Here is a 72089-nt window from a genome sequence, read left to right on the forward strand (position 1 = left end):
GACATGGAGGGAGAAACAAGGTCCAGCAAAGCTCCAATCATTTTAGGAAGACCATTCATGAAAACGGCAAAAACTAAAATTGATGTTGATGATGGAAGCATGTCCATGGAGTTTGGCGATATTATCGCCAAAATTTAACATTTTTGATGCCATGAAACATCCTTTGGAGGAACACTCTGTTTTTCGCATTGAGTTGATTTCTAAATTAGTTGATGACACTTTTTCTGATTTATTTTCTCTTGATTTTTCATCTGGTTTTGATGATGTTTATTCATGTTCTGATTGTACTGACACTAACCTTTGTGTTGTATGTGCTGAGATTGATGCTGCCCTGCAGGCTGACGTATTTCCTACAGGTGAAGCTATCGCCGATGAATCTGTTTTTGTAGCTGATGCTCTTGATGTTCCTGCTGCCCCAAGCGCCCCATCCATCGAGCATCCCCCGTCCTTAGAGCTAAAGGAGCTCCCTGAAAACCTGAAATACGCTTACTTGGAGAGTAATGAAAAACTCCCTGTTATTATTTCTTCTAACCTTGATTTCGATCAAGAAAACAAACTTTTGCAGGTTCTGAAGAAGCACAAAAAGGCAATTGGGTGGACATTAGCCGACCTTCTAGGAATTAGTCCTTCCATGTGTATGCACAGAATTTTACTTGAGGATGGTGCGAAAACAGTAAGGCAGCCCCAAAGGAGGCTTAATCCTTTGATTTTCGATGTCGTGAAGAAAGAGGTAACCAAACTCTTGCAAGCAGGTATCATTTACCCTATCTCTGATAGTAAGTGGGTAAGCCCAGTGCAGGTTGTACCTAAGAAATCTGGACTTATAGTTATCAAAAATGAAAAGAATGAACTTGTTACCACTAGAGTGCAGAATAGCTGGAGAGTTTGTATCGATTACAGGAGACTAAACCAGGCTACTAGAAAGGATCACTTTCCTTTACCGTTCATCGACCAAATGCTTGAACGGCTAGCTGGTAAATCACATTATTGTTTTCTTGATGGCTTTTCAGGTTACTTTCAGATTCATATTGCACCAGAAGATCAAGAGAAGACCACTTTTACTTGTCCTTTCGGTACTTTTGCTTATAGGCGAATGCCTTTTGGTCTTTGCAATGCTCCTGGCACTTTCCAGCGTTGCATGCTTAGTATTTTTTCTGATTTTATTGAAAATTGCATGGAAGTCTTTATGGACGACTTCACTGTCTATGGTTCTTCTTTTGATGCATGCTTGAGCAGTTTAAGCTTGATTTTAGAAAGATGCATCGAAACTAACCTTGTTTTAAATTATGAAAAATGTCATTTTATGGTTGAGCAAGGAATTGTTCTTGGTCACATAATTTCTGAAAAAGGAATTTCTGTTGACCCTGCTAAGATTGATGTGATTTCTACATTACCTTACCCATCTTGCATTCGCGAGATTCGCTCTTTTCTTGGTCATGCAGGTTTTTACAGGCGTTTCATCAAAGATTTCAGCAAGATAGCTCTTCCGCTGTCAAACTTGTTAAAGAATGACGTCACTTTCCACTTCGATGACAAATGCAAACAGGCGTTTGACTTCTTGAAGAAAGCATTGACCTCCGTTCCCATAATCCAGCCGCCTGACTGGACCCTCCCTTTTGAGCTTATGTGTGACGCTTCGAATTATGCTGTTGGGGTTGTCCTTGCACAAAGAGTTAACAAGGCTGCCCATGTTATTTACTATGCTTCTAGGACTTTAGACTCTGCACAGTCAAATTACACTACCGCGGAAAAAGAACTTCTAGCTATTGTTTTTGCTCTTGATAAATTCAGATCTTATTTGCTAGGTTCCAAGGTTGTTGTTTTTACTGACCATGCAGCTTTAAAATATTTGTTGAAGAAGCCGGATGCAAAACCGAGATTGATTCGGTGGATGTTATTGCTCCAAGAGTTTAATGTAGATATTAAAGACAAAAGTGGAGCTGAGAACTTAGTGGCTGACCATTTGAGCAGGATAGAGAGAGATGAAGATCTTTTTCCTATTCAGGATGACTTTCCTGATGAGCAGCTTTTAGTTTTACATGGTATTACACCTTGGTTTGCTGATATTGTTAATTATCTTGTTGCTGGTGTTTTTCCTACAGGTGCATCCAGATCACATATTCATAAACTCAAAAGTGATGCCAAATATTATGTTTGGGATGATCCATATCTTTGGAAGTTTGGTAGTGATCAAGTTATTAGAAGATGTGTCCCCGACTATGAGATTGAATCCATTTTAAATTTCTCTCATGCGTCTCAAGTCGGAGGACATTTTGGCCCGCAAAGAACTGCAAGAAAAGTCCTCGACTCAGGCTTCTATTGGCCAACTGTTTTTAAAGATGCTTATGAGACTTACCGCACTTGTAAAGAGTGCCAGATAGCAGGTACGAACATCACTCGCAAGAGTGAAATGCCTCAGCAACCTATGCTTTTCTGTGAGGTATTCGATGTATGGGGAATTGACTTCATGGGTCCCTTTCCTATATCGTTTGGTTTCCTTTATATTCTGCTTGCTGTTGATTATGTCTCAAAGTGGGTAGAAGCTATCCCCACTCGGACTAATGATTCTAGAGTTGTTGCAGATTTTGTCAGGTCTAATATCTTTTGCAGGTTTGGAATACCGCGAGCTATCATCAGTGACCAAGGCACTCATTTCTGTAACCGCACCATGGAAGCTTTGCTCCGAAAGTATGGAGTTGTGCATAGAGTCTCTACTGCATATCACCCACAAACTAATGGGCAAGCTGAGATCTCAAACAGGGAGATCAAACAGATTTTAGAGAAAATGGTGCAACCAAACAGGAAGGACTGGAGCCGTCGTCTAGAAGACGCACTTTGGGCTCAGAGAACATCTTTCAAGACACCCATTGGGATGTCTCCTTATCGACTTGTTTTTGGTAAGGCATGTCATCTTCCTGTTGAGATAGAACACCGTGCCTATTGGGCGGTGAAAAGTTGTAATTTGGAGATGCAACAAGCAGGTATTGAAAGAAAACTCCAATTACAACAGTTGGAAGAGCTTAGATTAGAGGCTTATGAAAGCTCTAGAATTTATAAAGAAAAAACTAAGCACTTCCATGATAAAATGATTTCTAGGAAAGAGTTTTCTGTGCGCCAACAGGTTTTATTGTTTAATTCCCGCCTTAAGCTTATGGTTGGGAAACTTCGATCCAAATGGATTGGCCCTTTCGTTGTTACTAATGTTTATCCCTCATGGTGCAGTAGAAATTAAAAGTACAGGTACTGACAAAGTCTTTAAGGTTAACGGGCAGCGTCTGAAGTTATTCTATGGAGGTTCGGTGCCTGAAGATGTCGGTATAGAGGAGCTTTCTTTGGAAGCGCCTAACTATACTGCAACTTGATCAGGGAGTTGTCCTTTCCTTCTCTTTACTTTAATAATTATGTCCTTTCATTGAGGACAATGCTTGTTTTAAGTCTGGGGGAGGGAGACCTTTGTTTTATTTTGTTTTTTTTCCAGTTATTATAATAAAAATAAAAATAAAATAATTTTTTTTTTGCATCTTTTTGAAAGTTCTGGGCTATAGTCTAATTTGGGATTAGTTTGCAGAGACTTGGGAACAGTTCATAAGATCGATATCGTTTTAACACCTTGAGTCTCCCAAATATGGAAGTCGAGTCATATACTTGTTATGGAATAGTCTTGAGTTCTCGTCCTCTAATAGCTTTTAAGTAGTTTATCTAGCAGTCAGCACCATCTAGAAATCACATGCTAAGTAGTTGAGCTGATGCAAATAAGTGAATGATCCTGTGCTATTAAAAAAAAAAAAGAGAAGAAAAAGAGAAAAAGACAAAAAGTGAAAAAGAAAAAAAGAAAAAAAGAAAAGAAAAAAATGTTTAATTCTAAATTGTTGAGAAAAAAAATGGATCATAGTCACTAACAAGCTCAGTTACCATGTGTGTGAATAGATAAATGGCTTAATGTGATTGCACTAGAATGAAAAAGAGTGAAAAAAGAGGATGAGTAAGTTAGACTTAGGCATAACGACAGGATTTGGATTGGTTTGTATAGGAGGGAGCCTTATGACCGCACAATTGTGGATTAGTGTTCCTACGATATCCTTAGTGTGTAAGATTAGTACCTATCGATGAAAACTTAACCGAAGAAGACTTGTAGCCTGGAATGAGTAGCTATTGATGTGCGTGTGCTTTCTTTGTTTTATTTCAATTTTGCTCGGAGTGCAAAAGTTCAAGTCCGGGGGAATTTGATAAGTGCATATTTATGCACAATTCTCCTACTTTTTACTTAGGCATTTCTTTATTTTATTTTGTTTATTTTTATATATTATTATATTTTCATATTTTATTTTATTTTTAGTTTAATTTAATTTTCGCACTTATTTTTCAGCTTTAGCAGTCTGCGCGGAAACGATCATAACTGGAGTTCTGGGAATCCGTTTGAGGCGTTCTAAAAATCGACGGAAAGCTAAGAGAGAGAGCTACGACTTTCGTGTTGGAGTCGAAGTCAGATTCGGAGCTCAAAATTTCAGAATTTCGTTTCAAGTTACAACATTAGAATTTTATTTTAGTGTTGGGTCATGTTGTGGGCCTGAGTTATATTTTCGACCCAGTTGGGTTTTGAACCGGATCCACTTTTTATCTTTTTAAGGAGAACGTGTGTACTGTTCACGGGGGACTATTCACGCAAAAAAATATTGTTGAAGCTTGAAAACTCATGGAGAACTAATCCTCTTTGGACGGATTCACTGTACTCAGGTTTCAAACTTTGAGATTGTTATGATATTTACAATTTAATTTCTATTCCTTTCAATTATATCATGTGATTGTTGTTTGCTTAATTCAATTATCATATAGTGTATTTGATTTAATTTGAGTGATCTGTGTTCCTAATTTTAATCGTAGATTAACTCTGCTTAATTGTTAATTTGCTCTATCATTTACCGTATGCTTAATCCGGTAATAGGAACATGTTCTCATAAAATCTTCCACGCTTGTTGACTGATTTTTTCATCAAATAGGATAGAAGTCCCGCTTGGGAAATTGTATTTTCATCGGTCGATGATTAGTAAGAACCGAGGCAGTGGATCCGTTACTTTAATCGCTTATTTCACAACAACTTATTTCAGTAATCAATTATTTTAAGTGCTTTTTCTTTATCGGAAACCTAAACCAAACCCCCCCTTATTTTATTACTGTTATTGATTTTCCCACAAGAATCCTTGAGAGACGATATTTCGAGTCATTGTCGCTATATTACATATTTACAAAAACCACTCGTTTTTGATCCGCGAGCGACCGCGGATCAGTCCATTTGTGAGAAATTGAGTCTCGATTGGAATTTAAACATTGTAAATCCAAGAGGATTGTTCTTGGTATGTTAGAATAGATAGAAAGACCTTAAGGTGTCTTGTCTAGGAATCTAACATTTTAGTGAAATTCTCTTTCGTGTTGAAAGGGGAGTGGAGTACTCTCAATCTGTGAGGGGAACCACTATAAATCTCTGTGTCATTTACTTTCCGCCTTTACCGCTTTTCATCACTAAAACATTTCAGAAAGTAAAAGTCATAAACTGTAAAAAATCCGGAAAATACTCTAAGTGCCTCATTCACCCCCCTCTAAGGCACTCCTTAAACTAACAGAAGTCCCATCCGAAATTCACATCGGAACTCTGCGCAAGGTGTGTTTATCCCGGTGACACACCTTCATCAAGCGGAACAAGCGGGTAAACAGAAGAACAAAAAGAGGAAGGAGAGGACTCGAAGAAAGTAGAAAAGTTTCAAACATCAAAGGAGGAAGAAAGATACTTACCCGAGGTCCAATTCCACTTCCGAAGCTCGCCGGAAACGTTGTTTTCCGGTAAAGTTTATTTAACTTCCTTCTTCACTTTTCCATATGTTTTCCGTTATATAAATAACACATCAACTTCATGATAATATGATAAACTTGATTGATTGCATATGTGATTGTTTGTTAGCTTTGTTGGTATAGATTGTAAGGTTTTGGTTTGGTTGTTTGAGTTTGGTAAAGGGTTTGTCCGTAGTAGATCTTTGATCATTATGTGATAGGAAAGCGATTGAAAGGTTTTGCTCCGATTCAGAGTTTGGAAGGTTTTGGAGTGGCGAGTTTAGATCGCGCTTTCTTTTTATTTTTAGAGGTTTTAGAGATAGAGGAGGAGAAATGAAGAGCAGAGAGAGGGACGAAATTCATGAATGCTTTTGGCATGTTTAGGATATCTATTTATTTATTCCTTAAAAGTGAGTTATTGGTCATTGATGAGGATTTTGGCTTTTACATTCCCCAGCAGCTGTCTGTTTTTATTCTCACCTAGTATTAATGGCCACACGTGATCGCATAGGAAATGACACTCGTACGCAAACTGAAGCTTGTTGGAAGGGGAAGAGTCAGACTCTTCACTTCTTTCTTCAGATTCTTGGGAAGGAGTGTTTGGATCCAATTCAAACCTTCATGGGCCCAATGTGAATCGTTCTTGTGTGGGCCTTCAGAATGGTGTGGCCCATTCTCCTCACCAAGCTGTTGAGCACCCAAGTGGGCCTTAGATGCCAAGAGGCCCATCTTTTCTTGCATTGGTTTTCATTTTAGTACCTAAGTTTTAAAAGAATCCTATTTGAATTAATTAGAGTTTCATTTATTAATTAATTAACCATCTACTATCTTTTTTAAGCATTATTATCAATTATTTTATTTAATTAAATTTGCATTTTGTTTTTTTTTTTAAGATTTTATGTTCGAGTTATTGTTTTAAATCTCGATTGGTTAGGCTCGTTTGTGCTATTTCTAGTTGAATATAAATCACGTGTTGAAGTGTATTTTTATGACGATATTTTATTATCAATCATCATAAGCGTTATAATCCTGTTAAACTCCTTTTAAAAAATCACAGATTTCTCAATTCAATGTCAAACCCGTTTTTAAATGCCCATGTAAGTCGATCGCTTTTAAGCATCGCCATCAACCTCAGCTTACTCTTGGGCTTTCTTACAATGAGACCTATTCGACTGTTAAATAATCAATTAGATGATTGATTCACTAAATAAAATCCGATTTATTCGCAAACACAAATTTAAAACCTCGATCCAATATCGAGTATTCTATTCAAATTAAATTAAAACACATAATTACAATTAAATCCTATTTCATAATAACAAAATGAAAAGGGGGATGGTTTTGAGTTTTTAACTCCTCTCCTCAACTATTTGAATACGAGTTCTCTTACTCGGTTAGTCAAATAATTGTCATTTCTAATTCACCTAAGCTTATTAAGATCAAATTATTTTCATAATAGCGAAATGAAAAGGGGGATGGTTTTGAGCCTTCAACTTCTCTCCCCAATTGTTTGAATACGAGTTCTCTTACTCGGTCAGTTAGACAATTGTCGTTTCTCTACAAACTTCTAAACCCGATTAAATCAAAACACTCTTATAAATAAACTAAATGAAAAGGGAGATGACTTTGAGCCTTCAACTTCTCTCCTCTATTGTTTGAATACGAGTTCTCTTACTCGGTTAGTCGAACAATTGTCATTTTTCCACAAACTTATAACTTAATCAAACGATTTTCACAATAAACTATACGAAAAGGGAGATGGTCTTGAGTCTTGGATTCTTCTCCTCAAATGCTTGGATATGAGTTGTCTTACTCATCCATTCAAGTACTTGTCGTTGATTCTAAAAATACCAACCATACATAAACCTATTTTCATAATCCCAGATGGAAAAGGAAGTGGTCTAGAGTCTTCTATTCCCTTTCTCGACTATTAAGATATGAGTTGTCTTACTCGACTATCCGAGTATTCTTCATCCATTCAAAAACACCTTAACTATTATCAAACTCCTTTTATAATTAAGGATGAAAAAGAAAGTGGTCTAGAGTCTTCTATTTCCTTTCCCGACTATTAGGATACGAGTTGTCTTACTCGACTATCCAAGTAATCGTCATCCAACAAAAATATCTTAACACATCAAATCTATCCTTTCTCTCCCTCGTGCGATCGAAACAAATCAAACAAAACATCAAACATATTAATCCAACTTATCACCGCGTGTGGTAAAAACTCTTTTTAGAAAGAAACTTGTTTAATCCTTTCTAATGCACATAACAAACTAGTGTTTAAGCCTCCGCCGAGAGTAAACAAGCCAACGTTTAGCCTTTAGAACGCGATCTAAACCACTGCTCACTAAAAGACACCAACAAACCGTAGTTCCCCGAACTACGAATGCTTTGATTTCCTTATTTCACCATAAGGATACGTAGGCATGAGATTGCGAGATCTTGGCGAGCACACTAATAAAAAACCTCCTTTTTCCCCCTTTCTGAGGTTTCCATCTACCTCTTTTCAATCTTTATTCATTCAAAGAAAACAAACAATATAAGCTAACATTCAAATCACAAATTAAACTAAAAGGTTCCCATTGAGTACAACGAACGTGAGGGGTGCTAATACCTTCCCCTTGCGTAATCGACTCTCGAACCCGAATATGGTTGCGACGACCATTATTCTATCTTTCAAAGGTTTTACCGATATTTTCCTATTCCTTCATTGGGATAAATAAAGTTCAGTAGCGACTCTGTTCGAACTAATTTTTTCCGCAACCATCGCGGGGGATCGAATTTTTCCAGATGCGACAGATGGTGACTCTGCTGGGGACTAGCTCCAAGCAAGAGAGAGTGAAGCCTAACTAAGTTCAATTTATGTATTGAGTGTTAACCTTGTTTATTTGTTATCTTTATTCTGTTATTATTCTGTTATTATTCTGTTATTATTCTGTTATAATTATTGTGTTATGGTATATTGACTTTGTCTTATTTGGGGCTCTCTGGTTAGTGGTACTTTGTGAGGTAGGCTCTCTACCCGAGTATGAGAAAAACCATAAGATTAAGATCATGATTGTGTAGTGGATGCCCACAAGGAGTCTTCCTTGTTGGGACGATCGAAGACCCAGCCTAGAGTAGATTCTCTTGAGATATTATTGCCCGACGAGTCTTCGTCACGACGATAGTATTTTCAAGTTGGATTGATGACTCTAGGGACCTTTTAACCCACTATATCTGGCGATTATGTAGTATTAACCTAAGAAGTTTCAGACTTGTTGGGTTAATATGAAAGCCCCAATCAGATGAGATCCCTTGGACGTGTTACTATCTTACAGTAATATTTCCAACCTCGACCCATGACTCTGAGAACCTTAATTAGAACCTTGGACTCGAGAGTTGCGTAGTATGGACCCACTAGGAGTTTTCCTTTTGGGGACAATACGAAGACCTCACCCAGACGAGACTCTTTTAGGGACGCTATTGTCGAATGAGCCTTCTTCATGGCAATAACATTCCTAAATAGTAATTGGTGACTCTGGGAACCTATCAACTTTAGTGCCTTCCCAAAAGGGTTCTTAGTGATCAAAGATACCCACTCTTATGGCCCGTATGTTGACTTACCTATGTTTGGGATACTGAAAGCATGCATAAAAACATTATTCATAACATAATATTCATACTATTTTATTTTCAAGGAATCTGAGCATCATAAGTTGCAGGAATTCAGGAGGCATGGAATCAAGAAAAAGAAACATTTACTCTTTCAAGTTTAAGGATCATGATCTAAGCAACTTGCGTGACTTGGTCTCTCAAATGCACCCAGTATACAAAATCAATTTTGGGAAAAACTATGGCAATTTGCTCAGCATCCTCAACCAAATAGTGGACCATACAACATTAATCACCTTGGCCCAATTCTATGACCTACCCTTAAGGTGATTCACGTTCCAAGATTTCCAGCTAGCACCAATGATTGAAGAATTCGAGCGTCTTTTTAGGATTCCCATAAAGAACAAGCCATTGTTTGAAGGGGTGGATGAATCTTTGCAACCCGAAGTCATTGCTAAAGCGCTTCACATGGACAAGAGAGAAGTTGAGGCTAACCTAGAGGTCAAGGGGAATACTAAAGGTTTCTCAATAAGTTTTCTTTTAGAAAGAGCTTATACCCTATTGAAAGCGGAAAGTTGGGACGCTTGTTACTCTGCTATTGCTTTGGCTATCTATGGCATCATCCTATTCCCAAATATGGATGGTTTTATAGACATGACTGCTATTGGCGTCTTCCTCACCGAAAATCCAGTGCCTACCTTGTTAGCTGATGTTTACTATTACATGAGCCATAGGTACACCAAAAATAAAGGGAGAATTTCTTGTTGTGCTCCTCTCTTATACTAGTGGTTCCTAGAACATCTTCCAAAGACAGTTGTTTTTATAGAAGAGACAGACGCTAGTTGGCCTCAGAGGTTAGGATCGCTCTAATCCGAAGATCTTTCCTGGTATTCCAAGGAATATATTGGCATGGACATTATATTTATCTGTGGGGACTTTCCCAATTTACCACTCATTGGAACTCAAGGGTGTGTCGATTCCAACCCGGTTTTATCATTAAGAGAGCTTGGTGTAACACCCCAAAATTTGCCCTCCTCATTCATGCATTCATTTAGCATTTCATATTGCATTTCATCATGTCAATCAGAATTAGATCCAAGAAACTTTTAAAAAATATAAATAATAATAATTTTTTACAAAAATAAATAAATAAATAAAAATAATAATAAATAAATAATAAATAAAATATAATAGAAAAACTTGGACTTGGATCTCTCTCATTTGAGCCCACAAAGCCATGAAAATCAGGTTATAAAAGAGGGAGATCAGACAGAAAAAGGAAGAGAAGCAAAAATATTCTGAGGTTTCCTTGAAACAAAACCCTTGACAAAACCTGGAGAGAAACCTGATAGAGAACTCAGAGCAACCCCCAGGCAGCTCTGAAAAATTCAATCTGACTCACACACTTTCATCTCACGCAAACCCTAACATTGCCTTGCGAACCCAACCGTGCCATTTGATTTCAACCGGTCTCTCCCATCAGGTTTGCCTCATTCCCATGATTTTATGCTCTTAATTTGGATCATCTGAATGTACGAGGTACGATGGATGAATTTCATTATGTTTTTGCCCACGGGTTTAATTATGCATGAATGGGTGAAACCTATGCCTTGAATGTTTAATCACATGATTTCTGAAATGTATGCCACAGGGTTTGAGGTTTCTGAAACCATATTGTTATCCATGAAAAAAATGCTTATCGTGTTTCACTAACCCTTTTGTTGAGTTTTTGTGAGGGCTCACAGACTCTTGCAGAGATGGTTTGCGTGGTTTTCCCACTTTATTTGTGGGATACCCCCTGGAGGTTCATTCCGATTACCTGTACTGACTCACCTTTCTTTGATGGCATTAGCTTGGGAGATCCCTGGGTTTCTTACTCCTTTAATTGCTGTTACTTCGGACCTTTATCCGTGTGGTACTTTTACCTTTTTTCCGCATTTTATCGCTTTCTTAGCTGGAAGACCTCGATAGGAGGCATTTGTTTTCTTTTGTTTATTTACTTCTGAGCCCCTTGTTGGCACATTTACTTTATACATGTTTGTTTTGTATGTGTTCGGATCCCTGCAGGTAGCGCGGTTCCTTCGTCAAGGACTGCCTTTTTGCCCTTGAGCATCCCAAACCCTAAAACCCAAAGCAACACGTTAACTCCTTCTACTACAGGCTAGTAAGTCTCCAAAGGTCGAGCATCTGGTAGATTGCGTAGTGACGTCGTTCGTCCAAAACCCAATCCATAACCCCATAGTTAGCCGAACTACGTTTTGCTCTGATTCTCAGGCCAGATGAGATACGTAGGCATAAGACGTGATGTCTTAGCGAGCACAATTACCCTTAACCTCTAGGTAGCCGAGCTACGAAGACTCTGATTCTCATATTCAGATGAGATACGTATGCAGTGGATGCGACATCCGCGCGAGTCATTTTCATTTAACCCCCTTTTTTAGTAAATAACACATTAGATAAACCCACACCCTTTAGACAAGAACTACAAAAGTGGATCCCGTAGAGTACTACGGATGCGTAGGGGTGCTAATACCTTCCCTTCGCATAACCGACTCCCGAACCCAAGATTTGGTTGCAAGACCCCGTCTTGTCCTTTCCTTTTTCAGGTTTACTTCGAGCGTTTCCTTTCCCTCCTTTGGGATGAATAACGCACGGTGGCGACTCTTCTGTCATTTTCTTTCGCCGGTTGTTTTTTCGCGCACTGTATTTTTCAGGTTGTGACACTTGGGTACCCAATGGAAGGTCCTCCAGATGCGAGCTATTTGGAAGCCTTCTTGTTGCTTGACTTGAGGGTTGAGAATCCTATCCTATTCCAAAGGATCAGAGAGGCTTGGGAAAAGGTCAATCGAAAGGGAAAAGTTGATTTAGGGAGAGTTAATGGAGTTACTAAAGAACCATATTTTCATTGGGTAAAGGAAAGGGTGGAGGTGATCAAAATGCCATTCGTCACTTGGATACCTGTACCTCTTCCTGAACCTAAACTCACCCATATCCCTATTGAAGAGGTTAGTGAACTTAAGGCCACCATGGCAAAACTGGAAAGAGAAAATGAAAATTTGAAGATAAAACTCCAACAAGTCACCAATGAGAAAAACACAATGAAGTGGGAACTTGAGAGAAAGGAGGTGCAACTTCAGGAAAATGTGGAAAAATTTAACAAAGAGGAGCATAAAAGAAAAAAAATCAAAGTGGGACTAGAACAAGCTGACCTTTGTCTAGACACTCTTAAGGGTCAACTGCGGCAAGCCCAGAAAGAGTGTCAAGAAAATGAGAATTGGTGGCACCTTGCCACGAAGGTAAATAAGACGATAAGAAACACACTTGGGGCTCAGATAAAAGAGCTCACAATTTCTATTCGTCATGCAAAGGCCGAAGTGGATCAAGAACGTCGACTCAAGAATGTAGCCACCGAAGCCTCTAGAGTCTCACCTAGAATATGGGAAGAGAAGTGTCGAGAAGTAAGGGATGCTAAGGAGTCTGCCAGTTATTGGAAGAGTCGGTTAGAGTCATTACACCAAGACAACTCCATATGGTTAAAAGAAAGAGAGTATGTGGTCGAAGATTACGAATCCTTTAAGAAGACCATTGGCTTTTTGCAAGGGGATAGGGATAAGTACTGTGTAAAGCTCAATGTACTGGTGCAATTTTGTAATTGGGCAGCTAAGGACATGCCGTGGAAGTTAAGGGATGCAACGGAAAATTGAAGGAAGATAGTACTCCTCCAGCCATAATCAGTTTCATCTTGCTCTGTAGAGTTATTAAGGAGATTCAAGAAAGAATTGGAAGAACTTCAAGCCAGAAAGCCTGCAGCTTAATTTTCATATGTTTTGTATTCTGTTATTTGACGATGTACTTTGAATTGGGGCTTTTGGATCCCTATGTTATGTACTTGAATGAATGATGTTTAAATTGCTTCATTACTACTCTATTTTGATATTTCTTGCTTCTCTAAATTAATAACAACTAATGAAACTCGAATGATTCCCTGAAAATAAAATATGCATAGCATTCGCATTCTCACTATGCATCATTTACCATAAGAAACTCAAAAAGAATTACACGACTTTTTCACCCTTTATTCTGTAACGCTGACTAATCAACACCGATACGAAACGTGCTATAACTACAAGATGACGTTGGAACAAGTAGAAGCCAACCAAGCCACCATGAGGACAGACATCACTACTATCCAAGAAAAGATGGATCAACTACTAGAGACGATGCTAGCAATTGCCCAAAGAGAAAGGGTTGCGGAGGCAGAAATCGGAACGAGGAAGAATGACAGCCACATTGGCACGTCGGGACTAGTCAACCAGGATGAGAGCTTCACGCACATCAAGAAGAACTTGGTTCATATACCTATAGGAAACAAAGGAGATGGAGATCGTGTAGAGCCTTCTGATGCGTCTGCTCAGTATGGGTCTGAAATGGGAGGAGATGATCCATATGATGCTTTTTATGTACCCGATCCACCAAAGCCTAAAGTTCTTCCAGATCCCGCTGCAGAAAGGCTTCGCGCCTTGGAGAAGAAGATCAAAGCTGTAGAGGGAAATAACATCTTTGGCTCCGCTGCTATGAACATGCGATTGGTGTCAAATTTGGTCATCCCGACCAAATTTAAAACTCCGGATTTCGAGAAGTAACAAGGCCAAACTTGTCCAAGAAGTTATTTGGTGATGTATTTTAGAAAAATGGCTGCCCATACTGAGAATGACAAGCTGCTCATACACTGTTTTCAGGACAGTTTAAGTGGGGCATCCCTAAGATGGTACATGAGTTTGGAGCAAGGGAGAATCCAAAGTTGGGAGGACTTGGCTGATGCTTTCCTTCATCAATACAAATACAATCTGGATATTGCACCCGACCATATGCAGCTACAAGGGATGACCATGAATGAGAAAGAGTCATTTAAGGAATACGCCCAACGATGGAGAGAGTTGGCTGCTCAGGTTGAACCACCATTGTCAGAGAAGGAAATGACCGGAATATTTGTAGGCATACTAAAGAACCCTTTCTTTGATAGATTGGTGAGTAGTGCATCGTTAGACTTTACGCATCTAGTGACGATTGGAGATCACAAAGAGAAGGGCTTAAGGGATGGAAAAATCCAAGGAGTTGTGGTAGCCCCCAATGCACCGAAAAAGTATTCTGGAGGCTTCCAGAAGAAAAGAGAAGGTGGTACAAATGCTATATCTAGGGGTTATAAGGGGAAGCAACAGACTTCATATGGCCAAGTCGCCGCCGTGGTGCCCATGACCTACCAGTAACCGACACAACAACAACAGGTTAATCAACATCAACCTCCACAACAACGGTAACAACAAAATATCATTCCACAACGACAGTTCAAGCCAAGGCCACCACGAAGGCAGCTTGACCCTTTACCTGTGCCTTATAGCCATATATTCCCATACTTGCAAAAGGAATGACTTTTGACCTTAAGAGAACTGAAGCCGACCATTTTCCCATATCCACCCGGATATGATACCAACGCCCATTGTGAGTTTCATATGGGACCATGCGACTATACCCTGTAATTTTTTTTTGCATTCCAGAATCGTGTGCAAGATTTAATTGAGGCCAAGGCTATTACCTTCACTCCAAGACGCCCGAACGTGAACACCAATCCCATGCCAACACATGGAGGTGCATCAGTCAGTGCCATTGAGGAGATTGATAAAGGTGAACTGATCAAGAAAGTTGAAGAAATTGAAACTCCTATCGCCGTGATAGGTACACAACTGCTGAAGAGTGGTCTGATCCTGGTAGAATTAGTTGATGAAGGAAACATTGAAGATTTGAAGAGATTTATCCAACAAATGTTGGATCAAGGTGAATTGCAGATCGAGCGCCGCGTTAAAGGCACAAAAGAGAAAGATATAGCTGTGATTGACATTCTGTACGATGCAATCAATGTAGAAATCCCTATGACCCCATTGGTGATAGAATTTTCGGCACCCGTTGCATACGAGGATGAAAAAGCAGTGCCTTGGATATATCATCCCAGAGCTTTTAAGTAGGGGAAGGAAGACCGACCTTTGGTTATCAATGAACCAAATGTCACCTCAATCGTATGACCAACTGGAATAACGCGTAGTGGCCGAGTGTTTGCACCGAGGACTGTTGATACTTCTGCCAAGGCTAAAGGGAAGGAAGTTGTTACTCATGTCCAAATCCCTGTCCCAAATTTGGAAATGCAAGAAATGCACCTATCTCCAAAAGTTGTTGTCACCCGCGAGGAGGCAGAGGAATTTCTAATGATAATAAAGAAGAGTGATTACAAAGTAGTGGACCAATTGAATCAAACCCATTCGAAGATCTCCATGTTATCCTTATTACACAACTCAGAAGCACATAGAGACTCATTGATAAATGTACTAAGTGTTGCACATGTCACAAAGGATATAACAGTGAAGCAGTTTGATGATGTGATAGCTTGCGTAACCACCAGAAATTTCTTGGGGTTTAATGATGATGAACTACCGGTCGAAGGGAAGAATCATAACAAAGCTCTGCATATCTCCTTAAGATGCATAAACACCATATTATCAAGAGTGTTGGTAGACACAAGTTCCTCGTTGAATGTTATGCCAAAGACTACATTGGTGAAATTACCGTTGGAAGGACTGAACATGAAACCTAACACTCTGATAGTGAAGGTGTTTGATGGCTCAAGGCAGGCAGTAATAGGGGAGATTGACCTACCAATCAAGATTGGCCCGACTATCTTCACTATTACATTCCAAGTTATGGACATACACCCCGGATATAGTTGTCTGCTTGGAAGACCATGGATTCACTTTGTGGGCGCAGTAACTTCTACCCTACACCAAAAGCTAAAATTTATCACGAATGACAAGATGATTGTGATTGGAGGTGAAGAGGATATCCTGGTCAGCCACTTGACTTCTTTCAGATATATTAAAATGGATGGAGAAATCACTGAGACACCATTCTAGTCCTTGGAAATGGTGAACATAATAACCATCCAGCAGACATCTGAGTCACCAAAATCAGAACCGTCAATGGCCTCGTGGCAAGGAGCTAAGGCTGCTGATAGAAGTGCGCGAGAAGCGGGATAAGTTTTGTTTGAGGTATGAACCATCATAGGGTGAAGCCGGTAATCAACATAATAAGGAGAAGATTCCTTATGTAGAAGAGACATTCATCAGTGCTGGCCATATCTTTGGAGATCAAGTGGCAATGATCAACGAAGAAGCTTATGAAGAGGTGGTATCTAGCTGGATACGACAAGCAGCACCCGGTGAAGAACTAAAGAACTGGAAGATTGTGGAAATCCCCCAATTTTTTCAAAAGTAATTTTATTATTTTAATCAAAACCCTATGCTCTGCCCAAGGCACAGTGGCGTGTTGTAGGGCCTCCTTTATTTTATAGAACTTTGATTATCATTAATAAAATGGAAGTTTGCATTCAAACTTTTGTTCCTTTCCTTTACTTTTTATTTTTACAACAAAAATGAAATTAATTCTTATGCACACACTTTCTAAATAAATTGCATAAATCATAACATGCAGAGACACCACCGAGACCATTGATAACGACACCGCTATGGTCTGGCATGATTTTGACTGCCCAATTTACCAAGCCGAAGACGAAGGCGGAGAAGATTGTGAACTCCCTGAAGAGTTGGCCAGGTTACTCAAACAAGAAGAGAAGGTCATTCAACCACACCAAAAGGACGTCGAAGTTATCAACCTCGGGACGAAGGAAGACAAGAAAGAAGTAAGGGTAGGCGTCACACTTCAAGATGCAGTTAAGGCAAGACTGATAGAGCTTCTCCACGAGTACGCTGATGTGTTTGCTTGGTCGTGCCAAGATATGCCCGGGTTAGACACTAACATCGTTACCCATAAGCTTCCCCTCAAATAAGAATGATTTGTCGTCAAACAAAAGCTAAGAAGAACTCGTTCGGATAGGGCTCTCAAGATTAGAGAAGAGGTGATTAATCAGTTTGATGCCGGTTTCCTAGAAGTCGCTAAGTACCCACAATGGGTTGCCAACATTGTATCGGTAAGAAAGATGGGAAAGTCCACATGTGCGTTGACTACCGAGACTTAAACAGAGCTAGTCCCAAAGACGATTTCCCATTACCTCACATCGATGTATTGGTAGATAATACAACTCAGTTCTCCGTATTTTCCTTCATGGATGGCTTCTCCGGGTATAACGAAATTAAAATGGATCCAGAAGACATGGAGAAAACTACTTTCATCACCCCTTAGGGCACCTTTTGTTACAAGGTGATGCCATTCGGTTTGAAAAATGTTGGGGCCACATATCAACGTGTTATGGTGACTCTCTTTCATGACATGATTCATAAAGAGGTTGAAGTGTATGTTGACGATATGATTGCCAAATCCCAAACAGAAGAAGAGCACATCACTAACTTGGAGAAGCTGTTTGCTCGGCTAAGGAAGTTTAGGTTGAGACTTAACCCTAACAAATGCACATTTGGGGTTAGATCTGGGAAGCTTTTAGGCTTCATTGTAAGCCAAAAGGGAATTGAAGTAGATCCTGACAAGGTCAGGGCCATTCAAAACATGCCTGCACCGAAGACTGAGAAAGAGGTTCGTGGTTTCTTGGGAAGACTGAATTACATCACCAGATTTATCTCTCATCTCACTGCCGCGTGCAAACCATTATTCAAGCTTCTAAGGAAAAATTAAGGGGTGGAGTGGAATGATGACTGCCAAATAGCCTTCGATAAAATCAAAGAATACTTACAAGAACCTCCGATTTTGATGCCCCCTGCAGAAGGAAGACCTCTCATCATGTACTTAACAGTACTCGATGAGTCCATGGGCTGTGTATTGGGACAGCAAGATGAGACGGGTAAAAAAGAGCATGCCATATATTATCTGAGCAAGAATTTTAATGACTGTGAGACCAGATATTCATTACTCGAAAATACTTATTATGCACTCGCATGGGCCGCTAAGCGTCTCAAGCAATACATGCTAACTCATACGCCTTGGTTGGTATCTAAAATGGATCCCATCAAGTACATATTCGAGAAACCAGCTCTTACCGGTAGAATCGCCAGATGACAGATGTTGTTATCGTAATACGATATCCAATACGTTGTACAAAAGGACATCAAGGGAAGTGTACTAGCAGACCATCTTGCTCACCAACCGTTAGCGGATTACCAACCTTTGAAGTTTGACTTCCCAGATGAGGACATCATGGTTGTCAGGATGCTGAAGCCTTCGAACTTGAGGAAGGACCTGAACCAAATGAACGTTGGACTCTCATGTTCGACGGTGGTTCAAATGGAATAGGTCATGGAATTGGGGCAGTGCTGATGTCTCCCAAGAATTTTCATCTACCATTCACTATAATGATTTGTTTTACCTGCACAAACAACATGGCTGAGTATGAAGCCTGTGCATTGTCTGACAACAACAGAAGAGTCGGATGATAAACCCTGGTTCTTCGACATCAAAATTGTGAAGGCAAGCCTCTAAATGGTTTTGATGAAGACAACATTATTCATTCAAGATGTTATGCATGCTCAAAAAGGAAATGGATCAAGACATTGAAGCGAGAACAAGATTTCATATTATTTAAAGTCTTGAAGATTTATCTTGGATTGATCAAAGGTATAACATTCATCTCTTGATAATGTTTATGTAAGTGTTCAAAAGTGTCTCATGCATGCTATATAAGTTTAAGGGTGTTAGAAAATATATGCCATGAGTTTCATGCTTTTAAAGAATTGTTTTTAAATCTTTTTTTACTTTTGAAATTTGAATATTTTTAAACATGCAGTTGTTGGTAAATTATGGCGTTTTGAACCGCCGTAATTTGCATCGTTTTGAAGCAGTTTTTTTTACTTTTGAAATTTGAATATTTGAATATTTTTAAACATGCAGTTTTTGGTAAATTATGGCGTTTTGAACCGCCATAATTTTCTTCGTTTTGGAACAGTATTTTACTTTTGAATATTTTCCGCACGTTGAGGTGTGTTAACCGATTAACACATATGTTAATCGATTAACACTAATGTAGTGGCTAAAAATAGGCAACTTTTCATGTCTTTGTGTCTAAAAATTTTCTCAAATGAATCATGGCATCCCCTCATCATTGATACCTATTTGTAGAGATGTTTTAGAAATATATAAACATCATAATGTCAGAATTTCAAATACACCTCCTTTGCATAAAACTTCAAAAACAATCATTTACATAAAATATTCTTTTTCACAAAGTGTTCATAAAACTTTCAAAAGTGTGAAACTTGTGCATCAAACTTTCATATATTATTCATCTAAGTTTCATCATACACTTGAACACTTGCTTGTACATTATTAAAGCGATTGTTACATAAGGAGACGATCAATCAAGAGAAGATTGATAATACTACACTTTATTCAAATCATCAAAGAAGATTTATTTCTGTTTGACTTGTGATCCAGGATTGTTGGACACAAGGGTTGGTGTTGAAGAGGATTGTTCTTCATACACTTGATTACCTATAGGTTAGATAGTAAGCATCACCATTGGTGTGAGTAGGCTGCACGATAATTCTAACTATAGTGAAATCTCTTTCGAGTCGAAAGGGGAGTGGATGTACCTTCGGATTGTGAAGGGAACCACTATAAATTCCGGTGTCTTTTTACTTTCCTCAATTTATTTTTCCGCATTTAAACAAAAAATAACCAAAAACTGGAAACAAGATCGAAGAATTTTTAACCACCTAATTCACCCCCCTTCTTAGGCGCATTTACAACTTACAATTGGCATCAAAGCAAGTTTTAGGTAACTTGTTCCTAAAGATTCAGATGGCTTCCGCAAACAATGATCTTGTATTTAAAGATGGTGGTAGTAGTAACAAGCCTCCTTTGTTTTCCGGTCAATATTTCGACTTTTGGAAAATCCGTATGAAGGCACATTTAGAAGCACAAGGAAGTGACATATGGGAGGCAGTTCAAAATGGTCCTTTTGTTCCTACAACGGTTGTTAACGACGTCGGTTCATGAAAGCAGAAAACTTCATGGGATGATGATGATAAGAAAAGGGTTCTCTATGATAAAAAGGCGATTAATATTTTACAAAGTGCACTTGGAATGGATGAATTCTTCCGCGTCTCAACATGTACAACGACAAAGGAAATATGGGATACTCTTGTAGAAACTCACGAAGGAACGACCGAAGTCAAGAGATCTAGATTGAACACGTTAAGTCAAGAGTACGAGTTATTCCGAATGCAACCGGGAGAATCAATCCTCGACTTGCAAAAAAGATTCGTGCATTTGACAAATCACTTGAAAGCACTTGGTAAGACACTAACTAATGATGAACTTAATCTTAAAGTGCTTAGGTCTTTAATAAGAGAATGGCAATCCAAAGTGACGGCGATTTCCGAAAAGAAAAGTTTATCAACAATGACATCCGTTACTTTATTCGGAAAGCTTCAAGAATATGAGACGGAACTTGGACTATTGGAGAAACATGAGGTCCAAGAGAAGAAATCCAAGAGCATTGCCTTAAAAGTTGATTCCAAAGTTGTGAAGAAAGAAGACAATCCCGAAGAGGACGAAAACTTTATGCGTCTTGTAAAAAGACTAGGAAAATATTTTGGTGCAGAAAATAATATTGGAAATTCTAGTTACACAAGAAGAAAGAAGTTCTCAAAGAACAAAGAAAGAGAAGCATAAACATCCAATGAAGACATTACATGCTATGAATGTGGAAAACAAGGCCACATCAAATCGAATGTCCCAAACTCGCAAAGAATCGTGACAACAAAGGAAAGAAGGATTACAATAGGAAGGCTTAGATTGCTTGGGATGACAATGAAATAAGTTCTTCATCGGATTCCGATAGTGATCAAAGCGCAAATCTAGCATTGATAGCATCACATCATGCCGACGATGAAGGCGATGAGGTTAGTAGTAACTTTTCAATTTTTGATAATGATGCTCAAGGAGCAATTGATGAACTTTTAAGTGAATGCAAAATTCTATACAAAACCATTTCATCTCAAAAGAATCAAATATCAACTTTGGAAGAAAATATTGAGAAAATGAAAAATAATTTCAAAGATGAAAAGGAAGAATTAATCAAGAATTTTGCATGCACTAAATGTGAGTCACTTGCTTTTCAAATAGTTCAATTGAAGAGAGTTATTGAAAGATATGAAAAAGGTCAAATTGGATTGGAACATGTTCTTAGTAGTCAAAGATACTCAAATGATAAAAGTGGTTTAGGTTATTCAAATTTTGCTAAACAAACTTCTAACAAGACCATTTTTGTTAAAGCAAGTGAACAAGTTGTTAAAGAGAAAGTAAACAATTCTAAAAGTGTGCATCAAAGTCATAAAAAGGAAATGATTGCTAAGAAGAAGAATTATGTTCCTAGATATAGAAGTTATTTTCAACCTACTTGTTTTTATTGTGGTATAAATGGCCATACACCTAATGCTTGTTATGTTAGAAACTTTAGTGTTGCTCAAGGCGATTATGTATGGGTTAAGAAAGGAACTAACTATCATGGACCCAAAGCATATTCGGTACCAAATAAAACTTAATTGTTTTGTAGGTTTACTTGGAGACCACTTCAAAATCTATGCTTTATTGATAAAGTGGTTTATCTAAGTTTTTGATGGGAGGCATAAACTAACTTTCAAATCTAGTTCCAAAGTCCAAGGGTTATTTCACATATGGGGAATACCTTAAAGGAAGAATTCTTGGCATTGGCAAAGTTGAAGCACTAACTTTCACATCCTATTGAAGATATACTTTAAGTTGACAAACTAAAGCATAATCTTCCAAGTATAAATCAACTTTGTAACAAAGACTTCAAAATCATGTTTCGGCAAGAATAATTATTTGATGAAGTCTCTCATGAGGTAAAACTCATAGGTAACATTATTATTTTGTTTTTAATTTTTCATGATTTCTTTACATATTTCAAGTCTTTTCCCATCCTTTTTGCTAATGACAAAGGGGGAGAAGAAATATGTGTTTGTGTTTGTTTTTTTTCTCTAACAAAGTGCAGCTAGAAAAGACTCTCTAAAAATCATGAATTTAGGGGGAGCATTGATCAAGGGGGAGCCTTTTGTGTTAGAGAAACAAAAATATAGCAAACTTTCAAAATTGGGTTTTCATCATCAAAAAGGGGGAGAATGCGAAGGCAAGCCTCTAAATGGTTTTGATGAAGACAACATTATTCATTCAAGATGTTATGCATGCTCAAAAAGGAAATGGATCAAGACATTGAAGCGAGAACAAGATTTCATATTATTTAAAGTCTTGAAGATTTATCTTGGATTGATCAAAGGTATAACATTCATCTCTTGATAATGTTTATGCAAGTGTTCAAAAGTGTCTCATGCATGCTATATAAGTTTAAGGGTGTTAGAAAATATATGATATTGGTTTCATGCTTTTAAAGAATTGTTTTTAAATCTTTTTTTACTTTTGAAATTTGAATATTTGAATATTTTTAAACATGCAGTTGTTGGGTAATTATGGCGTTTTGAACCGCCGTAATTTTCATCGTTTTGGAGCAGTATTTTACTTTTGAATATTTTCTGCACGTCGAGGTGTGTTAACCGATTAACACATATGTTAATCGATTAACACTGATGCAGTGGCTATAAATAGGCAACTTTTCATGTCTTTGTGTCTAAAACTTTTCTCAAATGAATCATGGCATCCCCTCATCATGGATACCTATTTGTAGATATGTTTTAGCAATATATAAACATCATAATGTCAGAATTTCAAATACACCTCCTTTGCATAAAACTTCAAAAACAATCATTTACATAAAATATTCTTTTTCACAAAGTGTTCATAAAATTTTCAAAAGTGTGAAACTTGTGCATCAAACTTTCATATATTATTCATCTAAGTTTCATCATACACTTGAACACTTGCTTGTACATTATTAAAGCGATTGTTACATAAGGAGAAGATCAATCAAGAGAAGATTGATAATACTACACTTTATTCAAATCATCAAAGAAGATTTATTTCTGTTTGACTTGTGATCCAGGATTGTTGGACACAAGGGTTGGTGTTGAAGAGGATTGTTCTTCATACACTTGATTACCTATAGGTTAGATAGTAAGCATCACCATTGGTGTGAGTAGGCTGTACGATAATTCTAACTATAGTGAAATCTCTTTCGAGTCGAAAGGGGAGTGGATGTACCTTCGGATTGTGAAGGGAACCACTATAAATTCCGGTGTCTTTTTACTTTCCTCAATTTATTTTTCCGCATTTAAACGAAAAATAACCAAAAACTGGAAACAAGATCGAAGAATTTTTAACCACCTAATTCACCCGCCCTCTTAGGCGCATTTACAACTTACAATTGGCATCAAAGCAAGTTTTAGGTAACTTTTTCCTAAAGATTCAGATGGCTTCCGCAAACAATGATCTTGTATTTAAAGATGGTGGTAGTAGTAACAAGCCTCCTTTGTTTTCCGGTCAATATTTCGACTTTTGGAAAATCCGTATGAAGGCACATTTAGAAGCACAAGGAAGTGACATATGGGAGGCAGTTCAAAATGGTCTTTTTGTTCCTACAACGGTTGTTAACGGCGTCGGTTCATCAAAGCATAAAACTTCATGGGATGATGATGATAAGAAAAGGGTTCTCTTTGATAAAAAGGCGATTAATATTTTACAAAGTGCACTTGGAATGGATGAATTCTTCCGCGTCTCAACATGTACAACGATAAAGGAAATATGGGATACTCTTGTAGAAACTCACGAAGGAACGACCGAAGTCAAAAGATCTAGATTGAACACGTTAAGTCAAGAGTACGAGTTATTCTGAATGCAACCGGTAGAATCAATCCTCGACTTGTAAAAAAGATTCGTGCATTTGACAAATCACTTGAAAGCTCTTGGTAAGACACTAACTAATGATGAACTTAATCTTAAAGTGCTTAGGTCTTTAACAAGAGAATGGCAATCCAAAGTGACGGCGATTTCCGAAAAGAAAAGTTTATCAACAATGATATCCGCTACTTTATTCGGAAAGCTTCAAGAATATGAGACGGAACTTGGACTATTGGAGAAACATGAGGTCCAAGAGAAGAAATCCAAGAGCATTGCCTTAAAAGTTGATTCCAAAGTTGTGAAGAAAGAAGACAATCCCGAAGAGGACGAAAACTTTATGCGTCTTGTAAAAAGACTAGGAAAATATTTTGGTGCAGAAAATAATATTGGAAACTCTAGTTACACAAGAAGAAAGAAGTTCTCAAAGAACAAAGAAAGAGAAGCATCAACATCCAATGAAGACATTACATGCTATGAATGTGGAAAACAAGGCCACATCAAACTGGAATGTCCCAAACTCGCAAAGAATCATGACAACAAAGGAAAGAAGGATTACAATAGGAAGGCTTACATTGCTTGGGATGACAATGAAATAAGTTCTTCATCGGATTTCGATAGTGATCAAAGCGTAAATCTAGCATTGATAGTATCACATCATTCCGACGATGAAGGCGATGAGGTTAGTAGTAACTTTTCAATTTTTGATAATGATGCTCAAGGAGCAATTGATGAACTTTTAAGTGAATGCAAAATTCTATACAAAACCATTTCATCTCAAAAGAATCAAATATCAACTTTGGAAGAAAATATTGAGAAAATGAAAAATAATTTCAAAGATGAAAAGGAAGAATTAATCAAGAATTTTGCATGCATTAAATGTGAGTCACTTGCTTTTCAAATAGTTCAATTGAAGAGAGTTATTGAAAGATATGAAAAAGGTCAAATCGGATTGGAACATGTTCTTAGTAGTCAAAGATACTCAAATGATAAAAGTTGTTTAGGTTATTCAAATTTTGCTAAACAAACTTCTAACAAGACCATTTTTGTTAAAGCAAGTGAACAAGTTGTTAAAGAGAAAGTAAACAATTCTAAAAGTGTGCATCAAAGTCATAAAAAGGAAATGATTGCTAAGAAGAAGAATTATGTTCCTAGATATAGAAGTTATTTTCAACCTACTTGTTTTTATTGTGGTATAAATGGCCATACACCTAATGCTTGTTATGTTAGAATCTTTAGTGTTGCTCAAGGCCATTATGTATGGGTTAAGAAAGGAACTAACTATCATGGACCCAAAGCATATTGTGTACCAAATAAAACTTAATTGTTTTGTAGGTTTACTTGGAGACCACTTCAAAATCTATGCTTTATTGATAAAGTGGTTGTTCTAAGTTTTTGATGGGAGGCATAAACTAACTTTCAAATCTAGTTCCAAAGTCCAAGGGTTATTTCACATATGGGAAATACCTTAAAGGAAGAATTCTTGGCATTGGGAAAGTTGAAGCACTAACTTTCACATCCAATTGAAGATATACTTTAAGTTGACAAACTAAAGCATAATCTTCCAAGTATAAATCAACTTTGTAACAAAGACTTCAAAATCATGTTTCGGCAAGAATAATTATTTGATGAAGTCTCTCATGAGGTAAAACTCATAGGTAAACATTATTATTTTGTTTTTAATTTTTCATGATTTCTTTACATATTTCAAGTCTTTTCCCATCCTTTTTGCTAATGACAAAGGGGGAGAAGAAATATGTGTTTGTGTTTGTTTTTTTCTCTAACAAATGCAGCTAGAAAAGACTCTCTAAAAATCATGAATTTAGGGGGAGCATTGATCAAGGGGGAGCCTTTTGTGTTAGAGAAACAAAAATAGAGCACACTTTCAAAATTGGGTTTTCATCATCAAAAAGGGGGAGAATGCGAAGGCAAGCCTCTAAATGGTTTTGATGAAGACAACATTATTCATTCAAGATGTTATGCATGCTCAAAAAGGAAATGGATCAAGACATTGAAGCGAGAACAAGATTTCATATTATTTAAAGTCTTGAAGATTTATCTTGGATTGATCAAAGGTATAACATTCATCTCTTGATAATGTTTATGCAAGTGTTCAAAAGTGTCTCATGCATGCTATATAAGTTTAAGGGTGTTAGAAAATATACGCCATGAGTTTCATGCATTTAAAGAATTGTTTCTAAATCTTTTTTTACTTTTGAAATTTGAATATTTGAATATTTTTAAACATGCAGTTGTTGGTAAATTATTGCGTTTTGAACCGCCGTAATTTGCATCGTTTTGAAGCAGTTTTTTTTACTTTTGAAATTTGAATATTTTTAAACATGCAGTTGTTGGTAAATTATGGCGTTTTGAACCGCCGTAATTTTCATTTGTTTTGGAGCAGTATATTACTTTTGAATATTTTCTGCACGTTGAGGTGTGTTAACCGATTAACACATATGTTAATCGATTAACACTGATGCAGTGGCTAAAAATAGGCAACTTTTCATGTCTTTGTGTCTAAAACTTTTCTCAAATGAATCATGGCATCCCCTCATCATTGATACCTATTTGTAGAGATGTTTTAGCAATATATAAATATCATAATGTCAGCATTTCAAATACACCTCCTTTGCATAAAACTTCAAAAACAATCATTTACATAAAATATTCTTTTTCACAAAGTGTTCATAAAACTTTCAAAAGTGTGAAACTTGTGCATCAAACTTTCATATATTATTCATCTAAGTTTCATCATACACTTGAACACTTGCTTGTACATTATTAAAGTGATTGTTACATAAGGAGAAGATCAATCAAGAGAAGATTGATAATACTACACTTTATTCAAATCATCAAAGAAGATTTATTTCTGTTTGACTTGTGATCCAGGATTGTTGGACACAAGGGTTGGTGTTGAAGAGGATTGTTCTTCATACACTTGATTACCTATAGGTTAGATAGTAAGCATCACCATTGGTGTGAGTAGGCTGTACGATAATTCTAACTATAGTGAAATCTCTTTCGAGTCGAAAGGGGAGTGGATGTACCTTCGGATTGTGAAGGGAACCATTATAAATTCCGGTGTCTTTTTACTTTCCGCAATTTATTTTTCCGCACTTAAACGAAAAATAACCAAAAACCGGAAACAAGATCGAAGAATTTTTAACCACCTAATTCACCCCCCCTCTTAGGCGCATTTACAACTTACAATTGGCATCAGAGCAAGTTTTAGGTAACTTGTTCCTAAAGATTCAGATGGCTTCCGCAAAAATGATCTTGTATTTAAAGATGGTGGTAGTAGTAACAAGCCTCCTTTGTTTTCCGGTCAATATTTCGACTTTTGGAAAATCCGTATGAAGGCACATTTAGAAGCACAAGGAAGTGACATATGGGAGGCAGTTCAAAATGGTCCTTTTGTTCCTACAACGGTTGTTAACGGCGTCGGTTCATCAAAGCATAAAACTTCATGGGATGATGATGATAAGAAAAGGGTTCTCTATGATAAAAGGGCGATTAATATTTTACAAAGTTCACTTGGAATGGATGAATTCTTCCGCGTCTCAACATGTACAACGGCAAAGGAAATATGGGATACTCTTGTAGAAACTCACGAAGGAACGACCGAAGTCGAGAGATCTAGATTGAACACGTTAAGTCAAGAGTACGAGTTATTCCGAATGCAACCGGGAGAATCAATCCTCGACTTGCAAAAAAGATTCGTGCATTTGACAAATCACTTGAAAGCACTTGGTAAGACACTAACTAATGATGAACTTAATCTTAAAGTGCTTAGGTCTTTAACAAGAGAATGGCAATCCAAAGTGACGGCGATTTCCGAAAAGAAAAGTTTATCAACAATGACATCCGCTACTTTATTCGGAAAGCTTCAAGAATATGAGACGGAACTTGGACTATTGGAGAAACATGAGGTCCAAGAGAAGAAATCCAAGAGCATTGCCTTAAAAGTTGATTCCAAAGTTGTGAAGAAAGAAGACAATCCCGAAGAGGACGAAAACTTTATGCGTCTTGTAAAAAGACTAGGAAAATATTTTGGTGCAGAAAATATATTGGAAACTCTAGTTACACAAGAAGAAAGAAGTTCTCAAAGAACAAAGAAAGAGAAGCATCAACATCCAATGAAGACATTACATGCTATGAATGTGGAAAACAAGGCCACATCAAATCGGAATGTCCCAAACTCGCAAAGAATCGTGACAACAAAGGAAAGAAGGATTACAATAGGAAGGCTTACATTGCTTGGGATGACAATGAAATAAGTTCTTCATCGGATTCCGATAGTGATCAAAGCGCAAATCTAGCATTGATAGCATCACATCATTCCGACGATGAAGGCGATGAGGTTAGTAGTAACTTTTCAATTTTTGATAATGATGCTCAAGGAGCAATTGATGAACTTTTAAGTGAATGCAAAATTCTATACAAAACCATTTCATCTCAAAAGAATCAAATATCAACTTTGGAAGAAAATATTGAGAAAATGAAAAATAATTTCAAAGATGAAAAGGAAGAATTAATCAAGAATTTTGCATGCACTAAATGTGAGTCACTTGCTTTTCAAATAGTTCAATTGAAGAGAGTTATTGAAAGATATGAAAAAGGTCAAATCGGATTGGAACATGTTCTTAGTAGTCAAAGATACTCAAATGATAAAAGTGGTTTAGGTTATTCAAATTTTGCTAAACAAACTTCTAACAAGACCATTTTTGTTAAAGCAAGTGAACAAGTTGTTAAAGAGAAAGTAAACAATTCTAAAAGTGTGCATCAAAGTCATAAAAAGGAAATGATTGCTAAGAAGAAGAATTATGTTCCTAGATATAGAAGTTATTTTCAACCTACTTGTTTTTATTGTGGTATAAATGGTCATACACCTAATGCTTGTTATGTTAGAATCTTTAGTGTTGCTCAAGGCCATTATGTATGGGTTAAGAAAGGAACTAACTATCATGGACCCAAAGCATATTGGGTACCAAATAAAACTTAATTGTTTTGTAGGTTTACTTGGAGACCACTTCAAAATCTATGCTTTATTGATAAAGTGGTTGTTCTAAGTTTTTGATGGGAGGCATAAACTAACTTTCAAATCTAGTTCCAAAGTCCAAGGGTTATTTCACATATGGGGAATACCTTAAAGGAAGAATTCTTGGCATTGGCAAAGTTGAAGCACTAACTTTCACATCCAATTGAAGATATACTTTAAGTTGACAAACTAAAGCATAATCTTCCAAGTATAAATCAACTTTGTAACAAAGACTTCAAAATCATGTTTCGGCAAGAATAATTATTTGATGAAGTCTCTCATGAGGTAAAACTCATAGGTAAACATTATTATTTTGTTTTTAATTTTTCATGATTTCTTTACATATTTCAAGTCTTTTCCCATCCTTTTTGCTAATGACAAAGGGGGAGAAGAAATATGTGTTTGTGTTTGTTTTTTTCTCTAACAAAGTGCAGCTAGAAAAGACTCTCTAAAAATCATGAATTTAGGGGGAGCATTGATCAAGGGGGAGCCTTTTGTGTTAGAGAAACAAAAATAGAGCACACTTTCAAAATTGGGTTTTCATCATCAAAAAGGGGGAGAATGCGAAGGCAAGCCTCTAAATGGTTTTGATGAAGACAACCTTATTCATTCAAGATGTTATGCATGCTCAAAAAGGAAATGGATCAAGACATTGAAGCGAGAACAAGATTTCATATTATTTAAAGTCTTGAAGATTTATCTTGGATTGATCAAAGGTATAGCATTCATCTCTTGATAATGTTTATGCAAGTGTTCAAAAGTGTCTCATGCATGCTATATAAGTTTAAGGGTGTTAGAAAATATACGCCATGAGTTTCATGCATTTAAAGAATTATTTTTAAATCGTTTTTTACTTTTGAAATTTGAATATTTGAATATTTTTAAACATGCAGTTGTTGGTAAATTATGGCGTTTTGAACCGCCGTAATTTGCATCGTTTTGAAGCAGTTTTTTTTACTTTTGAAATTTGAATATTTGAATATTTTTAAACATGCAGTTTTTGGTAAATTATGGCGTTTTGAATCGCCGTAATTTTCATCGTTTTGGAGCAGTATTTTACTTTTGAATATTTTCTGCACGTTGAGGTGTGTTAACCGATTAACACATATGTTAATCGATTAGCACTGATGCAGTGGCTAAAAATAGGCAACTTTTCATGTCTTTGTGTCTAAAACTTTTCTCAAATGAATCATGGCACCCCCTCATCATTGATACCTATTTGTAGAGATGTTTAAGCAATATATAAACATCATAATGTCAGAATTTCAAATACACCTCCTTTAAATAAAACTTCAAAAACAATCATTTACATAAAATATTCTTTTTCACAAAGTGTTCATAAAACTTTCAAAAGTGTGAAACTTGTGCATCAAACTTTCATATATTATTCATCTAAGTTTCATCATACACTTGAACACTTGCTTGTACATTATTAAAGTGATTGTTACATAAGGAGAAGATCAATCAAGAGAAGATTGATAATACTACACTTTATTCAAATCATCAAAGAAGATTTATTTCTGTTTGACTTGTGATCCAGGATTGTTGGACACAAGGGTTGGTGTTGAAGAGGATTGTTCTTCATACACTTGATTACCTATAGGTTAGATAGTAAGCATCACCATTGGTGTGAGTAGGCTGTACGATAATTCTAACTATAGTGAAATCTCTTTCGAGTCGAAAGGGGAGTGGATGTACCTTCGGATTGTGAAGGGAACCACTATAAATTCCGGTGTCTTTTTACTTTCCGCAATTTATTTTTCCGCACTTAAACGAAAAATAACCAAAAACCGGAAACAAGATCGAAGAATTTTTAACCACCTAATTCACCCCCCCTCTTAGGCGCATTTACAACTTACAATTGGCATCAGAGCAAGTTTTAGGTAACTTGTTCCTAAAGATTCAGATGGCTTCCGCAAACAATGATCTTGTATTTAAAGATGGTGGTAGTAGTAACAAGTCTCCTTTGTTTTCCGGTCAATATTTCGACTTTTGGAAAATCCGTATGAAGGCACATTTAGAAGCACAAGGAAGTGACATATGGGAGGCAGTTCAAAATGGTCCTTTTGTTCCTACAACGGTTGTTAACGGCGTCGGTTCATCAAAGCCTAAAACTTCATGGGATGATGATGATAAGAAAAGGGTTCTCTATGATAAAAAGGCGATTAATATTTTACAAAGTGCACTTGGAATGGATGAATTCTTCCGCGTCTCAACATGTACAACGGCAAAGGAAATATGGGATACTCTTGTAGAAACTCACGAAGGAACGACCGAAGTCAAGAGATCTAGATTGAACACGTTAAGTCAAGAGTACGAGTTATTCCGAATGCAACCGGGAGAATCAATCCTCGACTTGCAAAAAAGATTCGTGCATTTGACAAATCACTTGAAAGCACTTGGTAAGACACTAACTAATGATGAACTTAATCTTAAAGTGCTTAGGTCTTTAACAAGAGAATGGCAATCCAAAGTGACGGCGATTTCCGAAAAGAAAAGTTTATCAACAATGACATCCGCTACTTTATTCGGAAAGCTTCAAGAATATGAGACGGAACTTGGACTATTGGAGAAACATGAGGTCCAAGAGAAGAAATCCAAGAGCATTGCCTTAAAAGTTGATTCCAAAGTTGTGAAGAAAGAAGACAATCCCGAAGAGGACGAAAACTTTATGCGTCTTGTAAAAAGACTAGGAAAATATTTTGGTGCAGAAAATAATATTGGAAACTCTAGTTACACAAGAAGAAAGAAGTTCTCAAAGAACAAAGAAAGAGAAGCATCAACATCCAATGAAGACATTACATGCTATGAATGTGGAAAACAAGGCCACATCAAATCGGAATGTCCCAAACTCGCAAAGAATCGTGACAACAAAGGAAAGAAGGATTACAATAGGAAGGCTTACATTGCTTGGGATGACAATGAAATAAGTTCTTCATCGGATTCCGATAGTGATCAAAGCGCAAATCTAGCATTGATAGCATCACATCATTCCGACGATGAAGGCGATGAGGTTAGTAGTAACTTTTCAATTTTTGATAATGATGCTCAAGGAGCAATTGATGAACTTTTAAGTGAATGCAAAATTCTATACAAAACCATTTCATCTCAAAAGAATCAAATATCAACTTTGGAAGAAAATATTGAGAAAATGAAAAATAATTTCAAAGATGAAAAGGAAGAATTAATCAAGAATTTTGCATGCACTAAATGTGAGTCACTTGCTTTTCAAATAGTTCAATTGAAGAGAGTTATTGAAAGATATGAAAAAGGTCAAATCGGATTGGAACATGTTCTTAGTAGTCAAAGATACTCAAATGATAAAAGTGGTTTAGGTTATTCAAATTTTGCTAAACAAACTTCTAACAAGACCATTTTTGTTAAAGCAAGTGAACAAGTTGTTAAAGAGAAAGTAAACAATTCTAAAAGTGTGCATCAAAGTCATAAAAAGGAAATGATTGCTAAGAAGAAGAATTATGTTCCTAGATATAGAAGTTATTTTCAACCTACTTGTTTTTATTGTGGTATAAATGGCCATACACCTAATGCTTGTTATGTTAGAAACTTTAGTGTTGCTCAAGGCCATTATGTATGGGTTAAGAAAGGAACTAACTATCATGGACCCAAAGCATATTGGGTACCAAATAAAACTTAATTGTTTTGTAGGTTTACTTGGAGACCACTTCAAAATCTATGCTTTATTGATAAAGTGGTTGTTCTAAGTTTTTGATGGGAGGCATAAACTAACTTTCAAATCTAGTTCCAAAGTCCAAGGGTTATTTCACATATGGGGAATACCTTAAAGGAAGAATTCTTGGCATTGGCAAAGTTGAAGCACTAACTTTCACATCCAATTGAAGATATACTTTAAGTTGACAAACTAAAGCATAATCTTCCAAGTATAAATCAACTTTGTAACAAAGACTTCAAAATCATGTTTCGGCAAGAATAATTATTTGATGAAGTCTCTCATGAGGTAAAACTCATAGGTAAACATTATTATTTTGTTTTTAATTTTTCATGATTTCTTTACATATTTCAAGTCTTTTCCCATCCTTTTTGCTAATGACAAAGGGGGAGAAGAAATATGTGTTTGTGTTTGTTTTTTTCTCTAACAAAGTGCAGCTAGAAAAGACTCTCTAAAAATCATGAATTTAGGGGGAGCATTGATCAAGGGGGAGCCTTTTGTGTTAGAGAAACAAAAATAGAGCACACTTTCAAAATTGGGTTTTCATCATCAAAAAGGGGGAGAATGTGAAGGCAAGCCTCTAAATGGTTTTGATGAAGACAACATTATTCATTCAAGATGTTATGCATGCTCAAAAAGGAAATGGATCAAGACATTGAAGCGAGAACAAGATTTCATATTATTTAAAGTCTTGAAGATTTATCTTGGATTGATCAAAGGTATAACATTCATCTCTTGATAATGTTTATGCAAGTGTTCAAAAGTGTCTCATGCATGCTATATAAGTTTAAGGGTGTTAGAAAATATATGCCATGAGTTTCATGCTTTTAAAGAATTGTTTTTAAATCTTTTTTTACTTTTGAAATTTGAATATTTGAATATTTTTAAACATGCAGTTGTTGGTAAATTATGGCGTTTTGAACCGCCGTAATTTGCATCGTTTTGAAGCAGTTTTTTTTACTTTTGAAATTTGAATATTTTTAAACATGCAGTTGTTGGTAAATTATGGCGTTTTGAACCGCCGTAATTTTCATTGTTTTGGAGCAGTATTTTACTTTTGAATATTTTCTGCACGTTGAGGTGTGTTAACCGATTAACACATATGTTAATCGATTAACACTGATGCAGTGGCTAAAAATAGGCAACTTTTCATGTCTTTGTGTCTAAAACTTTTCTCAAATGAATCATGGCATCCCCTCATCATTGATACCTATTTGTAGAGATGTTTTAGCAATATATAAATATCATAATGTCAGCATTTCAAATACACCTCCTTTGCATAAAACTTCAAAAACAATCATTTACATAAAATATTCTTTTTCACAAAGTGTTCATAAAACTTTCAAAAGTGTGAAACTTGTGCATCAAACTTTCATATATTATTCATCTAAGTTTCATCATACACTTGAACACTTGCTTGTACATTATTAAAGTGATTGTTACATAAGGAGAAGATCAATCAAGAGAAGATTGATAATACTACACTTTATTCAAATCATCAAAGAAGATTTATTTCTGTTTGACTTGTGATCCAGGATTGTTGGACACAAGGGTTGGTGTTGAAGAGGATTGTTCTTCATACACTTGATTACCTATAGGTTAGATAGTAAGCATCACCATTGGTGTGAGTAGGCTGTACGATAATTCTAACTATAGTGAAATCTCTTTCGAGTCGAAAGGGGAGTGGATGTACCTTCGGATTGTGAAGGGAACCACTATAAATTCCGGTGTCTTTTTACTTTCCGCAATTTATTTTTCCGCACTTAAACGAAAAATAACCAAAAACCGGAAACAAGATCGAAGAATTTTTAACCACCTAATTCACCCCCCCTCTTAGGCGCATTTACAACTTACAATTGGCATCAGAGCAAGTTTTAGGTAACTTGTTCCTAAAGATTCAGATGGCTTCCGCAAACAATGATCTTGTATTTAAAGATGGTGGTAGTAGTAACAAGTCTCCTTTGTTTTCCGGTCAATATTTCGACTTTTGGAAAATCCGTATGAAGGCACATTTAGAAGCACAAGGAAGTGACATATGGGAGGCAGTTCAAAATGGTCCTTTTGTTCCTACAACGGTTGTTAACGGCGTCGGTTCATCAAAGCCTAAAACTTCATGGGATGATGATGATAAGAAAAGGGTTCTCTATGATAAAAAGGCGATTAATATTTTACAAAGTGCACTTGGAATGGATGAATTCTTCCGCGTCTCAACATGTACAACGGCAAAGGAAATATGGGATACTCTTGTAGAAACTCACGAAGGAACGACCGAAGTCAAGAGATCTAGATTGAACACGTTAAGTCAAGAGTACGAGTTATTCCGAATGCAACCGGGAGAATCAATCCTCGACTTGCAAAAAAGATTCGTGCATTTGACAAATCACTTGAAAGCACTTGGTAAGACACTAACTAATGATGAACTTAATCTTAAAGTGCTTAGGTCTTTAACAAGAGAATGGCAATCCAAAGTGACGGCGATTTCCGAAAAGAAAAGTTTATCAACAATGACATCCGCTACTTTATTCGGAAAGCTTCAAGAATATGAGACGGAACTTGGACTATTGGAGAAACATGAGGTCCAAGAGAAGAAATCCAAGAGCATTGCCTTAAAAGTTGATTCCAAAGTTGTGAAGAAAGAAGACAATCCCGAAGAGGACGAAAACTTTATGCGTCTTGTAAAAAGACTAGGAAAATATTTTGGTGCAGAAAATAATATTGGAAACTCTAGTTACACAAGAAGAAAGAAGTTCTCAAAGAACAAAGAAAGAGAAGCATCAACATCCAATGAAGACATTACATGCTATGAATGTGGAAAACAAGGCCACATCAAATCGGAATGTCCCAAACTCGCAAAGAATCGTGACAACAAAGGAAAGAAGGATTACAATAGGAAGGCTTACATTGCTTGGGATGACAATGAAATAAGTTCTTCATCGGATTCCGATAGTGATCAAAGCGCAAATCTAGCATTGATAGCATCACATCATTCCGACGATGAAGGCGATGAGGTTAGTAGTAACTTTTCAATTTTTGATAATGATGCTCAAGGAGCAATTGATGAACTTTTAAGTGAATGCAAAATTCTATACAAAACCATTTCATCTCAAAAGAATCAAATATCAACTTTGGAAGAAAATATTGAGAAAATGAAAAATAATTTCAAAGATGAAAAGGAAGAATTAATCAAGAATTTTGCATGCACTAAATGTGAGTCACTTGCTTTTCAAATAGTTCAATTGAAGAGAGTTATTGAAAGATATGAAAAAGGTCAAATCGGATTGGAACATGTTCTTAGTAGTCAAAGATACTCAAATGATAAAAGTGGTTTAGGTTATTCAAATTTTGCTAAACAAACTTCTAACAAGACCATTTTTGTTAAAGCAAGTGAACAAGTTGTTAAAGAGAAAGTAAACAATTCTAAAAGTGTGCATCAAAGTCATAAAAAGGAAATGATTGCTAAGAAGAAGAATTATGTTCCTAGATATAGAAGTTATTTTCAACCTACTTGTTTTTATTGTGGTATAAATGGCCATACACCTAATGCTTGTTATGTTAGAAACTTTAGTGTTGCTCAAGGCCATTATGTATGGGTTAAGAAAGGAACTAACTATCATGGACCCAAAGCATATTGGGTACCAAATAAAACTTAATTGTTTTGTAGGTTTACTTGGAGACCACTTCAAAATCTATGCTTTATTGATAAAGTGGTTGTTCTAAGTTTTTGATGGGAGGCATAAACTAACTTTCAAATCTAGTTCCAAAGTCCAAGGGTTATTTCACATATGGGGAATACCTTAAAGGAAGAATTCTTGGCATTGGCAAAGTTGAAGCACTAACTTTCACATCCAATTGAAGATATACTTTAAGTTGACAAACTAAAGCATAATCTTCCAAGTATAAATCAACTTTGTAACAAAGACTTCAAAATCATGTTTCGGCAAGAATAATTATTTGATGAAGTCTCTCATGAGGTAAAACTCATAGGTAAACATTATTATTTTGTTTTTAATTTTTCATGATTTCTTTACATATTTCAAGTCTTTTCCCATCCTTTTTGCTAATGACAAAGGGGGAGAAGAAATATGTGTTTGTGTTTGTTTTTTTCTCTAACAAAGTGCAGCTAGAAAAGACTCTCTAAAAATCATGAATTTAGGGGGAGCATTGATCAAGGGGGAGCCTTTTGTGTTAGAGAAACAAAAATAGAGCAAACTTTCAAAATTGGGTTGTCATCATCAAAAAGGGGGAGAATGTGAAGGCAAGCCTCTAAATGGTTTTGATGAAGACAACATTATTCATTCAAGATGTTATGCATGCTCAAAAAGGAAATGGATCAAGACATTGAAGCGAGAACAAGATTTCATATTATTTAAAGTCTTGAAGATTTATCTTGGATTGATCAAAGGTATAACATTCATCTCTTGATAATGTTTATGCAAGTGTTCAAAAGTGTCTCATGCATGCTATATAAGTTTAAGGGTGTTAGAAAATATATGCCATGAGTTTCATGCTTTTAAAGAATTGTTTTTAAATCTTTTTTACTTTTGAAATTTGAATATTTGAATATTTTTAAACATGCAGTTGTTGGTAAATTATGGCGTTTTGAACCGCCGTAATTTGCATCGTTTTGAAGCAGTTTTTTTTACTTTTGAAATTTGAATATTTGAATATTTTTAAACATGCAGTTTTTGGTAAATTATGGCGTTTTGAATCGCCGTAATTTTCATCGTTTTGGAGCAGTATTTTACTTTTGAATATTTTCTGCACGTTGAGGTGTGTTAACCGATTAACACATATGTTAATCGATTAACACTGATGCAGTGGCTAAAAATAGGCAACTTTTCATGTCTTTGTGTCTAAAACTTTTCTCAAATGAATCATGGCATCCCCTCATCATTGATACCTATTTGTAGAGATGTTTTAGCAATATATAAACATCATAATGTCAGAATTTCAAATACACCTCCTTTGCATAAAACTTCAAAAACAATCATTTACATAAAATATTCTTTTTCACAAAGTGTTCATAAAACTTTCAAAAGTGTGAAACTTGTGCATCAAACTTTCATATATTATTCATCTAAGTTTCATCATACACTTGAACACTTGCTTGTACATTATTAAAGTGATTGTTACATAAGGAGAAGATCAATCAAGAGAAGATTGATAATACTACACTTTATTCAAATCATCAAAGAAGATTTATTTCTGTTTGACTTGTGATCCAGGATTGTTGGACACAAGGGTTGGTGTTGAAGAGGATTGTTCTTCATACACTTGATTACCTATAGGTTAGATAGTAAGCATCACCATTGGTGTGAGTAGGCTGTACGATAATTCTAACTATAGTGAAATCTCTTTCGAGTCGAAAGGGGAGTGGATGTACCTTCGGATTGTGAAGGGAACCACTATAAATTCCGGTGTCTTTTTACTTTCCGCAATTTATTTTTCCGCACTTAAACGAAAAATAACCAAAAACCGGAAACAAGATCGAAGAATTTTTAACCACCTAATTCACCCCCCCTCTTAGGCGCATTTACAACTTACAATTGGCATCAGAGCAAGTTTTAGGTAACTTGTTCCTAAAGATTCAGATGGCTTCCGCAAACAATGATCTTGTATTTAAAGATGGTGGTAGTAGTAACAAGTCTCCTTTGTTTTCCGGTCAATATTTCGACTTTTGGAAAATCCGTATGAAGGCACATTTAGAAGCACAAGGAAGTGACATATGGGAGGCAGTTCAAAATGGTCCTTTTGTTCCTACAACGGTTGTTAACGGCGTCGGTTCATCAAAGCCTAAAACTTCATGGGATGATGATGATAAGAAAAGGGTTCTCTATGATAAAAAGGCGATTAATATTTTACAAAGTGCACTTGGAATGGATGAATTCTTCCGCGTCTCAACATGTACAACGGCAAAGGAAATATGGGATACTCTTGTAGAAACTCACGAAGGAACGACCGAAGTCAAGAGATCTAGATTGAACACGTTAAGTCAAGAGTACGAGTTATTCCGAATGCAACCGGGAGAATCAATCCTCGACTTGCAAAAAAGATTCGTGCATTTGACAAATCACTTGAAAGCACTTGGTAAGACACTAACTAATGATGAACTTAATCTTAAAGTGCTTAGGTCTTTAACAAGAGAATGGCAATCCAAAGTGACGGCGATTTCCGAAAAGAAAAGTTTATCAACAATGACATCCGCTACTTTATTCGGAAAGCTTCAAGAATATGAGACGGAACTTGGACTATTGGAGAAACATGAGGTCCAAGAGAAGAAATCCAAGAGCATTGCCTTAAAAGTTGATTCCAAAGTTGTGAAGAAAGAAGACAATCCCGAAGAGGACGAAAACTTTATGCGTCTTGTAAAAAGACTAGGAAAATATTTTGGTGCAGAAAATAATATTGGAAACTCTAGTTACACAAGAAGAAAGAAGTTCTCAAAGAACAAAGAAAGAGAAGCATCAACATCCAATGAAGACATTACATGCTATGAATGTGGAAAACAAGGCCACATCAAATCGGAATGTCCCAAACTCGCAAAGAATCGTGACAACAAAGGAAAGAAGGATTACAATAGGAAGGCTTACATTGCTTGGGATGACAATGAAATAAGTTCTTCATCGGATTCCGATAGTGATCAAAGCGCAAATCTAGCATTGATAGCATCACATCATTCCGACGATGAAGGCGATGAGGTTAGTAGTAACTTTTCAATTTTTGATAATGATGCTCAAGGAGCAATTGATGAACTTTTAAGTGAATGCAAAATTCTATACAAAACCATTTCATCTCAAAAGAATCAAATATCAACTTTGGAAGAAAATATTGAGAAAATGAAAAATAATTTCAAAGATGAAAAGGAAGAATTAATCAAGAATTTTGCATGCACTAAATGTGAGTCACTTGCTTTTCAAATAGTTCAATTGAAGAGAGTTATTGAAAGATATGAAAAAGGTCAAATCGGATTGGAACATGTTCTTAGTAGTCAAAGATACTCAAATGATAAAAGTGGTTTAGGTTATTCAAATTTTGCTAAACAAACTTCTAACAAGACCATTTTTGTTAAAGCAAGTGAACAAGTTGTTAAAGAGAAAGTAAACAATTCTAAAAGTGTGCATCAAAGTCATAAAAAGGAAATGATTGCTAAGAAGAAGAATTATGTTCCTAGATATAGAAGTTATTTTCAACCTACTTGTTTTTATTGTGGTATAAATGGCCATACACCTAATGCTTGTTATGTTAGAAACTTTAGTGTTGCTCAAGGCCATTATGTATGGGTTAAGAAAGGAACTAACTATCATGGACCCAAAGCATATTGGGTACCAAATAAAACTTAATTGTTTTGTAGGTTTACTTGGAGACCACTTCAAAATCTATGCTTTATTGATAAAGTGGTTGTTCTAAGTTTTTGATGGGAGGCATAAACTAACTTTCAAATCTAGTTCCAAAGTCCAAGGGTTATTTCACATATGGGGAATACCTTAAAGGAAGAATTCTTGGCATTGGCAAAGTTGAAGCACTAACTTTCACATCCAATTGAAGATATACTTTAAGTTGACAAACTAAAGCATAATCTTCCAAGTATAAATCAACTTTGTAACAAAGACTTCAAAATCATGTTTCGGCAAGAATAATTATTTGATGAAGTCTCTCATGAGGTAAAACTCATAGGTAAACATTATTATTTTGTTTTTAATTTTTCATGATTTCTTTACATATTTCAAGTCTTTTCCCATCCTTTTTGCTAATGACAAAGGGGGAGAAGAAATATGTGTTTGTGTTTGTTTTTTTCTCTAACAAAGTGCAGCTAGAAAAGACTCTCTAAAAATCATGAATTTAGGGGGAGCATTGATCAAGGGGGAGCCTTTTGTGTTAGAGAAACAAAAATAGAGCAAACTTTCAAAATTGGGTTGTCATCATCAAAAAGGGGGAGAATGTGAAGGCAAGCCTCTAAATGGTTTTGATGAAGACAACATTATTCATTCAAGATGTTATGCATGCTCAAAAAGGAAATGGATCAAGACATTGAAGCGAGAACAAGATTTCATATTATTTAAAGTCTTGAAGATTTATCTTGGATTGATCAAAGGTATAACATTCATCTCTTGATAATGTTTATGCAAGTGTTCAAAAGTGTCTCATGCATGCTATATAAGTTTAAGGGTGTTAGAAAATATATGCCATGAGTTTCATGCTTTTAAAGAATTGTTTTTAAATCTTTTTTACTTTTGAAATTTGAATATTTGAATATTTTTAAACATGCAGTTGTTGGTAAATTATGGCGTTTTGAACCGCCGTAATTTGCATCGTTTTGAAGCAGTTTTTTTTACTTTTGAAATTTGAATATTTGAATATTTTTAAACATGCAGTTTTTGGTAAATTATGGCGTTTTGAATCGCCGTAATTTTCATCGTTTTGGAGCAGTATTTTACTTTTGAATATTTTCTGCACGTTGAGGTGTGTTAACCGATTAACACATATGTTAATCGATTAACACTGATGCAGTGGCTAAAAATAGGCAACTTTTCATGTCTTTGTGTCTAAAACTTTTCTCAAATGAATCATGGCATCCCCTCATCATTGATACCTATTTGTAGAGATGTTTTAGCAATATATAAACATCATAATGTCAGAATTTCAAATACACCTCCTTTGCATAAAACTTCAAAAACAATCATTTACATAAAATATTCTTTTTCACAAAGTGTTCATAAAACTTTCAAAAGTGTGAAACTTGTGCATCAAACTTTCATATATTATTCATCTAAGTTTCATCATACACTTGAACACTTGCTTGTACATTATTAAAGTGATTGTTACATAAGGAGAAGATCAATCAAGAGAAGATTGATAATACTACACTTTATTCAAATCATCAAAGAAGATTTATTTCTGTTTGACTTGTGATCCAGGATTGTTGGACACAAGGGTTGGTGTTGAAGAGGATTGTTCTTCATACACTTGATTACCTATAGGTTAGATAGTAAGCATCACCATTGGTGTGAGTAGGCTGTACGATAATTCTAACTATAGTGAAATCTCTTTCGAGTCGAAAGGGGAGTGGATGTACCTTCGGATTGTGAAGGGAACCACTATAAATTCCGGTGTCTTTTTACTTTCCGCAATTTATTTTTCCGCACTTAAACGAAAAATAACCAAAAACCGGAAACAAGATCGAAGAATTTTTAACCACCTAATTCACCCCCCCTCTTAGGCGCATTTACAACTTACAATTGGCATCAGAGCAAGTTTTAGGTAACTTGTTCCTAAAGATTCAGATGGCTTCCGCAAACAATGATCTTGTATTTAAAGATGGTGGTAGTAGTAACAAGTCTCCTTTGTTTTCCGGTCAATATTTCGACTTTTGGAAAATCCGTATGAAGGCACATTTAGAAGCACAAGGAAGTGACATATGGGAGGCAGTTCAAAATGGTCCTTTTGTTCCTACAACGGTTGTTAACGGCGTCGGTTCATCAAAGCCTAAAACTTCATGGGATGATGATGATAAGAAAAGGGTTCTCTATGATAAAAAGGCGATTAATATTTTACAAAGTGCACTTGGAATGGATGAATTCTTCCGCGTCTCAACATGTACAACGGCAAAGGAAATATGGGATACTCTTGTAGAAACTCACGAAGGAACGACCGAAGTCAAGAGATCTAGATTGAACACGTTAAGTCAAGAGTACGAGTTATTCCGAATGCAACCGGGAGAATCAATCCTCGACTTGCAAAAAAGATTCGTGCATTTGACAAATCACTTGAAAGCACTTGGTAAGACACTAACTAATGATGAACTTAATCTTAAAGTGCTTAGGTCTTTAACAAGAGAATGGCAATCCAAAGTGACGGCGATTTCCGAAAAGAAAAGTTTATCAACAATGACATCCGCTACTTTATTCGGAAAGCTTCAAGAATATGAGACGGAACTTGGACTATTGGAGAAACATGAGGTCCAAGAGAAGAAATCCAAGAGCATTGCCTTAAAAGTTGATTCCAAAGTTGTGAAGAAAGAAGACAATCCCGAAGAGGACGAAAACTTTATGCGTCTTGTAAAAAGACTAGGAAAATATTTTGGTGCAGAAAATAATATTGGAAACTCTAGTTACACAAGAAGAAAGAAGTTCTCAAAGAACAAAGAAAGAGAAGCATCAACATCCAATGAAGACATTACATGCTATGAATGTGGAAAACAAGGCCACATCAAATCGGAATGTCCCAAACTCGCAAAGAATCGTGACAACAAAGGAAAGAAGGATTACAATAGGAAGGCTTACATTGCTTGGGATGACAATGAAATAAGTTCTTCATCGGATTCCGATAGTGATCAAAGCGCAAATCTAGCATTGATAGCATCACATCATTCCGACGATGAAGGCGATGAGGTTAGTAGTAACTTTTCAATTTTTGATAATGATGCTCAAGGAGCAATTGATGAACTTTTAAGTGAATGCAAAATTCTATACAAAACCATTTCATCTCAAAAGAATCAAATATCAACTTTGGAAGAAAATATTGAGAAAATGAAAAATAATTTCAAAGATGAAAAGGAAGAATTAATCAAGAATTTTGCATGCACTAAATGTGAGTCACTTGCTTTTCAAATAGTTCAATTGAAGAGAGTTATTGAAAGATATGAAAAAGGTCAAATCGGATTGGAACATGTTCTTAGTAGTCAAAGATACTCAAATGATAAAAGTGGTTTAGGTTATTCAAATTTTGCTAAACAAACTTCTAACAAGACCATTTTTGTTAAAGCAAGTGAACAAGTTGTTAAAGAGAAAGTAAACAATTCTAAAAGTGTGCATCAAAGTCATAAAAAGGAAATGATTGCTAAGAAGAAGAATTATGTTCCTAGATATAGAAGTTATTTTCAACCTACTTGTTTTTATTGTGGTATAAATGGCCATACACCTAATGCTTGTTATGTTAGAAACTTTAGTGTTGCTCAAGGCCATTATGTATGGGTTAAGAAAGGAACTAACTATCATGGACCCAAAGCATATTGGGTACCAAATAAAACTTAATTGTTTTGTAGGTTTACTTGGAGACCACTTCAAAATCTATGCTTTATTGATAAAGTGGTTGTTCTAAGTTTTTGATGGGAGGCATAAACTAACTTTCAAATCTAGTTCCAAAGTCCAAGGGTTATTTCACATATGGGGAATACCTTAAAGGAAGAATTCTTGGCATTGGCAAAGTTGAAGCACTAACTTTCACATCCAATTGAAGATATACTTTAAGTTGACAAACTAAAGCATAATCTTCCAAGTATAAATCAACTTTGTAACAAAGACTTCAAAATCATGTTTCGGCAAGAATAATTATTTGATGAAGTCTCTCATGAGTTAAAACTCATAGGTAAACATTATTATTTTGTTTTTAATTTTTCATGATTTCTTTACATATTTCAAGTCTTTTCCCATCCTTTTTGCTAATGACAAAGGGGGAGAAGAAATATGTGTTTGTGTTTGTTTTTTTCTCTAACAAAGTGCAGCTAGAAAAGACTCTCTAAAAATCATGAATTTAGGGGGAGCATTGATCAAGGGGGAGCCTTTTGTGTTAGAGAAACAAAAATAGAGCAAACTTTCAAAATTGGGTTGTCATCATCAAAAAGGGGGAGAATGTGAAGGCAAGCCTCTAAATGGTTTTGATGAAGACAACATTATTCATTCAAGATGTTATGCATGCTCAAAAAGGAAATGGATCAAGACATTGAAGCGAGAACAAGATTTCATATTATTTAAAGTCTTGAAGATTTATCTTGGATTGATCAAAGGTATAACATTCATCTCTTGATAATGTTTATGCAAGTGTTCAAAAGTGTCTCATGCATGCTATATAAGTTTAAGGGTGTTAGAAAATATATGCCATGAGTTTCATGTTTTTAAAGAATTGTTTCTAAATCTTTTTTTACTTTTGAAATTTGAATATTTTTAAACATGCAGTTGTTGGTAAATTATGGCGTTTTGAACCGCCGTAATTTGCATCGTTTTGAAGCAGTTTTTTTTACTTTGGAAACTTGAATATTTTAATATTTTTAAACATGCAGTTGTTGGAAAATTATGGCGTTTTGTACCGCCGTAATTTTCATCGTTTTGGAGCAGTATTTTACTTTTGAATATTTTCTGCATGTTGAGGTGTGTTAACCGATTAACACATTTGTTAATCGATTAACACTGATGCAGTGGCTAAAAATAGGCAACTTTTCATGTCTTTGTGTCTAAAACTTTTCTCAAATGAATCATGGCATCCCCTCATCATTGATACCTATTTGTAGAGATGTTTTAGCAATATATAAACATCATAATGTCAGAATTTCAAATACACCTCCTTTGCATAAAACTTCAAAAACAATCATTTACATAAAATATTCTTTTTCACAAAGTGTGAAACTTGTGCATCAAACTTTCATATATTATTCATCTAAGTTTCATCATACACTTGAACACTTGCTTGTACATTATTAAAGTGATTGTTACATAAGGAGAAGATCAATCAAGAGAAGATTGATAATACTACACTTTATTCAAATCATCAAAGAAGATTTATTTCTGTTTGACTTGTGATCCAGGATTGTTGGACACAAGGGTTGGTGTTGAAGAGGATTGTTCTTCATACACTTGATTACCTATAGGTTAGATAGTAAGCATCACCATTGGTGTGAGTAGGCTGTACAATAATTCTAACTATAGTGAAATCTCTTTCGAGTCGAAAGGGGAGTGGATGTACCTTCGGATTGTGAAGGGAACCACTATAAATTCCGGTGTCTTTTTACTTTCCGCAATTTATTTTTCCGCACTTAAACGAAAAATAACCAAAAACCGGAAACAAGATCGAAGAATTTTTAACCACCTAATTCACCCCCCTCTTAGGCGCATTTACAACTTACAATTGGCATCAGAGAAAGTTTTAGGTAACTTGTTCCTAAAGATTCAGATGGCTTCCGCAAACAATGATCTTGTATTTAAAGATGGTGGTAGTAGTAACAAGTCTCCTTTGTTTTCCGGTCAATATTTCGACTTTTGGAAAATCCGTATGAAGGCACATTTAGAAGCACAAGGAAGTGACATATGGGAGGCAGTTCAAAATGGTCCTTTTGTTCCTACAACGGTTGTTAACGGCGTCGGTTCATCAAAGCCTAAAACTTCATGGGATGATGATGATAAGAAAAGGGTTCTCTATGATAAAAAGGCGATTAATATTTTACAAAGTGCACTTGGAATGGATGAATTCTTCCGCGTCTCAACATGTACAACGGCAAAGGAAATATGGGATACTCTTGTAGAAACTCACGAAGGAACGACCGAAGTCAAGAGATCTAGATTGAACACGTTAAGTCAAGAGTACGAGTTATTCCGAATGCAACCGGGAGAATCAATCCTCGACTTGCAAAAAAGATTCGTGCATTTGACAAATCACTTGAAAGCACTTGGTAAGACACTAACTAATGATGAACTTAATCTTAAAGTGCTTAGGTCTTTAACAAGAGAATGGCAATCCAAAGTGACGGCGATTTCCGAAAAGAAAAGTTTATCAACAATGACATCCGCTACTTTATTCGGAAAGCTTCAAGAATATGAGACGGAACTTGGACTATTGGAGAAACATGAGGTCCAAGAGAAGAAATCCAAGAGCATTGCCTTAAAAGTTGATTCCAAAGTTGTGAAGAAAGAAGACAATCCCGAAGAGGACGAAAACTTTATGCGTCTTGTAAAAAGACTAGGAAAATATTTTGGTGCAGAAAATAATATTGGAAACTCTAGTTACACAAGAAGAAAGAAGTTCTCAAAGAACAAAGAAAGAGAAGCATCAACATCCAATGAAGACATTACATGCTATGAATGTGGAAAACAAGGCCACATCAAACCGGAATGTCCCAAACTCGCAAAGAATCGTGACAACAAAGGAAAGAAGGATTACAATAGGAAGGCTTACATTGCTTGGGATGACAATGAAATAAGTTCTTCATCGGATTCCGATAGTGATCAAAGCGCAAATCTAGCATTGATAGCATCACATCATTCCGACGATGAAGGCGATGAGGTTAGTAGTAACTTTTCAATTTTTGATAATGATGCTCAAGGAGCAATTGATGAACTTTTAAGTGAATGCAAAATTCTATACAAAACCATTTCATCTCAAAAGAATCAAATATCAACTTTGGAAGAAAATATTGAGAAAATGAAAAATAATTTCAAAGATGAAAAGGAAGAATTAATCAAGAATTTTGCATGCACTAAATGTGAGTCACTTGCTTTTCAAATAGTTCAATTGAAGAGAGTTATTGAAAGATATGAAAAAGGTCAAATCGGATTGGAACATGTTCTTAGTAGTCAAAGATACTCAAATGATAAAAGTGGTTTAGGTTATTCAAATTTTGCTAAACAAACTTCTAACAAGACCATTTTTGTTAAAGCAAGTGAACAAGTTGTTAAAGAGAAAGTAAACAATTCTAAAAGTGTGCATCAAAGTCATAAAAAGGAAATGATTGCTAAGAAGAAGAATTATGTTCCTAGATATAGAAGTTATTTTCAACCTACTTGTTTTTATTGTGGTATAAATGGCCATACACCTAATGCTTGTTATGTTAGAAACTTTAGTGTTGCTCAAGGCCATTATGTATGGGTTAAGAAAGGAACTAACTATCATGGACCCAAAGCATATTGGGTACCAAATAAAACTTAATTGTTTTGTAGGTTTACTTGGAGACCACTTCAAAATCTATGCTTTATTGATAAAGTGGTTGTTCTAAGTTTTTGATGGGAGGCATAAACTAACTTTCAAATCTAGTTCCAAAGTCCAAGGGTTATTTCACATATGGGGAATACCTTAAAGGAAGAATTCTTGGCATTGGCAAAGTTGAAGCACTAACTTTCACATCCAATTGAAGATATACTTTAAGTTGACAAACTAAAGCATAATCTTCCAAGTATAAATCAACTTTGTAACAAAGACTTCAAAATCATGTTTCGGCAAGAATAATTATTTGATGAAGTCTCTCATGAGGTAAAACTCATAGGTAAACATTATTATTTTGTTTTTAATTTTTCATGATTTCTTTACATATTTCAAGTCTTTTCCCATCCTTTTTGCTAATGACAAAGGGGGAGAAGAAATATGTGTTTGTGTTTGTTTTTTTCTCTAACAAAGTGCAGCTAGAAAAGACTCTCTAAAAATCATGAATTTAGGGGGAGCATTGATCAAGGGGGAGCCTTTTGTGTTAGAGAAACAAAAATAGAGCAAACTTTCAAAATTGGGTTGTCATCATCAAAAAGGGGGAGAATGTGAAGGCAAGCCTCTAAATGGTTTTGATGAAGACAACATTATTCATTCAAGATGTTATGCATGCTCAAAAAGGAAATGGATCAAGACATTGAAGCGAGAACAAGATTTCATATTATTTAAAGTCTTGAAGATTTATCTTGGATTGATCAAAGGTATAACATTCATCTCTTGATAATGTTTATGCAAGTGTTCAAAAGTGTCTCATGCATGCTCTATAAGTATAAGGGTGTTAGAAAATATATACCATGAGTTTCATGCTTTTAAATAATTGTTTTTAAATCTTTTTTAACTTTTGAAATTTGAATATTTGAATATTTTCAAACATGCAGTTGTTGCTAAATTATGGCGTTTTGAACCGCCGTAATTTTCATCGTTTTGGAGCAGTATTTTACTTTTGAATATTTTCTGCACGTTGAGGTGTGTGAACTGATTAACACATATGTTAATCGATTAACACTGATGCAGTGGCTAAAAATAGGCAACTTTTCATGTCTTTGTGTCTAAAACTTTTCTCAAATGAATCATGGCATCCCCTCATCATTGATACCTATTTGTAGAGATGTTTTAGCAATATATAAACATCATAATGTCAGAATTTCAAATACACCTCCTTTGCATAAAACTTCAAAAACAATCATTTACATAAAATATTCTTTTTCACAAAGTGTTCATAAAACTTTCAAAAGTGTGAAACTTGTGCATCAAACTTTCATATATTATTCATCTAAGTTTCATCATACACTTGAACACTTGCTTGTACATTATTAAAGTGATTGTTACATAAGGAGAAGATCAATCAAGAGAAGATTGATAATACTACACTTTATTCAAATCATCAAAGAAGATTTATTTCTGTTTGACTTGTGATCCAGGATTGTTGGACACAAGGGTTGGTGTTGAAGAGGATTGTTCTTCATACACTTGATTACCTATAGGTTAGATAGTAAGCATCACCATTGGTGTGAGTAGGCTGTACGATAATTCTAACTATAGTGAAATCTCTTTCGAGTCGAAAGGGGAGTGGATGTACCTTCGGATTGTGAAGGGAACCACTATAAATTCCGGTGTCTTTTTACTTTCCGCAATTTATTTTTCCGCACTTAAACGAAAAATAACCAAAAACCGGAAACAAGATCGAAGAATTTTTAACCACCTAATTCACCCCCCTCTTAGGCGCATTTACAACTTACAATTGGCATCAGAGCAAGTTTTAGGTAACTTGATCCTAAAGATTCAGATGGCTTCCGCAAACAATGATCTTGTTATAAAGATGGTGGTAGTAGTAACAAGTCTCCTTTGTTTTCCGGTCAATATTTCGACTTTTGGAAAATCCGTATGAAGGCACATTTAGAAGCACAAGGAAGTGACATATGGGAGGCAGTTCAAAATGGTCCTTTTGTTCCTACAACGGTTGTTAACGGCGTCGGTTCATCAAAGCCTAAAACTTCATGGGATGATGATGATAAGAAAAGGGTTCTCTATGATAAAAAGGCGATTAATATTTTACAAAGTGCACTTGGAATGGATGAATTCTTCCGCGTCTCAACATGTACAACGGCAAAGGAAATATGGGATACTCTTGTAGAAACTCACGAAGGAACGACCGAAGTCAAGAGATCTAGATTGAACACGTTAAGTCAAGAGTACGAGTTATTCCGAATGCAACCGGGAGAATCAATCCTCGACTTGCAAAAAAGATTCGTGCATTTGACAAATCACTTGAAAGCACTTGGTAAGACACTAACTAATGATGAACTTAATCTTAAAGTGCTTAGGTCTTTAACAAGAGAATGACAATCCAAAGTGACGGCGATTTCCGAAAAGAAAAGTTTATCAACAATGACATCCGCTACTTTATTCGGAAAGCTTCAAGAATATGAGACGGAACTTGGACTATTGGAGAAACATGAGGTCCAAGAGAAGAAATCCAAGAGCATTGCCTTAAAAGTTGATTCCAAAGTTGTGAAGAAAGAAGACAATCCCGAAGAGGACGAAAACTTTATGCGTCTTGTAAAAAGACTAGGAAAATATTTTGGTGCAGAAAATAATATTGGAAACTCTAGTTACACAAGAAGAAAGAAGTTCTCAAAGAACAAAGAAAGAGAAGCATCAACATCCAATGAAGACATTACATGCTATGAATGTGGAAAACAAGGCCACATCAAACCGGAATGTCCCAAACTCGCAAAGAATCGTGACAACAAAGGAAAGAAGGATTACAATAGGAAGGCTTACATTGCTTGGGATGACAATGAAATAAGTTCTTCATCGGATTCCGATAGTGATCAAAGCGCAAATCTAGCATTGATAGCATCACATCATTCCGACGATGAAGGCGATGAGGTTAGTAGTAACTTTTCAATTTTTGATAATGATGCTCAAGGAGCAATTGATGAACTTTTAAGTGAATGCAAAATTCTATACAAAACCATTTCATCTCAAAAGAATCAAATATCAACTTTGGAAGAAAATATTGAGAAAATGAAAAATAATTTCAAAGATGAAAAGGAAGAATTAATCAAGAATTTTGCATGCACTAAATGTGAGTCACTTGCTTTTCAAATAGTTCAATTGAAGAGAGTTATTGAAAGATATGAAAAAGGTCAAATCGGATTGGAACATGTTCTTAGTAGTCAAAGATACTCAAATGATAAAAGTGGTTTAGGTTATTCAAATTTTGCTAAACAAACTTCTAACAAGACCATTTTTGTTAAAGCAAGTGAACAAGTTGTTAAAGAGAAAGTAAACAATTCTAAAAGTGTGCATCAAAGTCATAAAAAGGAAATGATTGCTAAGAAGAAGAATTATGTTCCTAGATATAGAAGTTATTTTCAACCTAGTTGTTTTTATTGTGGTATAAATGGCCATACACCTAATGCTTGTTATGTTAGAAACTTTAGTGTTGCTCAAGGCCATTATGTATGGGTTAAGAAAGGAACTAACTATCATGGACCCAAAGCATATTGGGTACCAAATAAAACTTAATTGTTTTGTAGGTTTACTTGGAGACCACTTCAAAATCTATGCTTTAATGATAAAGTGGTTGTTCTAAGTTTTTGATGGGAGGCATAAACTAACTTTCAAATCTAGTTCCAAAGTCCAAGGGTTATTTCACATATGGGGAAAAACCTTAAAGGAAGAATTCTTGGCATTGGCAAAGTTGAAGCACTAACTTACACATCCAATTGAAGATATACTTTAAGTTGACAAACTAAAGCATAATCTTCCAAGTATAAATCAACTTTGTAACAAAGACTTCAAAATCATGTTTCGGCAAGAATAATTATTTGATGAAGTCTCTCATGAGTTAAAACTCATAGGTAAACATTATTATTTTGTTTTTAATTTTTCATGATTTCTTTACATATTTCAAGTCTTTTCCCATCCTTTTTGCTAATGACAAAGGGGGAGAAGAAATATGTGTTTGTGTTTGTTTTTTTCTATAACAAAGTGCAGCTAGAAAAGACTCTCTAAAAATCATGAATTTAGGGGGAGCATTGATCAAGGGGGAGCCTTTTGTGTTAGAGAAACAAAAATAGAGCAAACTTTCAAAATTGGGTTGTCATCATCAAAAAGGGGGAGAATGTGAAGGCAAGCCTCTAAATGGTTTTGATGAAGACAACATTATTCATTCAAGATGTTATGCATGCTCAAAAAGGAAACGGATCAAGACATTGAAGCGAGAACAAGATTTCATATTATTTAAAGTCTTGAAGATTTATCTTGGATTGATCAAAGGTATAACATTCATCTCTTGATAATGTTTATGCAAGTGTTCAAAAGTGTCTCATGCATGCTATATAAGTTTAAGGGTGTTAGAAAATATATGCCATGAGTTTCATGCTTTTAAAGAATTGTTTTTAAATCTTTTTTTACTTTTGAAATTTAAATATTTGAATATTTTTAAACATGCAGTTGTTGGTAAATTATGGCGTTTTGATCCGCCGTAATTTGCATCGTTTTGAAGCAGTTTTTTTTACTTTTGAAATTTGAATATTTGAATATTTTTAAACATGCATTTGTTGGTAAATTATGGCGTTTTGAACCGCCGTAATTTTCATTGTTTTGGAGCAGTATTTTACTTTTGAATATTTTCTGCACGTTGAGGTGTGTTAACCGATTAACACATATGTTAATCGATTAACACTGATGCAGTGGCTAAAAATAGGCAACTTTTCATGTCTTTGTGTCTAAAACTTTTCTCAAATGAATCATGGCATCCCCTCATCATTGATACCTATTTGTAGAGATGTTTTAGCAATATATAAACATCATAATGTCAGAATTTCAAATACACCTCCTTTGCATAAAACTTCAAAAACAATCATTTACATAAAATATTCTTTTTCACAAAGTGTTCATAAAACTTTCAAAAGTGTGAAACTTGTGCATCAAACTTTCATATATTATTCATCTAAGTTTCATCATACACTTGAACACTTGCTTGTACATTATTAAAGTGATTGTTACATAAGGAGAAGATCAATCAAGAGAAGATTGATAATACTACACTTTATTCAAATCATCAAAGAAGATTTATTTCTGTTTGACTTGTGATCCAGGATTGTTGGACACAAGGGTTGGTGTTGAAGAGGATTGTTCTTCATACACTTGATTACCTATAGGTTAGATAGTAAGCATCACCATTGGTGTGAGTAGGCTATACGATAATTCTAACTATAGTGAAATCTCTTTCGAGTCGAAAGGGGAGTGGATGTACCTTCGGATTGTGAAGGGAACCACTATAAATTCCGGTGTCTTTTTACTTTCCGCAATTTATTTTTCCGCACTTAAACGAAAAATAACCAAAAACCGGAAACAAGATCGAAGAATTTTTAACCACCTAATTCACCCCCCTCTTAGGCGCATTTACAACTTACAATTGGCATCAGAGCAAGTTTTAGGTAACTTGATCCTAAAGATTCAGATGGCTTCCGCAAACAATGATCTTGTTATAAAGATGGTGGTAGTAGTAACAAGTCTCCTTTGTTTTCCGGTCAATATTTCGACTTTTGGAAAATCCGTATGAAGGCACATTTAGAAGCACAAGGAAGTGACATATGGGAGGCAGTTCAAAATGGTCCTTTTGTTCCTACAACGGTTGTTAACGGCGTCGGTTCATCAAAGCCTAAAACTTCATGGGATGATGATGATAAGAAAAGGGTTCTCTATGATAAAAAGGCGATTAATATTTTACAAAGTGCACTTGGAATGGATGAATTCTTCCGCGTCTCAACATGTACAACGGCAAAGGAAATATGGGATACTCTTGTAGAAACTCACGAAGGAACGACCGAAGTCAAGAGATCTAGATTGAACACGTTAAGTCAAGAGTACGAGTTATTCCGAATGCAACCGGGAGAATCAATCCTCGACTTGCAAAAAAGATTCGTGCATTTGACAAATCACTTGAAAGCACTTGGTAAGACACTAACTAATGATGAACTTAATCTTAAAGTGCTTAGGTCTTTAACAAGAGAATGACAATCCAAAGTGACGGCGATTTCCGAAAAGAAAAGTTTATCAACAATGACATCCGCTACTTTATTCGGAAAGCTTCAAGAATATGAGACGGAACTTGGACTATTGGAGAAACATGAGGTCCAAGAGAAGAAATCCAAGAGCATTGCCTTAAAAGTTGATTCCAAAGTTGTGAAGAAAGAAGACAATCCCGAAGAGGACGAAAACTTTATGCGTCTTGTAAAAAGACTAGGAAAATATTTTGGTGCAGAAAATAATATTGGAAACTCTAGTTACACAAGAAGAAAGAAGTTCTCAAAGAACAAAGAAAGAGAAGCATCAACATCCAATGAAGACATTACATGCTATGAATGTGGAAAACAAGGCCACATCAAACCGGAATGTCCCAAACTCGCAAAGAATCGTGACAACAAAGGAAAGAAGGATTACAATAGGAAGGCTTACATTGCTTGGGATGACAATGAAATAAGTTCTTCATCGGATTCCGATAGTGATCAAAGCGCAAATCTAGCATTGATAGCATCACATCATTCCGACGATGAAGGCGATGAGGTTAGTAGTAACTTTTCAATTTTTGATAATGATGCTCAAGGAGCAATTGATGAACTTTTAAGTGAATGCAAAATTCTATACAAAACCATTTCATCTCAAAAGAATCAAATATCAACTTTGGAAGAAAATATTGAGAAAATGAAAAATAATTTCAAAGATGAAAAGGAAGAATTAATCAAGAATTTTGCATGCACTAAATGTGAGTCACTTGCTTTTCAAATAGTTCAATTGAAGAGAGTTATTGAAAGATATGAAAAAGGTCAAATCGGATTGGAACATGTTCTTAGTAGTCAAAGATACTCAAATGATAAAAGTGGTTTAGGTTATTCAAATTTTGCTAAACAAACTTCTAACAAGACCATTTTTGTTAAAGCAAGTGAACAAGTTGTTAAAGAGAAAGTAAACAATTCTAAAAGTGTGCATCAAAGTCATAAAAAGGAAATGATTGCTAAGAAGAAGAATTATGTTCCTAGATATAGAAGTTATTTTCAACCTACTTGTTTTTATTGTGGTATAAATGGCCATACACCTAATGCTTGTTATGTTAGAAACTTTAGTGTTGCTCAAGGCCATTATGTATGGGTTAAGAAAGGAACTAACTATCATGGACCCAAAGCATATTGGGTACCAAATAAAACTTAATTGTTTTGTAGGTTTACTTGGAGACCACTTCAAAATCTATGCTTTATTGATAAAGTGGTTGTTCTAAGTTTTTGATGGGAGGCATAAACTAACTTTCAAATCTAGTTCCAAAGTCCAAGGGTTATTTCACATATGGGGAATACCTTAAAGGAAGAATTCTTGGCATTGGCAAAGTTGAAGCACTAACTTACACATCCAATTGAAGATATACTTTAAGTTGACAAACTAAAGCATAATCTTCCAAGTATAAATCAACTTTGTAACAAAGACTTCAAAATCATGTTTCGGCAAGAATAATTATTTGATGAAGTCTCTCATGAGTTAAAACTCATAGGTAAACATTATTATTTTGTTTTTAATTTTTCATGATTTCTTTACATATTTCAAGTCTTTTCCCATCCTTTTTGCTAATGACAAAGGGGGAGAAGAAATATGTGTTTGTGTTTGTTTTTTCGTCTAACAAAGTGCAGCTAGAAAAGACTCTCTAAAAATCATGAATTTAGGGGGAGCATTGATCAAGGGGGAGCCTTTTGTGTTAGAGAAACAAAAATAGAGCAAACTTTCAAAATTGGGTTGTCATCATCAAAAAGGGGGAGAATGTGAAGGCAAGCCTCTAAATGGTTTTGATGAAGACAACATTATTCATTCAAGATGTTATGCATGCTCAAAAAGGAAATGGATCAAGACATTGAAGCGAGAACAAGATTTCATATTATTTAAAGTCTTGAAGATTTATCTTGGATTGATCAAAGGTATAACATTCATCTCTTGATAATGTTTATGCAAGTGTTCAAAAGTGTCTCATGCATGCTATATAAGTTTAAGGGTGTTAGAAAATATATGCCAGTTTCATGAGTTTCATGCTTTTAAAGAATTGTTTTTAAATCTTTTTTTACTTTTGAAATTTGAATATTTGAATATTTTTAAACATGCAGTTGTTGGTAAATTATGGCGTTTTGAACCGCCGTAATTTGCATCGTTTTGGAGCAGTATTTTACTTTTGAATATTTTCTGCACGTTGAGGTGTGTTAACCGATTAACACATATGTTAATCGATTAACACTGATGCAGTGGCTAAAAATAGGCAACTTTTCATGTCTTTGTGTCTAAAACTTTTCTCAAATGAATCATGGCATCCCCTCATCATTGATACCTATTTGTAGAGATGTTTTAGCAATATATAAACATCATAATGTCAGAATTTCAAATACACCTCCTTTGCATAAAACTTCAAAAACAATCATTTACATAAAATATTCTTTTTCACAAAGTGTTCATAAAACTTTCAAAAGTGTGAAACTTGTGCATCAAACTTTCATATATTATTCATCTAAGTTTCATCATACACTTGAACACTTGCTTGTACATTATTAAAGTGATTGTTACATAAGGAGAAGATCAATCAAGAGAAGATTGATAATACTACACTTTATTCAAATCATCAAAGAAGATTTATTTCTGTTTGACTTGTGATCCAGGATTGTTGGACACAAGGGTTGGTGTTGAAGAGGATTGTTCTTCATACACTTGATTACCTATAGGTTAGATAGTAAGCATCACCATTGGTGTGAGTAGGCTGTACGATAATTCTAACTATAGTGAAATCTCTTTCGAGTCGAAAGGGGAGTGGATGTACCTTCGGATTGTGAAGGGAACCACTATAAATTCCGGTGTCTTTTTACTTTCCGCAATTTATTTTTCCGCACTTAAACGAAAAATAACCAAAAACCGGAAACAAGATCGAAGAATTTTTAACCACCTAATTCACCCCCCTCTTAGGCGCATTTACAACTTACAATTGGCATCAGAGCAAGTTTTAGGTAACTTGATCCTAAAGATTCAGATGGCTTCCGCAAACAATGATCTTGTATTTAAAGATGGTGGTAGTAGTAACAAGTCTCCTTTGTTTTCCGGTCAATATTTCGACTTTTGGAAAATCCGTATGAAGGCACATTTAGAAGCACAAGGAAGTGACATATGGGAGGCAGTTCAAAATGGTCCTTTTGTTCCTACAACGGTTGTTAACGGCGTCGGTTCATCAAAGCCTAAAACTTCATGGGATGATGATGATAAGAAAAGGGTTCTCTATGATAAAAAGGCGATTAATATTTTACAAAGTGCACTTGGAATGGATGAATTCTTCCGCGTCTCAACATGTACAACGGCAAAGGAAATATGGGATACTCTTGTAGAAACTCACGAAGGAACGACCGAAGTCAAGAGATCTAGATTGAACACGTTAAGTCAAGAGTACGAGTTATTCCGAATGCAACCGGGAGAATCAATCCTCGACTTGCAAAAAAGATTCGTGCATTTGACAAATCACTTGAAAGCACTTGGTAAGACACTAACTAATGATGAACTTAATCTTAAAGTGCTTAGGTCTTTAACAAGAGAATGGCAATCCAAAGTGACGGCGATTTCCGAAAAGAAAAGTTTATCAACAATGACATCCGCTACTTTATTCGGAAAGCTTCAAGAATATGAGACGGAACTTGGACTATTGGAGAAACATGAGGTCCAAGAGAAGAAATCCAAGAGCATTGCCTTAAAAGTTGATTCCAAAGTTGTGAAGAAAGAAGACAATCCCGAAGAGGACGAAAACTTTATGCGTCTTGTAAAAAGACTAGGAAAATATTTTGGTGCAGAAAATAATATTGGAAACTCTAGTTACACAAGAAGAAAGAAGTTCTCAAAGAACAAAGAAAGAGAAGCATCAACATCCAATGAAGACATTACATGCTATGAATGTGGAAAACAAGGCCACATCAAACCGGAATGTCCCAAACTCGCAAAGAATCGTGACAACAAAGGAAAGAAGGATTACAATAGGAAGGCTTACATTGCTTGGGATGACAATGAAATAAGTTCTTCATCGGATTCCGATAGTGATCAAAGCGCAAATCTAGCATTGATAGCATCACATCATTCCGACGATGAAGGCGATGAGGTTAGTAGTAACTTTTCAATTTTTGATAATGATGCTCAAGGAGCAATTGATGAACTTTTAAGTGAATGCAAAATTCTATACAAAACCATTTCATCTCAAAAGAATCAAATATCAACTTTGGAAGAAAATATTGAGAAAATGAAAAATAATTTCAAAGATGAAAAGGAAGAATTAATCAAGAATTTTGCATGCACTAAATGTGAGTCACTTGCTTTTCAAATAGTTCAATTGAAGAGAGTTATTGAAAGATATGAAAAAGGTCAAATCGGATTGGAACATGTTCTTAGTAGTCAAAGATACTCAAATGATAAAAGTGGTTTAGGTTATTCAAATTTTGCTAAACAAACTTCTAACAAGACCATTTTTGTTAAAGCAAGTGAACAAGTTGTTAAAGAGAAAGTAAACAATTCTAAAAGTGTGCATCAAAGTCATAAAAAGGAAATGATTGCTAAGAAGAAGAATTATGTTCCTAGATATAGAAGTTATTTTCAACCTACTTGTTTTTATTGTGGTATAAATGGCCATACACCTAATGCTTGTTATGTTAGAAACTTTAGTGTTGCTCAAGGCCATTATGTATGGGTTAAGAAAGGAACTAACTATCATGGACCCAAAGCATATTGGGTACCAAATAAAACTTAATTGTTTTGTAGGTTTACTTGGAGACCACTTCAAAATCTATGCTTTATTGATAAAGTGGTTGTTCTAAGTTTTTGATGGGAGGCATAAACTAACTTTCAAATCTAGTTCCAAAGTCCAAGGGTTATTTCACATATGGGGAATACCTTAAAGGAAGAATTCTTGGCATTGGCAAAGTTGAAGCACTAACTTTCACATCCAATTGAAGATATACTTTAAGTTGACAAACTAAAGCATAATCTTCCAAGTATAAATCAACTTTGTAACAAAGACTTCAAAATCATGTTTCGGCAAGAATAATTATTTGATGAAGTCTCTCATGAGGTAAAACTCATAGGTAAACATTATTATTTTGTTTTTAATTTTTCATGATTTCTTTACATATTTCAAGTCTTTTCCCATCCTTTTTGCTAATGACAAAGGGGGAGAAGAAATATGTGTTTGTGTTTGTTTTTTTCTCTAACAAAGTGCAGCTAGAAAAGACTCTCTAAAAATCATGAATTTAGGGGGAGCATTGATCAAGGGGGAGCCTTTTGTGTTAGAGAAACAAAAATAGAGCAAACTTTCAAAATTGGGTTGTCATCATCAAAAAGGGGGAGAATGTGAAGGCAAGCCTCTAAATGGTTTTGATGAAGACAACATTATTCATTCAAGATGTTATGCATGCTCAAAAAGGAAATGGATCAAGACATTGAAGCGAGAACAAGATTTCATATTATTTAAAGTCTTGAAGATTTATCTTGGATTGATCAAAGGTATAACATTCATCTCTTGATAATGTTTATGCAAGTGTTCAAAAGTGTCTCATGCATGCTATATAAGTTTAAGGGTGTTAGAAAATATATGCCATGAGTTTCATGCTTTTAAAGAATTGTTTTTAAATCTTTTTTTACTTTTGAAATTTGAATATTTGAATATTTTTAAACATGCAGTTGTTGGTAAATTATGGCGTTTTGATTGGCCGTAATTTGCATCGTTTTGAAGCAGTATTTTACTTTTGAATATTTTCTGCACGTTGAGGTGTGTTAACCGATTAACACATATGTTAATCGATTAACACTGATGCAGTGGCTAAAAATAGGCAACTTTTCATGTCTTTGTGTCTAAAACTTTTCTCAAATGAATCATGGCATCCCCTCATCATTGATACCTATTTGTAGAGATGTTTTAGCAATATATAAACATCATAATGTCAGAATTTCAAATACACCTCCTTTGCATAAAACTTCAAAAACAATCATTTACATAAAATATTCTTTTTCACAAAGTGTTCATAAAACTTTCAAAAGTGTGAAACTTGTGCATCAAACTTTCATATATTATTCATCTAAGTTTCATCATACACTTGAACACTTGCTTGTACATTATTAAAGTGATTGTTACATAAGGAGAAGATCAATCAAGAGAAGATTGATAATACTACACTTTATTCAAATCATCAAAGAAGATTTATTTCTGTTTGACTTGTGATCCAGGATTGTTGGACACAAGGGTTGGTGTTGAAGAGGATTGTTCTTCATACACTTGATTACCTATAGGTTAGATAGTAAGCATCACCATTGGTGTGAGTAGGCTGTACAATAATTCTAACTATAGTGAAATCTCTTTCGAGTCGAAAGGGGAGTGGATGTACCTTCGGATTGTGAAGGGAACCACTATAAATTCCGGTGTCTTTTTACTTTCCGCAATTTATTTTTCCGCACTTAAACGAAAAATAACCAAAAACCGGAAACAAGATCGAAGAATTTTTAACCACCTAATTCCCCCCCCTCTTAGGCGCATTTACAACTTACAATTGGCATCAGAGCAAGTTTTAGGTAACTTGTTCCTAAAGATTCAGATGGCTTCCGCAAACAATGATCTTGTATTTAAAGATGGTGGTAGTAGTAACAAGTCTCCTTTGTTTTCCGGTCAATATTTCGACTTTTGGAAAATCCGTATGAAGGCACATTTAGAAGCACAAGGAAGTGACATATGGGAGGCAGTTCAAAATGGTCCTTTTGTTCCTACAACGGTTGTTAACGGCGTCGGTTCATCAAAGCCTAAAACTTCATGGGATGATGATGATAAGAAAAGGGTTCTCTATGATAAAAAGGCGATTAATATTTTACAAAGTGCACTTGGAATGGATGAATTCTTCCGCGTCTCAACATGTACAACGGCAAAGGAAATATGGGATACTCTTGTAGAAACTCACGAAGGAACGACCGAAGTCAAGAGATCTAGATTGAACACGTTAAGTCAAGAGTACGAGTTATTCCGAATGCAACCGGGAGAATCAATCCTCGACTTGCAAAAAAGATTCGTGCATTTGACAAATCACTTGAAAGCACTTGGTAAGACACTAACTAATGATGAACTTAATCTTAAAGTGCTTAGGTCTTTAACAAGAGAATGGCAATCCAAAGTGACGGCGATTTCCGAAAAGAAAAGTTTATCAACAATGACATCCGCTACTTTATTCGGAAAGCTTCAAGAATATGAGACGGAACTTGGACTATTGGAGAAACATGAGGTCCAAGAGAAGAAATCCAAGAGCATTGCCTTAAAAGTTGATTCCAAAGTTGTGAAGAAAGAAGACAATCCCGAAGAGGACGAAAACTTTATGCGTCTTGTAAAAAGACTAGGAAAATATTTTGGTGCAGAAAATAATATTGGAAACTCTAGTTACACAAGAAGAAAGAAGTTCTCAAAGAACAAAGAAAGAGAAGCATCAACATCCAATGAAGACATTACATGCTATGAATGTGGAAAACAAGGCCACATCAAACCGGAATGTCCCAAACTCGCAAAGAATCGTGACAACAAAGGAAAGAAGGATTACAATAGGAAGGCTTACATTGCTTGGGATGACAATGAAATAAGTTCTTCATCGGATTCCGATAGTGATCAAAGCGCAAATCTAGCATTGATAGCATCACATCATTCCGACGATGAAGGCGATGAGGTTAGTAGTAACTTTTCAATTTTTGATAATGATGCTCAAGGAGCAATTGATGAACTTTTAAGTGAATGCAAAATTCTATACAAAACCATTTCATCTCAAAAGAATCAAATATCAACTTTGGAAGAAAATATTGAGAAAATGAAAAATAATTTCAAAGATGAAAAGGAAGAATTAATCAAGAATTTTGCATGCACTAAATGTGAGTCACTTGCTTTTCAAATAGTTCAATTGAAGAGAGTTATTGAAAGATATGAAAAAGGTCAAATCGGATTGGAACATGTTCTTAGTAGTCAAAGATACTCAAATGATAAAAGTGGTTTAGGTTATTCAAATTTTGCTAAACAAACTTCTAACAAGACCATTTTTGTTAAAGCAAGTGAACAAGTTGTTAAAGAGAAAGTAAACAATTCTAAAAGTGTGCATCAAAGTCATAAAAAGGAAATGATTGCTAAGAAGAAGAATTATGTTCCTAGATATAGAAGTTATTTTCAACCTACTTGTTTTTATTGTGGTATAAATGGCCATACACCTAATGCTTGTTATGTTAGAAACTTTAGTGTTGCTCAAGGCCATTATGTATGGGTTAAGAAAGGAACTAACTATCATGGACCCAAAGCATATTGGGTACCAAATAAAACTTAATTGTTTTGTAGGTTTACTTGGAGACCACTTCAAAATCTATGCTTTATTGATAAAGTGGTTGTTCTAAGTTTTTGATGGGAGGCATAAACTAACTTTCAAATCTAGTTCCAAAGTCCAAGGGTTATTTCACATATGGGGAATACCTTAAAGGAAGAATTCTTGGCATTGGCAAAGTTGAAGCACTAACTTTCACATCCAATTGAAGATATACTTTAAGTTGACAAACTAAAGCATAATCTTCCAAGTATAAATCAACTTTGTAACAAAGACTTCAAAATCATGTTTCGGCAAGAATAATTATTTGATGAAGTCTCTCATGAGGTAAAACTCATAGGTAAACATTATTATTTTGTTTTTAATTTTTCATGATTTCTTTACATATTTCAAGTCTTTTCCCATCCTTTTTGCTAATGACAAAGGGGGAGAAGAAATATGTGTTTGTGTTTGTTTTTTTTTCTCTAACAAAGTGCAGCTAGAAAAGACTCTCTAAAAATCATGAATTTAGGGGGAGCATTGATCAAGGGGGAGCCTTTTGTGTTAGAGAAACAAAAATAGAGCAAACTTTCAAAATTGGGTTGTCATCATCAAAAAGGGGGAGAATGTGAAGGCAAGCCTCTAAATGGTTTTGATGAAGACAACATTATTCATTCAAGATGTTATGCATGCTCAAAAAGGAAATGGATCAAGACATTGAAGCGAGAACAAGATTTCATATTATTTAAAGTCTTGAAGATTTATCTTGGATTGATCAAAGGTATAACATTCATCTCTTGATAATGTTTATGCAAGTGTTCAAAAGTGTCTCATGCATGCTATATAAGTTTAAGGGTGTTAGAAAATATATGCCATGAGTTTCATGCTTTTAAAGAATTGTTTTTAAATCTTTTTTTACTTTTGAAATTTGAATATTTGAATATTTTTAAACATGCAGTTGTTGGTAAATTATGGCGTTTTGATCCGCCGTAATTTGCATCGTTTTGAAGCAGTATTTTACTTTTGAATATTTTCTGCACGTTGAGGTGTGTTAACCGATTAACACATATGTTAATCGATTAACACTGATGCAGTGGCTAAAAATAGGCAACTTTTCATGTCTTTGTGTCTAAAACTTTTCTCAAATGAATCATGGCATCCCCTCATCATTGATACCTATTTGTAGAGATGTTTTAGCAATATATAAACATCATAATGTCAGAATTTCAAATACACCTCCTTTGCATAAAACTTCAAAAACAATCATTTACATAAAATATTCTTTTTCACAAAGTGTTCATAAAACTTTCAAAAGTGTGAAACTTGTGCATCAAACTTTCATATATTATTCATCTAAGTTTCATCATACACTTGAACACTTGCTTGTACATTATTAAAGTGATTGTTACATAAGGAGAAGATCAATCAAGAGAAGATTGATAATACTACACTTTATTCAAATCATCAAAGAAGATTTATTTCTGTTTGACTTGTGATCCAGGATTGTTGGACACAAGGGTTGGTGTTGAAGAGGATTGTTCTTCATACACTTGATTACCTATAGGTTAGATAGTAAGCATCACCATTGGTGTGAGTAGGCTGTACAATAATTCTAACTATAGTGAAATCTCTTTCGAGTCGAAAGGGGAGTGGATGTACCTTCGGATTGTGAAGGGAACCACTATAAATTCCGGTGTCTTTTTACTTTCCGCAATTTATTTTTCCGCACTTAAACGAAAAATAACCAAAAACCGGAAACAAGATCGAAGAATTTTTAACCACCTAATTCACCCCCCTCTTAGGCGCATTTACAACTTACAATTGGCATCAGAGCAAGTTTTAGGTAACTTGATCCTAAAGATTCAGATGGCTTCCGCAAACAATGATCTTGTATTTAAAGATGGTGGTAGTAGTAACAAGTCTCCTTTGTTTTCCGGTCAATATTTCGACTTTTGGAAAATCCGTATGAAGGCACATTTAGAAGCACAAGGAAGTGACATATGGGAGGCAGTTCAAAATGGTCCTTTTGTTCCTACAACGGTTGTTAACGGCGTCGGTTCATCAAAGCCTAAAACTTCATGGGATGATGATGATAAGAAAAGGGTTCTCTATGATAAAAAGGCGATTAATATTTTACAAAGTGCACTTGGAATGGATGAATTCTTCCGCGTCTCAACATGTACAACGGCAAAGGAAATATGGGATACTCTTGTAGAAACTCACGAAGGAACGACCGAAGTCAAGAGATCTAGATTGAACACGTTAAGTCAAGAGTACGAGTTATTCCGAATGCAACCGGGAGAATCAATCCTCGACTTGCAAAAAAGATTCGTGCATTTGACAAATCACTTGAAAGCACTTGGTAAGACACTAACTAATGATGAACTTAATCTTAAAGTGCTTAGGTCTTTAACAAGAGAATGGCAATCCAAAGTGACGGCGATTTCCGAAAAGAAAAGTTTATCAACAATGACATCCGCTACTTTATTCGGAAAGCTTCAAGAATATGAGACGGAACTTGGACTATTGGAGAAACATGAGGTCCAAGAGAAGAAATCCAAGAGCATTGCCTTAAAAGTTGATTCCAAAGTTGTGAAGAAAGAAGACAATCCCGAAGAGGACGAAAACTTTATGCGTCTTGTAAAAAGACTAGGAAAATATTTTGGTGCAGAAAATAATATTGGAAACTCTAGTTACACAAGAAGAAAGAAGTTCTCAAAGAACAAAGAAAGAGAAGCATCAACATCCAATGAAGACATTACATGCTATGAATGTGGAAAACAAGGCCACATCAAACCGGAATGTCCCAAACTCGCAAAGAATCGTGACAACAAAGGAAAGAAGGATTACAATAGGAAGGCTTACATTGCTTGGGATGACAATGAAATAAGTTCTTCATCGGATTCCGATAGTGATCAAAGCGCAAATCTAGCATTGATAGCATCACATCATTCCGACGATGAAGGCGATGAGGTTAGTAGTAACTTTTCAATTTTTGATAATGATGCTCAAGGAGCAATTGATGAACTTTTAAGTGAATGCAAAATTCTATACAAAACCATTTCATCTCAAAAGAATCAAATATCAACTTTGGAAGAAAATATTGAGAAAATGAAAAATAATTTCAAAGATGAAAAGGAAGAATTAATCAAGAATTTTGCATGCACTAAATGTGAGTCACTTGCTTTTCAAATAGTTCAATTGAAGAGAGTTATTGAAAGATATGAAAAAGGTCAAATCGGATTGGAACATGTTCTTAGTAGTCAAAGATACTCAAATGATAAAAGTGGTTTAGGTTATTCAAATTTTGCTAAACAAACTTCTAACAAGACCATTTTTGTTAAAGCAAGTGAACAAGTTGTTAAAGAGAAAGTAAACAATTCTAAAAGTGTGCATCAAAGTCATAAAAAGGAAATGATTGCTAAGAAGAAGAATTATGTTCCTAGATATAGAAGTTATTTTCAACCTACTTGTTTTTATTGTGGTATAAATGGCCATACACCTAATGCTTGTTATGTTAGAAACTTTAGTGTTGCTCAAGGCCATTATGTATGGGTTAAGAAAGGAACTAACTATCATGGACCCAAAGCATATTGGGTACCAAATAAAACTTAATTGTTTTGTAGGTTTACTTGGAGACCACTTCAAAATCTATGCTTTATTGATAAAGTGGTTGTTCTAAGTTTTTGATGGGAGGCATAAACTAACTTTCAAATCTAGTTCCAAAGTCCAAGGGTTATTTCACATATGGGGAATACCTTAAAGGAAGAATTCTTGGCATTGGCAAAGTTGAAGCACTAACTTTCACATCCAATTGAAGATATACTTTAAGTTGACAAACTAAAGCATAATCTTCCAAGTATAAATCAACTTTGTAACAAAGACTTCAAAATCATGTTTCGGCAAGAATAATTATTTGATGAAGTCTCTCATGAGGTAAAACTCATAGGTAAACATTATTATTTTGTTTTTAATTTTTCATGATTTCTTTACATATTTCAAGTCTTTTCCCATCCTTTTTGCTAATGACAAAGGGGGAGAAGAAATATGTGTTTGTGTTTGTTTTTTTCTCTAACAAAGTGCAGCTAGAAAAGACTCTCTAAAAATCATGAATTTAGGGGGAGCATTGATCAAGGGGGAGCCTTTTGTGTTAGAGAAACAAAAATAGAGCAAACTTTCAAAATTGGGTTGTCATCATCAAAAAGGGGGAGAATGTGAAGGCAAGCCTCTAAATGGTTTTGATGAAGACAACATTATTCATTCAAGATGTTATGCATGCTCAAAAAGGAAATGGATCAAGACATTGAAGCGAGAACAAGATTTCATATTATTTAAAGTCTTGAAGATTTATCTTGGATTGATCAAAGGTATAACATTCATCTCTTGATAATGTTTATGCAAGTGTTCAAAAGTGTCTCATGCATGCTATATAAGTTTAAGGGTGTTAGAAAATATATGCCATGAGTTTCATGCTTTTAAAGAATTGTTTTTAAATCTTTTTTACTTTTGAAATTTGAATATTTGAATATTTTTAAACATGCAGTTGTTGGTAAATTATGGCGTTTTGATTGGCCGTAATTTGCATCGTTTTGAAGCAGTATTTTACTTTTGAATATTTTCTGCACGTTGAGGTGTGTTAACCGATTAACACATATGTTAATCGATTAACACTGATGCAGTGGCTAAAAATAGGCAACTTTTCATGTCTTTGTGTCTAAAACTTTTCTCAAATGAATCATGGCATCCCCTCATCATTGATACCTATTTGTAGAGATGTTTTAGCAATATATAAACATCATAATGTCAGAATTTCAAATACACCTCCTTTGCATAAAACTTCAAAAACAATCATTTACATAAAATATTCTTTTTCACAAAGTGTTCATAAAACTTTCAAAAGTGTGAAACTTGTGCATCAAACTTTCATATATTATTCATCTAAGTTTCATCATACACTTGAACACTTGCTTGTACATTATTAAAGTGATTGTTACATAAGGAGAAGATCAATCAAGAGAAGATTGATAATACTACACTTTATTCAAATCATCAAAGAAGATTTATTTCTGTTTGACTTGTGATCCAGGATTGTTGGACACAAGGGTTGGTGTTGAAGAGGATTGTTCTTCATACACTTGATTACCTATAGGTTAGATAGTAAGCATCACCATTGGTGTGAGTAGGCTGTACAATAATTCTAACTATAGTGAAATCTCTTTCGAGTCGAAAGGGGAGTGGATGTACCTTCGGATTGTGAAGGGAACCACTATAAATTCCGGTGTCTTTTTACTTTCCGCAATTTATTTTTCCGCACTTAAACGAAAAATAACCAAAAACCGGAAACAAGATCGAAGAATTTTTAACCACCTAATTCACCCCCCCTCTTAGGCGCATTTACAACTTACAATTGGCATCAGAGCAAGTTTTAGGTAACTTGTTCCTAAAGATTCAGATGGCTTCCGCAAACAATGATCTTGTATTTAAAGATGGTGGTAGTAGTAACAAGTCTCCTTTGTTTTCCGGTCAATATTTCGACTTTTGGAAAATCCGTATGAAGGCACATTTAGAAGCACAAGGAAGTGACATATGGGAGGCAGTTCAAAATGGTCCTTTTGTTCCTACAACGGTTGTTAACGGCGTCGGTTCATCAAAGCCTAAAACTTCATGGGATGATGATGATAAGAAAAGGGTTCTCTATGATAAAAAGGCGATTAATATTTTACAAAGTGCACTTGGAATGGATGAATTCTTCCGCGTCTCAACATGTACAACGGCAAAGGAAATATGGGATACTCTTGTAGAAACTCACGAAGGAACGACCGAAGTCAAGAGATCTAGATTGAACACGTTAAGTCAAGAGTACGAGTTATTCCGAATGCAACCGGGAGAATCAATCCTCGACTTGCAAAAAAGATTCGTGCATTTGACAAATCACTTGAAAGCACTTGGTAAGACACTAACTAATGATGAACTTAATCTTAAAGTGCTTAGGTCTTTAACAAGAGAATGGCAATCCAAAGTGACGGCGATTTCCGAAAAGAAAAGTTTATCAACAATGACATCCGCTACTTTATTCGGAAAGCTTCAAGAATATGAGACGGAACTTGGACTATTGGAGAAACATGAGGTCCAAGAGAAGAAATCCAAGAGCATTGCCTTAAAAGTTGATTCCAAAGTTGTGAAGAAAGAAGACAATCCCGAAGAGGACGAAAACTTTATGCGTCTTGTAAAAAGACTAGGAAAATATTTTGGTGCAGAAAATAATATTGGAAACTCTAGTTACACAAGAAGAAAGAAGTTCTCAAAGAACAAAGAAAGAGAAGCATCAACATCCAATGAAGACATTACATGCTATGAATGTGGAAAACAAGGCCACATCAAACCGGAATGTCCCAAACTCGCAAAGAATCGTGACAACAAAGGAAAGAAGGATTACAATAGGAAGGCTTACATTGCTTGGGATGACAATGAAATAAGTTCTTCATCGGATTCCGATAGTGATCAAAGCGCAAATCTAGCATTGATAGCATCACATCATTCCGACGATGAAGGCGATGAGGTTAGTAGTAACTTTTCAATTTTTGATAATGATGCTCAAGGAGCAATTGATGAACTTTTAAGTGAATGCAAAATTCTATACAAAACCATTTCATCTCAAAAGAATCAAATATCAACTTTGGAAGAAAATATTGAGAAAATGAAAAATAATTTCAAAGATGAAAAGGAAGAATTAATCAAGAATTTTGCATGCACTAAATGTGAGTCACTTGCTTTTCAAATAGTTCAATTGAAGAGAGTTATTGAAAGATATGAAAAAGGTCAAATCGGATTGGAACATGTTCTTAGTAGTCAAAGATACTCAAATGATAAAAGTGGTTTAGGTTATTCAAATTTTGCTAAACAAACTTCTAACAAGACCATTTTTGTTAAAGCAAGTGAACAAGTTGTTAAAGAGAAAGTAAACAATTCTAAAAGTGTGCATCAAAGTCATAAAAAGGAAATGATTGCTAAGAAGAAGAATTATGTTCCTAGATATAGAAGTTATTTTCAACCTACTTGTTTTTATTGTGGTATAAATGGCCATACACCTAATGCTTGTTATGTTAGAAACTTTAGTGTTGCTCAAGGCCATTATGTATGGGTTAAGAAAGGAACTAACTATCATGGACCCAAAGCATATTGGGTACCAAATAAAACTTAATTGTTTTGTAGGTTTACTTGGAGACCACTTCAAAATCTATGCTTTATTGATAAAGTGGTTGTTCTAAGTTTTTGATGGGAGGCATAAACTAACTTTCAAATCTAGTTCCAAAGTCCAAGGGTTATTTCACATATGGGGAATACCTTAAAGGAAGAATTCTTGGCATTGGCAAAGTTGAAGCACTAACTTTCACATCCAATTGAAGATATACTTTAAGTTGACAAACTAAAGCATAATCTTCCAAGTATAAATCAACTTTGTAACAAAGACTTCAAAATCATGTTTCGGCAAGAATAATTATTTGATGAAGTCTCTCATGAGGTAAAACTCATAGGTAAACATTATTATTTTGTTTTTAATTTTTCATGATTTCTTTACATATTTCAAGTCTTTTCCCATCCTTTTTGCTAATGACAAAGGGGGAGAAGAAATATGTGTTTGTGTTTGTTTTTTTTTCTCTAACAAAGTGCAGCTAGAAAAGACTCTCTAAAAATCATGAATTTAGGGGGAGCATTGATCAAGGGGGAGCCTTTTGTGTTAGAGAAACAAAAATAGAGCAAACTTTCAAAATTGGGTTGTCATCATCAAAAAGGGGGAGAATGTGAAGGCAATCCTCTAAATGGTTTTGATGAAGACAACATTATTCATTCAAGATGTTATGCATGCTCAAAAAGGAAATGGATCAAGACATTGAAGCGAGAACAAGATTTCATATTATTTAAAGTCTTGAAGATTTATCTTGGATTGATCAAAGGTATAACATTCATCTCTTGATAATGTTTATGCAAGTGTTCAAAAGTGTCTCATGCATGCTATATAAGTTTAAGGGTGTTAGAAAATATATGCCATGAGTTTCATGCTTTTAAAGAATTGTTTTTAAATCTTTTTTTACTTTTGAAATTTGAATATTTGAATATTTTTAAACATGCAGTTGTTGGTAAATTATGGCGTTTTGAACCGCCGTAATTTGCATCGTTTTGAAGCAGTATTTTACTTTTGAATATTTTCTGCACGTTGACGTGTGTTAACCGATTAACACATATGTTAATCGATTAACACTGATGCAGTGGCTAAAAATAGGCAACTTTTCATGTCTTTGTGTCTAAAACTTTTCTCAAATGAATCATGGCATCCCCTCATCATTGATACCTATTTGTAGAGTGTTTTACCAATATATAAACATCATAATGTCAGAATTTCAAATACACCTCCTTTGCATAAAACTTCAAAAACAATCATTTACATAAAATATTCTTTTTCACAAAGTGTTCATAAACCTTTCAAAAGTGTGAAACTTGTGCATCAAACTTTCATATATTATTCATCTAAGTTTCATCATACACTTGAACACTTGCCTGTACATTATTAAAGTGATTGTCACATAAGGAGAAGATCAATGAAGAGAAGATTGATAATACTACACTTTATTCAAATCATCAAAGAAGATTTATTTCTGTTTGACTTGTGATCCAGGATTTTTGGACACAAGGGTTGGTGTTGAAGAGGATTGTTCTTCATACACTTGATTACCTATAGGTTAGATAGTAAGCATCACCATTGGTGTGAGTAGGCTGTACAATAATTCTAACTATAGTGAAATCTCTTTCGAGTCGAAAGGGGAGTGGATGTACCTTCGGATTGTGAAGGGAAGCACTATAAATTCCGGTGTCTTTTTACTTTCCGCAATTTATTTTTCCGCACTTAAACGAAAAATAACCAAAAACCGAAAACAAGATCGAAGAATTTTTAACCACCTAATTCACCCCCCCCCCTCTTAGGCGCATTTACAACTTACAATTGGCATCAGAGCAAGTTTTAGGTAACTTGTTCCTAAAGATTCAGATGGCTTCCGCAAACAATGATCTTGTATTTAAAGATGGTGGTAGTAGTAACAAGTCTCCTTTGTTTTCCGGTCAATATTTCGACTTTTGGAAAATCCGTATGAAGGCACATTTAGAAGCACAAGGAAGTGATATATGGGAGTCAGTTCAAAATGGTCCTTTTGTTCCTACAACGGTTGTTAACGGTGTCGGTTCATCAAAGCCTAAAACTTCATGGGATGATGATGATAAGAAAAGGGTTCTCTATGATAAAAAGGCGATTAATATTTTACAAAGTGCACTTGGAATGGATGAATTCTTCCGCGTCTCAACATGTACAACGGCAAAGGAAATATGGGATACTCTTGTAGAAACTCACGAAGGAACGACCGAAGTCAAGAGATCTAGATTGAACACGTTAAGTCAAGAGTACGAGTTATTCCGAATGCAACCGGGAGAATCAATCCTCGACTTGCAAAAAAGATTCGTGCATTTGACAAATCATTTGAAAGAACTTGGTAAGACACTAACTAATGATGAACTTAATGTTAAAGTGCTTAGGTCTTTAACAAGAGAACGGCAATCCAAAGTGACGGCGATTTCCGAAAAGAAAAGTTTATCAACAATGACATCCGCTACTTTATTCGGAAAGCTTCAAGAATATGAGACGGAACTTGGACTATTGGAGAAACATGAGGTCCAAGAGAAGAAATCCAAGAGAATTGCCTTAAAAGTTGATTCCAAAGTTGTGAAGAAAGAAGATAATCGCGAAGAGGACGAAAACTTTATGCATCTTGTAAAAAGACTAGGAAAATATTTTGGTGCAGAAAATAATATTGGAAACTCTAGTTACACAAGAAGAAAAAAGTTCTCAAAGAACAAAGAAAGAGAAGCATCAACATCCAATGAAGACATTACATGCTATGAATGTGGAAAATAAGGCCACATCAAACCGGAATGTCCCAAACTCGCAAAGAATCGTGAC

At 35.2% G+C, this 72089-nt stretch overlaps 1 protein-coding gene across 1 annotated transcript; it reads left to right on the plus strand.

Moving 5' to 3' along the window:
• The first annotated feature begins 23812 nt into the window (after positions 1 to 23812).
• Positions 23813 to 26620, plus strand: LOC127101987 (uncharacterized). The gene is made up of 4 exons (XM_051039412.1): positions 23813 to 24207; positions 24352 to 25295; positions 26490 to 26495; positions 26586 to 26620. Exons 1-4 carry the CDS (start codon positions 23813 to 23815, stop codon positions 26618 to 26620), a joined length of 1380 nt encoding a protein of 459 aa, XP_050895369.1.
• The last annotated feature ends 45469 nt before the right edge of the window (positions 26621 to 72089 follow it).

Source organism: Lathyrus oleraceus, chromosome 7 (assembly GCF_024323335.1).
Source record: "Lathyrus oleraceus cultivar Zhongwan6 chromosome 7, CAAS_Psat_ZW6_1.0, whole genome shotgun sequence".
In the NCBI taxonomy this organism is placed as follows: domain Eukaryota; kingdom Viridiplantae; phylum Streptophyta; class Magnoliopsida; order Fabales; family Fabaceae; genus Lathyrus; species Lathyrus oleraceus.

Coding starts and splice junctions, on each gene's coding strand:
- LOC127101987 (XM_051039412.1), top strand. CDS start 23,813: ATGGCTTCCGCAAACAATGATCTTGTATTTAAAGATGGTGGTAGTAGT. Junction 24,208..24,351: donor AAAAGATCTAGATTGAACAC/GTTAAGTCAAGA, acceptor TAAAGTGCTTAG/GTCTTTAACAAGAGAATGGC.